The sequence below is a fragment of the Delphinapterus leucas genome, chromosome X (genome assembly GCF_059928025.1).
Source record: "Delphinapterus leucas isolate spDelLeu-1000000601 "Yukka" chromosome X, BTC_Dleu_Yukka2, whole genome shotgun sequence".
NCBI classification, from domain to species: Eukaryota; Metazoa; Chordata; class Mammalia; order Artiodactyla; family Monodontidae; genus Delphinapterus; species Delphinapterus leucas.
In genome coordinates, this window is record NC_143150.1 from 45,023,109 (window position 1) to 45,095,197 (window position 72,089).

A 72,089-nucleotide genomic window follows, 5' to 3' on the forward strand; every position below is an offset into this window, starting at 1 on the left:
GCTTCAACGTATGAATTTGGGTAGGACACAGTTCAGTCCACAACAGATGGTATGAGAAACACCATGGTCTGAGACATTCATCTCCCTTTTAGCCACCTTCCTGGAACTACTATACAACACTTCTGCCATCACCTCATTAGGTAGAAGTCGGTCATGTGACCATTCTTGGCTGCAAAGGAGGCTATAAATGTGGTCTTTTACTGGAAACATTACTGTCCCAAATAAATTTGGGATTCTTTTATTAAGAAAGAAGGAGAATAGGTATAGAACATATGCTACACTTTCATACCCAAGGCAGCTAGAAGCACCACCTCAATTATCATGTCCTTTCTACCCAGTTTTCCAACCACAGTTTTCATGGGTTCAAACAAAACTGCTGCTTCAGAGACACCTGAGCTCACTCTCCCATCCTCCCAAATCCCATGTCCCAGACTATGCCTGAGTCCTCACAACTTAGCATGCTAAATCTACGTCATTCACTCACTCATTCATTCATTCAACAAATATTTATTGGTTACCAGTGATATGTGAGGCACTGTGATAGGCACTGGAGATAAATCAGAGAACCTGACAGACAGGGTCATGGTTCTCAGGGAGCTCACATTCTACAGGGGTTGATACACTCAAGATTTAAGAGCCATTAAGAAAATAATATGGGAAAATGTGACAGAGAATGACTAGGGTGGGGAAGGCAAGGAAGGATTTTCTGAAGACGTAACTTAGATTTAATATTCAAATAACAAGAAGTACACAGTCAGCAGTGGGAAGATATAGGAGCTGAGCCCTCGAGGCAGAGGGAAGAGCAAGACGAAAGGCCCTAAGATATGGGCAAGCTTGGCAGTTTTAGAGAACAGCTTGTGTGCCAGTGTGTATTGGGAGGACAGTGTTAGAAAATGAGGTGAGAATGGTTGGAGGGGCCCAATAACAGAAGGTCCTGTGGGCCATGGTAAGGACTCTGGGTTTTGTTCTTATTATGATGGAGCCATTGGGTGCTTTCTGAAAGGAAGGGAACTTATTATTAAAATCTGCTTTATTAAAGCTCATTCTAAATGTTCCTTGGAGGACAGATGGAAATAGAGCAACTGTAAGATCAAGAGACAAGATTAGGAGGCTACTACACACATGACAGTGAGAGGTTACAGTCTCGTAGACCACAGTCGTAGCAATGGAAGGGGTGAGATGGGGTTTGAGATGAGATGTATCTTGGAAGTACTGAACTTGTTGATGAAGTCCACGTTTGTGGTAAGGATAGAGAGGAATTAAGTGTGTCTCCTGGAATGTGGATTTTTGCAGCTGGGTTAGGGCGGTTTTCTTCGATGGGGAAATGAATGGAGGACCAGCTTTGGTGCAATGCCAGAAAACTGACAGTTCTGTTTTGACCATGTCGTTTGTGGAGCCTACGAATAATCTGGGTGGGGAGCATGTGGTTGGATGTATAAGTCAGGAGATCCTGAGAACATTCTTGGCTGTGGCAAAAAAAAAAAAACAAAAACAAAAATCAAGCATGCAAGCAAACACACGAAAAACCCAACTGTACAGTTCAATCTGAAAATACAGGTTGATTCCACATATGAGCATGACACAGCTCCAGATTCTGGAAGGGATACAAAGACATATTAAAAGCCAACTTCACTGAGCTATAATTTATGTTCGACATAATGCATCCATCTTTTTTTTTTTTTTTTTTTTTTTTTGGCTGTGCTGCGTGGCTTGCCGGATCTTAGTTCCCCAAACGGGGATCAAACCTGGGCCCCTTGCAGTGAGAGCACTGAGGCTTAACCACTGGACTTAGCTATAAGGCTAAGGCTCTGGCCTGCCAGGGGCTACGAACTGTCAGAGAAGAAAGATATATGTGTGGCATATAACTATCATTCATCCACTTATTCATCCATTCATGCACCTAGTGCATGTCAAGCTTAGTGCTAAGAAGGGAAGATAGGACCATGAACAAATTCAGACAATGTCTCTGTCTTCCTGAAGATTAGGAGTCGAAATAGAGAACTGCAAGTGGCTCTGGTTGCTAAATAGTAAGGGAGGTATTTGGTGAGATAATTGGGGCCCCAAAAGGTCTAACCCCAGTGCACAGACGCAACTCTTCCCCTTCTGCATGTCTCATTGATAATGCTGTGGCATGACCTAGAACATAGAGCTGTTAGAATAGCATGAGCCTGAACATTCTGTGCATAAATGGCTGAGGAAACAGCTTTCCAAACCTTCCACCCAGCAATCAGCCCTGATTATGTGCAGAAGTAGATCTCAATTTCATTTAATTCTCACAGTTGGAGTTGTATGACTAATGATTTTGTCTCTGTATCTAATTACGAAGCTGAGGATAAGAAGGGTGAAGTATCTTGAAAGAAAATAGCAGATCTATTGATAATAGGAAAGTGTTAGATTTTATGCTGTGAGCTATTAACAAGTGTGGAATACTAGTTCCCATCCTTTAGGTCCAGGCTGAGGTAGTAGCAATGCAAATATCTCAGTCAAATGCCTGGGATTCATTGGCCATTCGAGAATTTTAGGAACTGGAGAAGCTATAGGAAAATGAAAGCCTAACATACCATCCTCCTGCCTGCTCCACATCATTGTTCCTGCCTCTGCTCTCTTGTTTTCTATGATAACGTCATCTTAACATTAGGTTTTGTTATTGACTGAACTGTGTTCTCCCAAAATTCATATCCTGAAGCCCTAACTACCAGTGCCTCAGAATGTGACTGGATTTGGAGATAGGGCCTTTAAAAGGTGATTAAGTGAATTTAAGGCTGTTAGGGGATACGTTAATCCCATCTGACTGGTGTGCTTATAAGAAGAGGAGTTTAGGACACACAGAGAGACAGCAGAGGTGTGTATACAAAGAGGCACAACCATGTGAAAAAGCAGCAATAAGATGGCCATCTTCAAGCCAAGGAGAGTGGCCTTAGAAGAAATCACCCCTGCTCACACCTTGATCTTGTACTTCCAGCCTCCAGCACTGTGAGAAACAAATTTCTGTTGTTAAGCCGCTTAGTCTGTGGTATTTTTGTTGTGGCAGTCTGAACAGTCTAATACAGGCATTATGAACGTGTTTCAGTAGTTCATGAAGCAGGTAGAGTAGACTGTCAGAAAGGATGAAAATAAAGTGATGGTAAAAAATACCAATGATCAGTAAAACTGAAAGAAACGTGGTTAATTTATATTACTCTCAGGCAAAATAGACATCAAGCGATTGCAACCAAGAAGGCTACTATCAAATCATAAAAGAAAAAGTATTAAGAAGATAACAAATTCTGAACTTACATTCACCTGATAACATATCTTCAGAAACATATATAGCAGTAAGTAACCAAGTTACAAGTAAGAGAAAGTAAAATCCATTTTGTGTATACGATAAGGAAAGATACTTGCTTATATAACTGAGAGTCCAGAGGTAGAGGAGACTTTAGGTTAGTTGATCCAGTGGCTCAAAGATATAAAGACTCAGGCCCAATCTTGAACCAATGTCTGTGGCTAGGGACATAGGATTATTGCGTGAGATCTAGAGTAACTCTGGTCTCACCCTTGGAACTAGCAGGCAAATTCCCCCCAAACATATGACTGTATGAGGGAGGAAAGGCACTAATGAAAATTTGAGACCACTTAGGAAGATGAGGAATGTATATTGCATAGGTAAACAAAAATATCACCTTCAGGCACCATTTGAAAGCACAATTATCAGTATGAGCATAATACCCACAGTTCTCAAGCTCAAATGGTTTTCAACTACTATGTCTTTCCAGGTAACAAATACTTCTATTCAGGAAATACCTACATTGAATTAGTGAATGGGGAGCTACAAAGCGCTAGAGCTCTCACCCCTGCAGTAAGTTTAGGAAGAACCACAAAGGCATCCATGGTAGCGTACTGAAATCTCTTTTTCTTTCTCAAATTTTTGGCAAAGCTTTCTCTTTACTATCGTACTTTGATATTATTGTGTCAGGATAGTTTGACTAGAAGGGAATGGATTCTTTATAGTTACAATTTTATCAAGTATTACCATTCTGTACACATACAACACAGAGTTCATAAAGATATGAAAGGTGAGAAGCAAGAAAATTGTCAACATTTGTGATCAGCAACAATTTTCTTTAAAGAGCACCATTAAATTTCAATATGGAATATCTTTAAAAGCTTCAAGCTTTTAGAAGAAATTCAGTCTCATGAAAATGTAATAAAATTAAAGAACATCTTCTGTTAATGTACACATTTGTAAATATGCAAAATGGAATATTCCTCTGGGAACACTAGCCGAAGAACCACCGCAGCCCTGCCGCCTGGCATACCAGGACCCAGCCCATAACACCAACAGGCTGGCACCAGCTCTGGGACACATTGGGCCCCTCAGCCAGCTACTCCTGGATCTGGCCCCACTCACCAGTGGGATGGCGCCAGCTTTGGGACACCCCAGACCCCATACCCAGCCATGTCAGGAACTGGCCCCACACACCAGCAAAACGACACTAGCTTCAGGACTCCAAGGCCCTGCAGCCAGAGACCCAGCAACCTGGCTCTGCCCACCAGCGAGCCAGCACTAGCTCCAGGACTCCCTGGGCCACAGCCCCACCCACCAGCAGGCCAACACCAGTTCCAAGACACCCCTCAGCCAGCTGCCCTGGGATCCAGCCCCACTCAACAGTGGGTCAACACCAGCTTTTGGACACCTACAAACCCGGCAGCCAGCCGTGTGGAACTGGCCCTACCCACCAGCAGACTGACACTAGATACAGGACCTCTAGCCCCACCACCACCCACTGCAGATCCTAGCACCACCCACCAGTGGGCCACCGCTAATCCCGGGACTTCCTGGGGCACTGCAGCCAGCAGCCTCATGACCCAGCCTCACTCGCCAGTGGCCACCAGCCTCTGCACAAGGCAGGGCCTGGCAACCCACTGGACCAGGGACCAGCCACACCTACCACACCACCCACAGTAGTGTGCCAGTCACAACAGAAGGACACATGCAGCCCTAACAGGGGGCACCCTTAGAGCGTATAGCTCTGGTGACCAGAGGGGAGAGCTCGGCTGGGACACACAGCACGTCTCCTACAAAAAGCCACTTCTCTACGGTTGGGAAATGCAGCCAACCTAACAGACACAGAGAAATAAAATAGCAAATTGGACAAAATGAGGCAACAGAGGGATCTATTCCAAACAAAGGAACACGATAAAACCCCAGAAGAAGAACAAAGTGAAGTGGAGATAGGCGATCTACCTGATAAAGAGTTCAGGGTAATGATCATAAAGATGTTCAAAGAACTCAGGAGAAGATTGGATGAAGAGGGTGAGAAGTTCTTAACAAAGATTTAGAAAATATGAAGAAGAACCACACAGAGAAGAATACAATAATGGAAATGAAAAATACACTACACGGAATCAACAGTAAATGAAATGATGCAGAGGAATGGACGAGCAAGCTGGAAGACTGAGTAGAAGAAATAACTGAAGCAGAATAGAAAAAAGAAAAAAGAGAAAAAGAAATAGAACAGTTTAAGAGACGTCTGGGACAACAGCAAGTGTACTAACATTTGCATTATAGGGGTCTGAGAAGGAGAAGAGAAAGAGAAAGAGAAAGGGGCAGAGAACATATTTGAAGACATGATAGCTGAAAACATCCCTAACCTGGGAAAGGAAAGAGATATCTAGGGTTAGTAAGCACAGAGAGTCCCAAACAGGGTCAAGCCAAAGGAGACCACACCGAGACACACTGTAGTTAAAATGGCAAAAATTAAAGATATCAGAGCAATTGGAATGAATCCAACTGGATCACGGTGTATGATCCTTTTTAATGTAGCGTTGGATTCGGTTTGCTAATATGTGGTTGAGGATTTTTGCATCTATATTCTTCACAGATATTGCCCTGTAATTATCTTTTTTGGTAGTATCTTTGTCTGCTTTTGGTATCAGGGTGATGGTGGCTTCATGGAATGAATTTGGGACTGTTCCCTCCTCTTCAATCTTTTGGAAGAGTTTGAGAAGTATAGGTATAAGTTCTATGTATGTTTGGTAGAATTTACTGGTGAAGCTGTCTGGTACTGGACTTTTGTTTGCAGTGAGGTTTTTTTGTTTTGTTTTAATAACAGATTCTATTTCACTTCTAGTGATTGGTCTGTTCAAATTATCTGTTTCTTCTTGACTCAAATTTGGCAGGCTGTATATTTCTGGACACTTGTCCACTTCCTCTTGGTTGTCTAATTTGTTGGCATGTCACTGTTCATAGTATTCTCTTATGTGTTTTGGTTTTTGTGGCTTTTTTTTTTGTTTTTTGTGGTATTGGTTGTTGCTTCTGTTTCAATTCTTAGTTTGTTTATTTGGGCCCTTTCTCTTATTTTCTTGGTCAGCCTGGCTAGAAGTTTGTCGATTTTGTTTGTCTTTTCAAAAATCTAGCCCTTGGTTTTATTGATCTTTTCTATTTTTATCTCTATTTTATATCTTTCCCTCTGATCTTTCCCAAAGAAGTGACTTTGGGATTTTTTTGGTTCTTCCTTTTGTAATTCTTTTTCTCTTTCTGTTTATTTGAGATTTTTCTTGTTCCTTGAGGAAGGCCTGAATCGCTATGTACTTCCCTATGAGAACTGCTTTTGCTGCATCACATAGATTTTGGACGGTTGTGTTTTCATTGTCATTTGTCTTGAGGTATTTCCTGATTTCTTCTTTGATTTCATCACTGACCCTCTGGTTTTTTGGTAGCATGTTGTGCAGTCTCCATGTATTCGTTGTTTTCCCATTTTTCTTTCTGTGGTTGATTTCTAGTTTCATAACACTGTGGTTATAAAAGATGCGTGAAGTCATTTGTATCCTCTTAATTGTGTTGAGGTTTGTTTTTTGACCTAGTATGTGGCCTCTCCTAGAGATCGTTCCTTGAACGCTTGAAAAGAATGTGTATTCTGTTTATGGGGGTGATGTAGTGTCCTGTAGATATAAACTAAGTCCATGTGGTCTACTGTGTCATTTAGGGCCTCTGTTGCTGTGTTGGTTTTCTGTCTGGAAGATGTGTCCATTGATGTCAGTGAGGTGTTAAAGTCTTCTAGTATCATAGTATTCCTGTTAATTTCTCCCTTTATGTTTGTAACTATTTGTTTTATATATTTAGGTGCTCCTATATTGCCTGTATATATGCCAACTAGTGTAACATCCTCTTCTTTATTGATCCCTTTATCATTATATAATGTCCTTCTTTGTCTTTATGGACTTTGTTTTAAGTCTATTTTGTCTGATATCTGTACTGCTAAGCCCGCTTTCTTGTTGTTTCCATTTGCATGAAATAGCTTTCCATCTGCTCACTGTCAATCTGTCTGTGTCTTGTGCCCTGAAGTGAGTCTCTTATAGGCAGCATATTGTACATTCTTGTTTTATTTTGTTGTTTTATCCATTCAGCCACTCTGTCTTTTGATGGGAGCATTTAGCCCACTGACATTTAAAGTAATTATTGATAAGTATGTACTTACTGCCATTTTAAACCTTGTTTCCCAGTTGACTTTGTAGTTCTCTATATCTTTCCCTTTGGCCATTTTAATTATGCTACGTCTTGGTGTCACTCTATTTGGGTTCTTCTTGTGTGGGACCCACTGTGCTTCCTGTACCTGGATATCGGTTTTCTTCTTTAGGTTTGGGAAGTTTTCAGCTATAATTTCTTCAAATACATTTTCTATCCCCTTTGCTCTCTCCTCTTCTTCTGGTACCCCTATTATGCATATGACTGCGCACATTATGCCTATGATTATGCATATTACGCATGCTTTATATTATCCTATATAAAGGATAATATAATGTTTCATATATTTCTTATATAATGTCTCATATGTTTTCTTCATTTTTAAAAATTTGTCTTCCTGTCTGCGGTTCTGATTTGGTGATTTCCATTACTCTATCTTCCAGATCACTTATTTATTCTTCTGCTTTGGTTAGTCTGCTATTTATTGCTTTTAGTTTGTTTTTTATCTCGGCAATTGAGTTGTCTAGTTTTGATTGATTTCTCTTTAGAGTTTCTAGTTCCTTGTTGCAGAGATCTGCATTTCTATCAATAATCTTTCTTAATTTCTTTAGCCTTTTTCTTACCTCCTTTCTGAATCTGGGGACTAGTAGACTGGTGAGGTCTCTTTCATTATTTGTTCCTTCAGGGGATTTCTCTTGTTCTTTTCGTTGGGAATAGTTCTTCTGTTTTTCATTCCACTTAACTTCCTTTCTCTCTGAATTTAGGAGAAGCATGAATCTACTGTGTTCTTGAAGGGGTGTTTTTAGGTTGGAGGATCCCTGTGTAGAAGGTATGAGTCCAATATTTTTCGTGCAAGGGCTGGTTTTGGTGTGGGTGCTTGCCATGTGTTTCCTTAAAGTGTGCTGGCCCTTGTTCCCTTGATAGGGGGTGTGTTTGAAGTTGTGTTGACCAGAGCCTGCACTGGTTGTTGGCTGGGGCCTCCTCTTTGCTCGATGGCTGTCACAGCCCTGTTGGGGCTGGGGTCTGCTTCCCAGCTGTTGGAGTAGAAGCCCTGAGGGTCAGGTTCAGTCAGGTTCCATTGCCCCTGAGCACATGCCCTGATGCAAAGGAGGTGACCACTGAAGCTAATGAGGTCCGTGTGGTCACCACAAACCTATGTGCCTCCCGTGCAGGCATCTATGGTCCTGCCCAGAAGCAGCCCAAGGTTGCATCCCTTTCTCTGTTGTGTTTTCATCCCAGACCTAGTGCTGGGCTGTGGTGTGGAGTAGGCTGGTGCTGGGGGCCGGGGCCCTGTGGCTACAGGAATTGAGGTGGTTGTGCCGCTGCCTGGAACCTGGGCTTCCTCTGTGGCAGACCTCTCCCAGGACCTGTCAGCTCCAGATCTGGCTCCAAGCTATGGTGTAGTGTGAGCGGAGCAAGTGTGCTCCCACCGTGAAATGAACGGCTGCATACTCCTGCCAAGAGCCCGTCCAACCGAGATGCAGTGCCCAGCTGCTGTGCCTTTCCATGGTGCCATCTGGTGCATGTGCTGGCAAAGTCCACCACGGCCAGACCTGCCCCCACTGTGTGCACACTGACAATGGGCACTGTGGCAGGACATGCCCCCACTATGTGCGGGCTCACCATGGGCTCCTTGGTTTGGCCCAGACCGTACCCCAGGCCCTCCGGGCTGTCTCGACACATCTAGATCAAGTCCTCTCCCTGGACCTGTATACCTAAGATTCAGTGCTCACCTGCTGTGTGCATCTGAGGCCCCACCACCTTGTGTGTGCTTTGGGTTGGGAAGTGCAGCAAGGCAACAGCCGCCAGTGCCAGTCTCTCTCTGCCCTGATTGTTAGCAAGCCAGCATGCATGCGCTCCTTGTGAGTAGAATGTAGGCTTTTTCAGCCCCTCCAACTATCCCAGCGGCTTTTCCAGCAGTCAAGGGGGATCCCCGGGGCAAGTGTCTGCCTATGTGTATCTTTCCTCCTTTACAGATCTCTCCCAGGGGTGCCAGGACCGTCCTCATGCCTTTAAATTTTTTTCCTGTCCTTCCTGGATACATAGGGATATTCCTTGCAGCTTCGGTTGTGTAGGAGATCTTCTGCCAGTTTCCAGTTGGCTTTCAGTGAGAATTGCCTCACATGTAGGGGTATTTTTATTGTGTTTGTGGGGAGAGGTGAGCTCCACATACTCCGACTCCACCATCTTGATACCCCTCCCTATTTGGGAGACTTTGAATTGCATCAAAGTGTCCCATATAAAAACAGATACACTAGGCTAAATTAGAATTTCAGAATCCAGTGATAGTCAACTATTGCAAGTGCCTGTCAGTTTTTAGAGAGCACAGGATATGCCATGTTTTTCCAGATTTTGTGCGAAAAAAAAGGTAGAGCATCATGTACATTTTAGATTATCATTGGACCCAAAGAGGCTACATGAAGTAGATAATTAAAAATCATCTGGTGATGTTATGGAAATGCAAAGTTCATTGATAGAACTTAGTCCTCAAAGCCTGCTCTTATTCTAAAGAAAACTGGCAAAGGTCACTCATTTACATCATATGGGAACATATCCACCAGCAGTAGATGGCAGTGTGATATCGTAACAAGAAAACAATGTGGCTGTTTATGTAAAAACCCATCTCACAGTACTTTCAAAGACTATAGTTAGAATTATTTTGGGGGGTGTGGCAAAAAAATAGTTACAATGAGTGGATAACAAGAGCCAAGCTAGGACCACTTCAATTCTCCCTGTCTAATAATTTTTAAAGCCTTGAAACACACTTATTTAATTGTTAAGTGGTTTTCACGCGGATGCAATTTTCAAACTGTACCAGAGAATCATACCATCACAAATGACATAGTTTATGAGCAAAAACCCTGTAAGGAATCCCTGCCTTCTCGCCCCTTTCCATCCTTTGGCCTCAAAAGAAGTTTTCACGGTGGATGTAATTTTCTGTTTAGAGGCTGTGGTAGTCCCCAAGAATGGGCTCATCACCTAGAGCTGTTAAAATTTACACTGTGCTGGGGGAAGGGAGCACACTGAGCACTCTGACAGGGAGCACTATCTACAATTGTTTCTCTTCTTTCCCATTGCTTGACACTGACAGTAAAGTCACTTCTAGTTAATTAACGAGCTTCTTAAAGGAACAAAGAAAAACATGTTTCGATTACCATTTCTATAAAGGCACAGCAATATCTCATAAGTTCTCTTGGATAATGTTACCAGATTAAGTCAATTTTACTTTCTGAAAGTAAATTCACATAGGATCTCTACTTGAGTTGTACATATTTGTGTTTGAACCCAAAGCATTTGAGTATTTGTGTTTAATTTAGCAGCATCACAAATGTCTGTTATTCTCCTTTCCCATTTCTCCGTGTTAAACAAAGCCACTAGCACTGACCTCCAAAACGTCCACCCCAAAACAGAAATATAAAAGAAGTAAAAGTTGTTCCCGGTAAACCTTGCCAAACAACATTCAAGAAAAATAGCTTATCAGCCTGCCTCACCTAAACAGACACAGCACCTGATACATGCAGTGCCTAAACTGCCTAGCTCATATAAGCTGTGTTCATACAGGTGTTTACCCATAGCCTTAGCGTCCCTTCCCCAATGTATGTTACAAAGAGCTGACGGGCACCCACTGGTGTAACTAAATATATTTTTAAATCCTAAAATAACTCCTGGTAATCATCGCAGGGAAAGAATAAATGATACGACCTTTAGTTCTGACAGGAGAATATCTCACCCTTCCCAAGTAAAGTTATAATTAGAACTCCAGGGTTTGCCTTTTGGTGAAAGAAGTTGACCTCAATCACCATTAGTGGATTTGTCCATTACATAAGCTACAGTTGGAACAGACACCAGGACTTGATGTCGGATTCCATCCAGTGATTGTATACAGATGCTTCCTAAATCCATCTTGAGGTTTCATAATAGGCTCTATTGTAAGCACGTGGCTCCATTTTCATACCCTGCATTTACATGTGTCCCATAAATAATTTTCCAAAATTATCCAAGTAACAGCAATGTGCCCAAACAGAGTCACTCCAAAAAATCACTACTTCCTTCAACAGGCTTAGAACTACAAACAGTCTGTTATCCTTACTAGTATATTCAAATTTAACCATGGTGCAAATTTGGTCTGTTGTATTTTCTTCAGGTTATTTATGTAGCCATGCCACGTTGCAGGGTGCCAGCAAAATAATCCCACTGCTTGTATAGCATTAAGTTTGCCTAAGCCAGCAAACAGGCAAGATCACATCAAATCTGTTTTGGATATACAGCCAGATCTTCAGTTTTCCGTACAAATCAGCAAAAGAGGTGTTTGTAAAACTGCAATAAGAAAAAAAACACCAAAACTATATTGTATATTCTCCTTTCCCTTTCTCTGTCCTTTCTAGGAAGATGCAAACAAAATATAAATGCAGTAATATAAAATTCAGATTCTGCTCACTTTTAACTTTTGGAATTCCGTAAAGAGCCATAAAGTCTGCAATATTTCTCTTTAGAATGTTTAAAAATAAAAGAAGAAAACGTTTTCAACTAACGTCTAGCATTTTATACCAACTTTTATATATAGAAATACTTCACTTATTAAGGATGTTTATATTTATACCTTAAACTGAATCCGAGGACCTTACCTGGCTTCAGCTTGGATTAGTTCTAATTACTGGTAGTACTGGAAATTATTTAAATGGCACTTTAAAGAGGTCCTCTATGATCTCAACTTTTCAGTAACTGCGGATGGCTTTCCAGTTAGTCTGAATAAGGAAGACTGAATTATTCTTAATTTTCTTTGGAGACTCTTGTGGGTGATCAAAACACAAAGTCTGGAGCCAGGGTGCCTGGGAGTAAACCCTGGTTTGGCACCTATAGGTTCGGTTACCTCTTAGGCAAGTGACTTAACACATCTGTGCTTCCACATTCTCATCTTTGAAAACTGGAATAATAATCATAGTACCTAGTTTATAGAATTGCCACTATTAAAGGAGTTGACGTTTTAAAGTGCCTGACACATAGTAATCATGATATACATTTGTTTTTCAAATGAACAGCTAAAATTCACTTATAGAGTTTGCTTTAATTTCTCTTAGACTTGCATGAAATTACGGCAACAAAGCTTACCTGTACCCACCGCTTAGGTTTTTGAAGTGGTCCCTAAAATATGGCAATGGTTATGGATTTAGGGAGGACCTAGTCCATTGCTATGTGTTAATTTATGTGTTAAATTTCACGTGTTATAAGGAAACAGAAATAGCACACGAAAGAAGCACATTAGCACATTAAAAGGGGGTTGGGGCAGGTGAAGCCAGCTTGTGTTCTGAGGAAGATCATCCGGAGGCACCACCATCAACGGGAAGCCCAGGAATGTGGGCAATCTCAGATCTCCAGGTCTCGTGAAGAGAACGGCCTCCTGAAACATGCAGCCGGGACAACCCTACTGTCACTATCCTACACTCAGGAGGCTGACCCAGCTTTTGAGCACCGTGGGCTCCTAAGGCTATGGTCACGCGGATGCGGCCATCAAGTGGCGGGCCCTGACAGTTACGTGGCAGGCCCAGACCTACTGGCCATGTCAGCACCATGGGCCCTTAAACCCTGAGCTTGTGTAGTCTCTCTGGACCTATTGCCACTATGATCATGTGGTAGATCCAGCTTTTCAAGTCGCTAGAGCATGGCAGACTCCTAAACCCTGCCCATCATGTGGATTCATCCTGTCATGTGGCCCTCACTAGCTAGCGGCATGTGGAAGCCTCAGCCCTCCAAGTCACAAAGGTGACCTGCTTCTGAGAGTCGTATGGATGCTATGGTCGGTCACATATCCCCCTTGGTCACACATCAGGCTCAGCCATCTCTATCTCGTGAAGATTGCTGGCTACCAGAATCTTCAGATCCCTGAGTCAACACGGATGTGGCCGCTACCATCACATGGCAGGCAAAGCGCCTGCCGTCATGTGAACACCGCACCTACCCTTCGGCTGTTGGTTGTGTATATTCTGCGGTCATGGGACATGCTGTGGTCTCCTGAGGCTCAGTTCTCTCGGTCACAGTTCACGATTGAGAGCTCCTGAACCCTGAGGTCACCTGCATCCTTCTACTCTGTGGCCTCTGCCAGCCAAGCCCCTGGAAGTCAGGGAGCGCCCCACAGCAGCGCGTTACGTTACGTTACGTTACGTTACGTTACGTTACGTTACGTTACGTAGGTCCCGCAGTCACGTGACGCCGTAAGGTCGCGACCGAGGGGGGCGCCCTTTCAGCGTGTGGAGAGCCTGCCGAAGCGTGGGTAGCTCGGCTTAGCCTTCTGAGGAGTCAGACCGAGAGGTGAAGAAGACGTTTAGAATTAAGGTACTTGTCCTGGCTGAGGGGGAACTTTGATGAGGCTCTGGCTCTGATGCCAACCTTTCCACCGACTTTCATATTCTGCCACGGTAGGTGGTAGACGGTAGGCTGTAGTCGGGTAGGAGGGGCGCCCGCCGGTACTAGAGGTTTACTCAGAATTGGCGGGACAGCGGGCGGCAGGCGTTCATGGGCTGCTCTCGGCAGCTAGGCTCGGGAAACTGGGTGGACCCCTCCGTTGCCCCTTCGTTCCCAACCCCCACATTAAAGCCCTACTCTTGCTTATCTCTCTTCCATATTCGTATTCACTGCCTGCCATGTGATGGCGTCCTTTGCGCTCCTCAGACCACGTTTGTTATTAGGAACACCAGAGAAATCCTAGATGCCAGTTCGTATCGATGATTTCAAATCTGATGTGAATTTCTGTCTCTTAATTTGTTCTGTAGAGAGAGGCAAGGAGAGAGACTTTGTTTAATTTGATATTTTTTCAGTAAAAGTGTGGAAGTAGCCAGCACGTTAAGGTTCAGAATTTGTTTTCTGTATTTGCTTTGCCGATCAGTAGCTTTACAAAGTGTGTGGGGGGTGGGATGCCATAATCTTTTTCTGCTTGGACTCTCTAAATGGCTTATATTAGTCCAGCCAGACACTATTGGCTTCTGATTTTCCTCCTGATTTTCTAACCATTCCTTGTTACATTCCTTGAAAGCTCTCCCCTTTCCTTCATGTGGGAAAAAACAGTGAATTTATTTAAGAAAACCATATTAAGTAAAATTATAGATGATACATTTCATAAAAATCACGTAGATGGTACTTAATGAGTAAAATGCAGCAAGTAAAAGATGGTGTTTACATTTGTGAGGGATTTAAATGTGGTTTGAGAGATGGTTAAAGGGGTGATACATATATTTTGTATTATATAATAGCCATTTATTTCCTCTCATTTCAGCACTTTCAGGTTTGCTCTACAAGACACTATGTCTGACAGACAGCAGCAACAAAAGTGTTTTTATCCATCGAAGAAATATGGGACATACAATAATGAAGGTACAAAGGATTTCTATATTGTCATATTTTTAAGATAATATGCCACTTGAATCTCAAAGATTAGGATAGTGTCTTAGCTTGTCCAGGCTGCTGTAGTAGAACACCGTGGACCGGGTGGCTTACAAATTACAAAAATTTATTTTTCACGGTTCTGGAGTCTGTGAAGTCCAAAATCAAGACACCAGTAGGTTCAGTGTCTGGTGAGAGCCTGCTTCCTGGTTCATAAAGGGCTGTCTTCACGCTGTATCCTCACATGGCAGAAAGGGCAAGGGAGCTCTCTGGGTCCTCTTTTATAGAGGCACTAATCCCATTCATGACGGCACCTCCCTCGTGACCTAATCACCTACCAAAGACTCTACCTGCAAATACTGTCACCTTGGAGACTAGGTTGGTACATAAACATTCAGTCTGTAGCAGGTAGTTTCCTCAAACTATATGGGAATGGAACATTTTTCCACAGACCACTGTGGAAAGTACTAGTGTTCCTCAGGAAACCTTTTGGGAAAGCCTGTTCAAAGTAAATCTCTTCTGCCGCATTAATACCTTGTACCTTTGTTTACTAAGAAGAATGTATGCTTACTAATAATTATAATCTGTTCTTCTCATTAAGAAACCACTTATTGCTAACTCATGTTATCTTATGTCATTAGTCATTCTCTCTTTTGCTTAATCTTTCCAGTTTTTCATTCTTTACATATAACCTCAATTTATGTTTCTGATATCATGACGGCAAGCAATAAGTGCATATGTGCTAGTCATTAGGAAGTCTTAAAATTAAAATAAAATGCCCCACCCTTGAAGAGATGATACAAATTACCCGTAAGGATGAGTGGATGAAATAGCTCTCATTTTATACCAATTTTCCACACTTTTTCAAAACTAGTTTGTTATTATTATTTAATCATTATAGCTGCCATTTTTTGAGTTCCTGTTTTATGTCAAGCACTGTGGCAACCTTGTCATACCAGTTTTCTCATTTAATCCTCAGAAAAATCCTGAGAGGATGTTAGTTTAATTTACAGATAAGATACAAGAATCAAGATAGGCTAGATTATGCTGTGGTAATAGACAGTCCCCGTATCTCAGGGGCTTATTCCTCACTTCGACTACATGTCCATGGCAGGTGCATGCCCATCACAGGATGGTGGACTTTGGGGGTCTGAGCCATTCTTACTGGAATGACTTGGAGACCCAAACTGACAGAGCAGCCATCATCTAGAAAGTTGTCAGTCTCTGTGCCTGAGGGGAAGAGGACCCTGCAAGGTCTCAATCCAACAAGCGTATGTTCTGGCCCAGAAATAGCACATGTAACTCACAGCCCATTAGCCAGAACCAGTCACATACACAGCCCTGTCCAAACAAAGGAGGTCAAGAAGTACAGCTCTTCCAGGTCGCCGGAACAGGGACAAATGGAAACACATGGCAAACAGCACTACCGCACGATGGAATTGAGGCTCAGAGAGGTAAACTACTCGCCTAAAATCACATACGCAGTAAGTGACAGAGCTTCACTGGATTATTCTATCAAATACTTGACAAGTCGATGTCTGAGATTGCTTGTGTCTGAATCACCTTGATGAGGGAAGTCTCTAGCCCTGTTCAGGCACCCGACGTAGTTGGTCAGCTGGGGGACTGCGGTAGCTGTTATATAGCTCCCTTTTACGCTTTCCCCTCGGCAACGTTATTTCGAAAGGAAAGTGGGTGCTTGCAAATGACTCTGACTCTTCCTATACACTGTACGTAGACCACATGCCCTTACTGCTCCCTTTAAAATGTGAATTTTTCCCTTTCATTGCTGGATTTTCCTGAAAACGAGTTGGTTGCCCGGCATTCTCCAAAGGTCACCAATAAGGTTCCTCTTTGTTGTTGTTATTGTTGATGAGTGTCATTATGAACTCCTGGCTTTTGAACATGTTGGTGGGCTTCAAACCACTGTTATGTGGTGTTGAGAAGAGGAGTGAAATGATTTGACTTGCGCTCTGCTGCTGGGTTGAAAAGAGACAGGTAAGGGAGCCAGGATGAAAGCAGAGGGGCCAGCTGGACAGCAGTACAGTCCAGGAGGTAGCTCTTGGTATCTTGGCCAGGGTGGTGGTAATGAAGGTGGTGAGAAGTGGCTGGCTTCTGGACATACTTTGAGAGAGGGGCCGAGAGAATCTCCTGACCAGTTGGATGTGGAGTGTGGGAGAAAGAGAGCACGCCAGGCCCCCTCCGAGGTTTGGGGACTGAGCAAGTGGCATTTGTGGGTCAAATGCCCTATCTGTGTTTCCTTTCACTTCCAGTGCCACACAGGGAAAGTCCCAAGGTTGTGAGTAGCAGGATTGCCCTGACAGCGGGCCACACAGGGAAAGCAAGGGCTCCCCAGAGGAGTTCATCTGAGGCCTGGTCGTAATCACTCCATCGTGGAGTGATCAGCAGTGGGCGGATCTTTACTCATAAGCGTGCCCTGAGACAACATGGAATAGTTAATGTACAAAAGGCACAGCACACAAACCTAGAGGACTTTAAGTATTACAACCCAAAGGAAGCTGGTTTGTAACAGTGTAATTACCATAATCCTCCCTCCCCACAAGCCACTAGTATGATTATCTGCTGGTTCACTGTTTCAGTGGAATGCGTTAAAAATAAAATATCCTTAGTGAATTCACCCATGGGAGAGAGAATTGACACGATCTTATTTCTGCAGGTGCCGAAAAACTTCCAAATCTTTTCCCATGGTGAATTAGATATGTTGGAGGGGAGAACTTGTGGGTGGAGGGGTGAACAGCAACACAACTCCTAGGAGTGAAGACAAGGTGAGATATAACCAGGACACTTTCTAAGCGTGGCTGTAGCTTCAGTATCCAGTGCAGTAGATATCAGAGTAAAGAAAATGAGCAAGAGCCAAAGAGAGGCCTTACAGAATGATGAAAGGATCAGGACACCAGGGAGACATAAAGTTCCTAAATGTGTACGCACCAAACAACAGAGCCTCAAAGTACACGAAGGAGAAACTGGTGGAGCTGAAAGGAGAAAGAGCCAGATCTATGTTTATAGTGGGGGCCTTCCACACCCACCTCCCTCTTAGCAAGTGACAGAATTACTAGAGAGAAAATCAGCAAGGATATAGGAGACTTGAATAACACAGTAAACTAATGAGATCTGCATGACATAAAGAGAACAGTCCGCCCACCAACAGCAGAGTACAGGTTTTTCCCCGAGGGTCTCTGTAACATTCACCAAGTTAGACCATCTCCTCGACCATCAGACAAGCATCAGTAAATTCAGAAAGAATTGAGGGACTTCTCTGGTGGTGTGCTGGTTAAGAATCCGCCTGCCAGTGCAGGGGACAGAGGTTCGAGTCCCGGTCAGGAAGATCCCACATGCCGCGGAGCAGCTAAGCCCGTGCGCTTCAACTACTGAACCTGCGCTCTAGAGCCCTCGAGCCACAACTACTGAGCCCGCGTGCCGCAACTACTGAAGCCCGCGTGCCTAGAGCCCAAGCTCCGCAACAAGAGAAGCCGCCGCAACGGGAAGCCCGTGCGCCACAACGAAGAGTAGCCCCCGCTCGCCGCAAGTAGAGAAAGCCCGTGTGCAGCAACGAAGACCCAACGCAGCCATAAATAAAGAAATAAAATTATTTAAAAAAAAAAAAAACACTTGAAATCTCCCAGAGTGTGCTCCCTGGCCATGATGGAATCAAATTAGCCACCAGTAATAGAAAGCAAAAAGAAGAATCCCTAAACACTGGGAAATGGTGGTTGACACATCATTCCAGGTTATCATTCACACCCTTGTTATAAAAGGGCTGAAGTTAGGAAGAGTTGCCTGCTGAGCTGAAAGGCATTTCAGGCTGGCCCGAAAGAGAGCTCACTCTGGCTCTTTCCAACAGAGTATTGTTCAGGGCAAGGCTGGAGGGAGGGAGACAGTTCAGGAGGCCGTTACACCAGTGCCACCTGACATTAAAGCTGCAAGTGCACTGGCAAAGGAAGTCCAGCTAGCTTGCTGGTTGTTAGTGGAATCGGTTTGGCGGCTCCTTGGATTTGGGAAGCATGAGAGAGGTATTGGTGTGGTTGCTGGAAAGTCCTGAGAGAAGGCAAGATTCGGGTGCCTTCCTGGTATATATATGACTGGTGTCCAGTCTAACCCATGGACGCATACACCTCGGTTCTTTATCAGTCCTGCTCCACTGTTTTAAAAGTTTCAGTGCAGTTGTCCTCTCCTCCCTCCTCCTTCTCCTCCCTCTTTGTCCTCCTTGTCGTCCTCTTCCTCATCCTGCTCCTCCTCGATTCTTCCCCTGATAGTGCCATCTGTCGGATAAGGCTGTCCTCTCTGGACAGGCAGAAGAGTGTCCTTTCTGAGGCTTGTGGGACTGGTCCCTTAGGCCAGGTTGGCACTTTGCCTGCCCTACCATGCTGTTAGCCTAAGACATGGTACGTGGTAAGTGGACCACAGATGTGTCTGCAAACTTGTATTTTTGTTCCTCTTTTCAGAATACGGTGATGGTGGTAGACCACCTCAAGGAAGAAAGAAAGGTTGGAGTTATTTCCAAGGTAATTCTGGCGAGAGGTGCCCTCATTATGAACACGATGGGTGTGAGCCTCAGCCCTCACACCTCCAGGAGGATGATGGAAACGTGGTGAAGAGGGATGTGCAGGAGGACCCCAAAGTAAGACAGTAAGTGGCCAGGCAGCAGGGTTTGTGCACAGCAGCCCCTGGGACTATGCACCTCTCTCACGCTCCGTGGACTTGTTTTTCTTCTCTCACTGCAAAACTGAAGCATGCTAGAAGTGAAATAATGGTTGAGCAATCCTAATTGTAGTGCTGGTGTCAAAGAGATGAGAGTGTACAGAAGACTTTCTTAGCACTTATGGCCACTCACCGTCCTTCTCTCCACATGCCCCCTGCAGCTCTCCCTGTACCATCCGAGGCAACAAGAGAGGAGTGAGATGGCACAGTGAAGGCCACATGCATACTACTGTGTGGAGAAACAGAAAACCTCTGGAGAGAGAAATGGGGGAGAACACACAAGATGGAACCCCAGGGAGCTGGTTCAGGGTCACAGTGAGTATCCTGAAAAATGTATGGAATGTGCAGGAGAGAAAAGGCAGGGGGAGTTGTGTTGGTCTCATGTAGAGATGCTGGTTTCTTTCACTGGGGACAGTTTGTAATCTGTCCTTTTTATTACCAGGAGTTAACAGTCTTGTTCATCTAAGGGCAGGTTCAGAGAAGCAATGTAAAGGGAACAGGCTGACCGTGAGGAGAACGGAGGAGCCTGTCTCAAAGCAAAGGTGGAAACTACTGCCGAGGATATGGAGCAACTCCACATTGGAGGTCTCAGTTTGGCAAGCTGAGTGTGGGAGACAGAGGGTCGATCCTCTGGAGACCTTGTCTGAGGGGCAAGCAGTGTGTGCGCTGGGTAGGATCTCCTGGAAATTTATAAAAGGAAGATCATCTCTGACACCTTGATTATGTGGAAGAGAGTTTGACTGGAGAGAAAGAGTATTTAGAAAATCCATATTACGCACACCCATAAGAAATCATGCCAGTGGTCCCTTCTTTACAAGCCCTTTCAAGCTCAGCAGAAGGCCGGAAAAGAACAGGAAAAGTTTCGTCCTCCAGCCTAAATTCCCTGTTGTCTGTCCTCTCTCCCATGCCTTCTTTTCATCCTTAGATTCCTTGTGGGATAAAGTATGACAAGACATGGCTAATGAAGTCAATCCAGAGCCATTGCAGTGTCCCCTTCACTCCAGTGGACGTAAGAGAGGATGCCGAAGCCAGACGCGTGGGCACAGGGAAGGGGGAGAGAGAGAGACCTGGTTCAGCAGAGTCTGTTGGCTTCTGATACTATTGCTGTTGCATTCAATCCCTGTAGTTCCACTTTATGCAAAATGGGGCTCAGTTCTTTGTCCAGGAAGCTAGCACTGCCTCTGCATTGATGGATGTCAGCTACAAGATTCGTGACGAGGAGAGCCGAAAGGTGTGTGTTGAGGGCGTTACGTATACCTCATCCTGAGGAAGGAGTACAGGCCAGGGGCTGGTTGTCTTCTTTGGAACTAGAGTTCCTGGTGCTTACCCCACCTCTTCTTCCTGCAGATACCTGTCTTTGTCAGCCCCTCCGCTGTTCCCTACTCTGTGCGGGATAAGTTGAAGCCAGAAGAAATGGAGCAGCTAAAGGTAATGCAGACTCAAGGCGTGTTGTGTGCCAGCGCTCAGACCCACCTCTCCTCCTTCCAGTCCCCCGTCCCCCTCGCCCCCGATTTCCCTGCCACCGCCACAGCCTCAGAGCGGCTCTCTCCATCTCTCTCTCCGCAGCTGACCTTGAGCAAACGATTTGATGTCTCCCAGCAAGCTCTTGACCTCCGGAGGCTCCGCCTTGACCCAGGTACGGCTGACAGCAGTAATTCTAGGGCCGGCGAGGGCAGAGGGGTCTTCCTGGAGGGAGACTTAGGGATGGTAACGTGGGGAGGGGCTGGTGCTGGCCCCACACCCCACTCAGCCATCCTATTCCCTCCCCTCTCCTTCCTGAAGACTTGGTGGGCTATGATATTGATATATTTCTGAATCGAAGAAGCTGCATGGCTGCCACCCTGCAGGTCATCGAAAAGTATTTCCCTGAGGTGAGGCTGTAGGCCCAGTGCTGGTATTAGGGTAGGGGGTGGAAGAGATGGGGTGGACGGCAGATTTGTCTCCAAGGTCCTAGATAGTAACCTTCACTCTACCTCTTCTTGCCCCAAAGCTGTTGTCCTTGAACTTGAGCAGCAACAAACTGTACCAGCTGGATGGCCTGTCTGACATTATACAGATGGCCCCCACGGTCAAGATCCTGAACCTCTCCAAAAATGAGGTGAGAAGAGGGAGCCAGGTCAAAGTTGGGTTGAGAGTGGGGAGGGGGGCATGTTAGTGGCCATCAGAGTGATGACAGGAGGCAGGTGAAGGTACCTGTGTGGGAGGGAGGGGTCTGGGGGTGCAGGGATCCGGATGTCCCTCTTTCCCTGGGATTCCTTTTCCCACTTCTGCCCCATATTTCTCAGCTGACGTCTGTGTGGGAGTTGAGCAAGATGCAAGGGCTGAAGCTTGAAGAGCTGTGGCTGCAAGGGAACCCATTGTGTGACACCTTCCCAGACCAGTCCACCTATGTAAGGTCAGTGTGAACATCCTGTCACCCTTCTTGGTGACCTTCACCCATGGGAGCCTAGACTATCTGTGACAGTGCCCCTTTGCCAAAGGTGGCAGCCCTGGTCTTCTGGGAGGATCACAGGCCCCACCTTCTGCTCTCTCTGTGCCTCTCACCGGTGAGGAGTTTCCTTCCCCTGACCTGCTCACCTCTGCAGGCGCTCTGGGGTCTGTTTCCAGCTCTCTGCGCCCAGCTATATTCCAGCAAGGCCTCCCAAGAGTGTGCCCCAGGAAGCAGGGCTTCTCCTCCTCACCAGGACCGGGAGCGACCAGCCTTGATCCAGATGCTGGCGCCCTGGACTGAGAAGGGTCCTCCTGTCCAGGGCTTCTTGCTGAGAGAAGCCTTCCTTCTTCGTGCTGAGATGGGGTTTGCCTCCCCCGTTCTGAGAGGGGCCCTCTTCCCCTTCCTCCAAATGGATCCCCCCTCCTCTCCCAGGTTGACATGGGGGCTTTCCTGCGCCATGCTGAGGGCTGAGGCCATGGGTGGCTGCTGTCATGACATCCATTCTGCTGGCCCAGTGCCAGGAGCTGGACCCTCCTTGGGAAAAAGCAGGGATCCCTGAGTCAAGGGGCCAGACGTGATCACGCCAGTGATCAGAGGGCTTCCTGAGGCAGGGGTGGAAGGCAGAGGGCAGAGGTGGTAGAGGAGACAGAAGGACAGGCCTCTCAGGGGCACTTGCCATCCCTCCCTGCACACGTCACATCATCCCGACTGGTCCTTCACAGGAGCCCTGGGCAGCCTGAGACAGGTATGATTCCTCAGATAAAGAACCAACTCAGAGAGGTGCAGGGGTCATCGGGAGAGAAGACGGTGATCTTCAGAGGGGGCCACGGATCCTCAGCCCCATACTGAGCTGGGACCTGACCCTTTCCTCCTTCTGGGGAAGATGTGACCCCATGGCTGCTCGGTTTCCCATGCCCAAGTCTGGCTGAGCTCACACAGGTGACAAAGTTTCAGCCAGCATCCAGTGGGCCCCCAGCCCAACATGTGCATATTTTCCATTCCTACCTGGTGTGTCTGGGCGATTCTGGGGCAGGTGAAGAGCCGCAACAAGTGTGCCGTTTCCCCTTTCTTCTCTCTTCTTCCCTGACCCCGACCACGGGAGAGCTTCTTTCCCTTCCCTTTGTTGTCTCTCTCTCCCCTGTCTCTGTGCCCCTATGTCTCTCTCATCTCTCCCTTCCTACCTTCACTCCCTTTCTGTCTTCATCCCCTCCATCTCCCTCCTTGAGCCCCACCTCACTCACCTCGCTGGCCCAGCATCCTGGGCCATCCCTGGGGGGTGTCGGGGTCTGGCCAGAGTGCTGGACCCCCAGTGAGGTAACAGAGCCCCGGGCTCCCACTCCATCCCCTCTTCTCCCCACAGCCTTCAGTGGGGCCCTGGAGGAAGGAAGAGAGGAGAAGGAAGCCCTGCAGCATGGGTTTGAAATGCTGGTCCCTGTGGCACTGGAGAAGGGAGTCCGAGTAGTCTGGGTGGGAACTACCTAGGCGAAGGAGAGGAAGGGAGGGAGGGAAGGAATATTAAAGTGAAGGTACTGAGAGAGATGAGGAGACAGTGCCTTTCAGACAGTAAGATGACAGATGCTCAGTGCTCAACAGGCAAGTGGACTGAAAACCCCTAAAATCAGGAGCAGAGGTGGGCAAAGGGTGCTGCTGGATTGGCCAGAACACACTGATCTCTGTTTATGGTATTACTGTTTTAACTCAAAGGAAGCATTGCAACCTTGAACTATCAACCACCTGTTCTCTATTTTTGGTTTTGGACAGGGCCATCAGAGAATGTTTCCCGAAGTTGTTACGCCTGGTAAGTGCCTACGAAAATCATTGTCTCTTTCGAATGTCGGTGGCCTCTGCACCTGCCCTCAAGCCCTTTGGGTCTTGCCTAGATCACATATTAGCATCAGAACCTTAACCATTTTGGGGGACATGGACTCCTGAAAATGACATGGATATACTTGCTGGAAAAATACCCATAAATACACACACGCACACACACAAGTTGAATATAACACTAGAGACTTCCAGGACCTCATGATGAAGACATCCACTGTAAGCTTTCCCATGGAATTTCCAGGGCCCTTTCACACCTGACCTCTGACCCTCACCCTCCTGGGCCCATCCTTTTCCCGGATCATCCAGCGCCACTCCCCTGGTCTCCACTCCTGACTTTCTCTTCCCTTCTCCAGGATGGCCAGCAGTTACCGTCACCAGTGACCGTTGACGTTGACACTCCCTACATAGTAAAGCTCTGCAAGGTGAGGAAAAGGATCAAACAACATTTGGGGTGTTGCAGGGAGGCTTTATCTACTGCATAGTCTCAAGTGCCGTTTGATTCCAGGGAAGCTACTTTGTATCTGATGAGCTGAAGAGTCTAGTCCTGCAATTCCTGCAGCAGTAAGTATCTCTGTGAAGCTTAGCAAGGGGGGGGAGGGCTAGGACAGGTGAGGCCACCTAAGCACAGGTCTGCTCAGGGGAGTTTTCAAGTCCATTTGAGGTCCAGAACACAGAGATAGACTGTCTTCATTGCTCCTCCTTAGGTACTACTTGATCCATGACTATGGAGACAGACAGGTTCTCGCGGGTGCTTATCACGAGGAGGCCTGCTTCTCCCTGAGGATTCTCTTCCACCACAAGGACCCAGCCCCGTGAGTATCACAGCACAGGCTGTGCTCCTGGGCCGTGTGGCTCCCCAGCAGACACAGGCCAGCTCCTGCAAACACCCACCACCCACTGTTGCTCTTTGTCTCCTAGAAGCAGCTTGTGCGAGTATTTCAAGGACAGCAGGAATATGAAGAAGCTCAAGGACCCCTGTGAGTGTGTGATGGGAAGACTGGGTGGGAAAGGGCGGTGAAGGGGTCAATCATAGGGCCCAGGGCGTGGCAGTCCCTGACCTTCGCTCGCTTCCCCTCCCCTCACAGACCTGCGGGTCCAGCTGCTGAAGCACACAAAACGTGTCATTGTGCACACCCTCTGTGTGTTGCCCAAGACTCAGCATGCCTTCAGCTCCTTTGTGGTGGACACGTGGTTCCAGACGGTGAGCGCCTGCTTCCTCCCTCGGGTGGGCCCAGGAGGCCGCAGGTGGGTGGGAGGTGGAGGTGGTGACTGGGCGCCTGGGCTCTTCCCTTTCAGCAAACGATGCTCTGCTTCTCCGTCTGCGGAGTGTTCAAGGCAGGTGAGTGTGTGTAGGCCCCCAGCGCAGATGCCCCACTGCTGCCTCCCCCTGGCCAGGCTCACACCCAGAACCACCCAGCATCCCTGACCCCTTCCCTTCCCTTCGCTTTCTTTCCCCTTCCCTTCCCTTCCCTCCCCTTGTATTCCCTTCTGTTCCCTCCCCTCCCCTCCCCTCCGCCCGCCTCCACTTCCCCACTGTGTTCTCCTGCCCTCAGGCTTCCCACAGACAACCCAGGTCTGAGCTGTGTCCATGCCTGTCTGCCCTGCACACCCTGGGCGTTGGTGACACAGGCTGTGGATTTTGGTGGCTCTCATCCCAGATCCTTACTCTGAGAACTTGGGCCGTTACTGAACCTCTCAGTTTCCTCATTTGCAAAATGGGGTAGTAGTATCCACCTCTTGGGCGGCTGTGAAAAATGCATCCCGTGAACTTGTGTAGTGGTCGTCAGGGGCCCTGTCACTGGGTGCAGACTGCTCCTATAGTTGCCCTCCCCATTCCCGACACCCTGGGCCCCGTGAACAACTGCCCTCTCAACACGAGTGTCCAGTCACACCCTGACTGGGGACCGCTGTGTGAGCGTGTACAGCACATGCAGCTGTAAGGGGTACTGTTGTTTGTTTGCTGTTGAAGTGGAAGGAAGTTCTCAGGGCTGTGTGCGTTCCTTCACCCGGACCTTCATCGCTACCCCTGCCCGCAACTGCAGGTGAGAGCCCTGTTGTGGGCGGGAATGCCCATCCCTGCCTGGGCTCAGGGGCGTGGGAATGTGGTGGCAAAGACCTTAGGTTTACTCAGTATTGTGGAAAGCCAGCAGGGGGATCCCAGGAGCAGTCTGGCCTAGTAGTTAAGAAGAGTATGGGCCTGGAATCGGCCTATGCGTTCACTCCTTGACCCAACACTCACTCGCTGTGTGACCTTGGTCAATTCACATGACCTCTGTGTGACTCCGTGTCTTCTTCTGAGAATGGGGATCAGACTGTCCACCCCTTGCACTGTGGTAAAGGGTAAATGCGAAATTGCCCCTGGTTTGGGGATGAACCTATAAATCAAGTGAAGGTGGTAGACAGTCTCTCCAAAGGTGGGCTCTGTGGGGAGGGGCAGAGGTACCAGTCAAGGAACCTGGGAGACAGACACAGGAGGGACGAGGAAGGAATCTGGTTGCTGAGTGCCAGTGGGAGCAGAGTCAGCACTGGGGGTGTGGGTGTCCATCCACCAGTTGTCTGAGGGCCCATTTTTCCTTCAGTCTGTGCATCGTGAATGACGAGCTGTTTGTGAGGGATGCCGACCCCAGTGAGACCCAGAGTGTGTTCTCCATCCCACTGCCTACACCCACCTCCAGCTCCATGCACCCCCTCTCCCAGCAGCAGCAGGACATCATGCAGGTATCTTCCACCCCATCTGAGGTGAACCGCTAGTGGTCTCAGAAGTGAGTGCTGGGGTTGCATGGGGATAGGAGGGAGCTGGGAGGAGTAGAGGAGTGATTAATGGGAATTTTCAGGTAACTATTTTAAATCTATTTTTCCTTACAAACGTTTACTTGTGAGAAATACCCTAATTTCATACTAATACATTTCCATGTATTGTAAAATACAGGTATCCTATCTTATATACTGTTTTGAAACTTCTTTTATTATTAGTGCCAGCATCGTTTCTTCTCAGTATATGTGAAGCTACATTATTCTTTCTAAGATCAATATATTAAACAATTGAATTCCAGGAAGCCATAAGCTATTATTGATAGGCATTTAGCTTTTCGCCTCTTTTTCAGCATTACATGCAGTGGCATCTGCTCATTCTGGTACATACATGTTGGTAAACTTGAAGGCTTGCTCTTGTAGCATAGATGTAGCAGTGAAGTTGTGTGGTCAAGTGTCTCCAGTTTGGTCCTAAGGGAGGTCATCTATCCTCCCCCACTAGAGGCACTTTCAGTACAATGACTAGACTATACCAGAGCTAAAAATTGCTTTACTCATCAAAAAGTGAATTCTGAGAATTCAGAGATAAGAAGAAATAGACCTCTAGGGTTTCAGGAAGGTGAAGGTGGACAGAAGTCAGGTGCCCTGGGGTTGACACTCACGGCTGCTGGCTCTGCTGACATGCCAATTCTTTCTCTTTACTTTCTTCAGTCCAAGGGCAAAATTCCAGATGTGACCCTCATCCACTGACCTGGGATCTTGAGAAGAAAACTCTGAAAATGAGCCTTTAGATGTCAGTTTCATCCTCATCATATTTGTCACCTCTCTTCTCTTAACTGAAGCCATATCCATGACTAAGCTTGCAGTCCGGCTAATCAGGAAGCCAAAGTTTACCGTGTAGGCCTGCCCGTTGTTTTATATTTTTCCCACACATGATCCTTGTGTATCTTTATATTAAAGAGTAACATTGCACATTGTATGTTGTGTGTCTTGGATTGCTCTTCCCCTGACCCAACCATGAGTTAGTGGGGCCAGGACCAAAAAGTCCCATCTCCCACATCATCCCTGGCAGTCTCTAGCATTTATATCCGACCTACACAGTGCTTGAAAATTATAGAGTAAGGACTCCATCCCTGGACAACCCTAAAATCCAAGCTTTGCCTCCTGATAACCTTCTCTCCACCACTTCAGTACTCACAAGTTGTGACCGTTCTGATGTTCACTTCTATAAACAAATATAAGGTATTTAGCAAGTAAAGTACCATATTTACTCCAATAATTATGGATTTCTTACTCATTTAACAGGTCTAAAACTGTGTTAACATTTTTATTAGGTTCTTAGGTTCTGTACCGAAGACTATTTTCCCCACAACTCCTGTGTTGTTTTTTTAACTTTTTTATTTTGAAATAATTATTGATTTACCAAAAGTTGCAAAAAAATGTGTAGAGAGGTCATGTATACCCATCACTCACCTTCTCCTAATGATAACACCTTGTATTACTTTAGTACAGTATCGAAACTAAGAAATGGACATTGGTACAATCCACTGAGCTTACCACAGTTTCGCCATTTTACATGCACTCATTTGTGTGTTAGAACACTTGGGCATAATACTTATATATTTAATAATTCCATGCACTTTTACCAGCAGTGTAGGTGTTCTATCACCACAAACAAGATCAAAAACTGTTTCATCACCACACGTTTCCCTCATGTTAGCCTTTATAGCCACACCCACCTTCTTCCTGATCCCACATCCCTAAACTCTGTCAAACACTATTATAATTTCCTAAATGTCATAGAAATGGAATCATATAGTACACTACCTTTAGGAATGGATTTCTTTCACTCAGCCTAATTCTCCTGAGATCCATCCAAGTTGTAAAGTGTGTCTATCGTCTGTTCCTTTTTATTGCTGAATAGGATTCCACGGTGTGAATGTACCACAGTTTGCTTACCCATTCCCCCGTTGAAAGACATCTGGGCTATTTCCACTTTTTAACTATTGTGAGTAAAACTGTGATGAACTTCATGTAAAGGTTTTTGTGTAAACATAAATTTTCATTTCTCTGGGTAAATTGCCCAGAGTGCAACTGCTGTACCATTTGGTAATCGCATGTTTCGTTTTGAAAAACCTGCCAAATTGTTTTCCAGACGGCCTGTACCATTTTACATTCCCTTTGGCAATGTGTGAGTGACTCAGTTTATCCAGTGTTGCCTGCATTTGGTTTTGTCCATTTTTTTCAGCCATTCTGATAGGTGGGTTTAACATTTCATTGCGCCTTTAATTTGCATTTGCATGATGGCTAAAGATGTTGAATAGCTTTTCCTAAGCCTATTTGCCCTCTGTTCATGTCTTTCATCCATTTTATAATTGGATTAAGAGGCAAGAAGTTACCTCTAGAGAGCTGCCCTGGCTCTGGCTAACAGGCAGAGTAAGAGAATGTGAGGCCCCTCGAGACTCACTTTTCTTGACAGGGAGGGCAGAAGTGGGGCTGAAGCTATTAAACGTTCCTCAAATTAGGACTGAACTTGGATATGCAACAGGATTAAGAGGTGTGGGCATCTCTGGGTCCATCTGTGGAGATCTGGATAGGGCAGAAAAAGACGGGGCATATGGGGTAGAGGAAAAACAGTGGAAGGAGGGAGATACGGGGGGATGCCTCCCAAACGATGCTAGATTCACCAGTCTCAGCCTGCTCAATGGAGTGCAAGAAACTATTCTAGACGTGTGGTTTTCAACTCTGGATATCCATTAGGATCCCCTCGAATGCTCAGATTCAACCAACTGAATCAGAGCCTCTAGGGATAAGCCCAGTCATCAGTGTCTTGAAGGTTCACCCCAGTTGATTCTAATGAGCTGTCAAACTTGAAAACCTTATCTGATGGTGTATTAGTTTGCTATGGCTGCCATAACAAGACACCACAGGCTGAGTAGCTTAAACAACAGAAATTTATTTCTCACAGTTTTAAAGGTTGGAAGTCCAAGATCCAGGTGTCCACAGGTTTGGTTTCTTCTGAGGCCTCTCGCCTTGCTTGCAAATGGCCTCCTTCTTACTCCTTCTTCACATGGTTGTCCCTCTGTGCATACACACCCTGGTATCTCTTTACGTGTCCTGAACTCCTCTTATAAGGAAACCAATCATATTGGATTAGTGTCTACCCTAACGGCCTCATTTTAATTTAATCACCTCTTTAAAGGCCCTATCTTCAAACACAGTCACATTCTGAGGTACTGGGTGTTAAAGCTTCAACGTATGAATTTGGGTAGGACACAGTTCAGTCCACAACAGATGGTATGAGAAACACCATGGTCTGAGACATTCATCTCCCTTTTAGCCACCTTCCTGGAACTACTATACAACACTTCTGCCATCACCTCATTAGGTAGAAGTCGGTCATGTGACCATTCTTGGCTGCAAAGGAGGCTATAAATGTGGTCTTTTACTGGAAACATTACTGTCCCAAATAAATTTGGGATTCTTTTATTAAGAAAGAAGGAGAATAGGTATAGAACATATGCTACACTTTCATACCCAAGGCAGCTAGAAGCACCACCTCAATTATCATGTCCTTTCTACCCAGTTTTCCAACCACAGTTTTCATGGGTTCAAACAAAACTGCTGCTTCAGAGACACCTGAGCTCACTCTCCCATCCTCCCAAATCCCATGTCCCAGACTATGCCTGAGTCCTCACAACTTAGCATGCTAAATCTACGTCATTCACTCACTCATTCATTCATTCAACAAATATTTATTGGTTACCAGTGATATGTGAGGCACTGTGATAGGCACTGGAGATAAATCAGAGAACCTGACAGACAGGGTCATGGTTCTCAGGGAGCTCACATTCTACAGGGGTTGATACACTCAAGATTTAAGAGCCATTAAGAAAATAATATGGGAAAATGTGACAGAGAATGACTAGGGTGGGGAAGGCAAGGAAGGATTTTCTGAAGACGTAACTTAGATTTAATATTCAAATAACAAGAAGTACACAGTCAGCAGTGGGAAGATATAGGAGCTGAGCCCTCGAGGCAGAGGGAAGAGCAAGACGAAAGGCCCTAAGATATGGGCAAGCTTGGCAGTTTTAGAGAACAGCTTGTGTGCCAGTGTGTATTGGGAGGACAGTGTTAGAAAATGAGGTGAGAATGGTTGGAGGGGCCCAATAACAGAAGGTCCTGTGGGCCATGGTAAGGACTCTGGGTTTTGTTCTTATTATGATGGAGCCATTGGGTGCTTTCTGAAAGGAAGGGAACTTATTATTAAAATCTGCTTTATTAAAGCTCATTCTAAATGTTCCTTGGAGGACAGATGGAAATAGAGCAACTGTAAGATCAAGAGACAAGATTAGGAGGCTACTACACACATGACAGTGAGAGGTTACAGTCTCGTAGACCACAGTCGTAGCAATGGAAGGGGTGAGATGGGGTTTGAGATGAGATGTATCTTGGAAGTACTGAACTTGTTGATGAAGTCCACGTTTGTGGTAAGGATAGAGAGGAATTAAGTGTGTCTCCTGGAATGTGGATTTTTGCAGCTGGGTTAGGGCGGTTTTCTTCGATGGGGAAATGAATGGAGGACCAGCTTTGGTGCAATGCCAGAAAACTGACAGTTCTGTTTTGACCATGTCGTTTGTGGAGCCTACGAATAATCTGGGTGGGGAGCATGTGGTTGGATGTATAAGTCAGGAGATCCTGAGAACATTCTTGGCTGTGGCAAAAAAAAAAAACAAAAACAAAAATCAAGCATGCAAGCAAACACACGAAAAACCCAACTGTACAGTTCAATCTGAAAATACAGGTTGATTCCACATATGAGCATGACACAGCTCCAGATTCTGGAAGGGATACAAAGACATATTAAAAGCCAACTTCACTGAGCTATAATTTATGTTCCACATAATGCATCCATCTTTTTTTTTTTTTTTTTTTTTTGGCTGTGCTGCGTGGCTTGCCGGATCTTAGTTCCCCAACCGGGGATCGAACCTGGGCCCCTTGCAGTGAGAGCACTGAGGCTTAACCACTGGACTTAGCTATAAGGCTAAGGCTCTGGCCTGCCAGGGGCTACGAACTGTCAGAGAAGAAAGATATATGTGTGGCATATAACTATCATTCATCCACTTATTCATCCATTCATGCACCTAGTGCATGTCAAGCTTAGTGCTAAGAAGGGAAGATAGGACCATGAACAAATTCAGACAATGTCTCTGTCTTCCTGAAGATTAGGAGTCGAAATAGAGAACTGCAAGTGGCTCTGGTTGCTAAATAGTAAGGGAGGTATTTGGTGAGATAATTGGGGCCCCAAAAGGTCTAACCCCAGTGCACAGACGCAACTCTTCCCCTTCTGCATGTCTCATTGATAATGCTGTGGCATGACCTAGAACATAGAGCTGTTAGAATAGCATGAGCCTGAACATTCTGTACATAAATGGCTGAGGAAACAGCTTTCCAAACCTTCCACCCAGCAATCAGCCCTGATTATGTGCAGAAGTAGATCTCAATTTCATTTAATTCTCACAGTTGGAGTTGTATGACTAATGATTTTGTCTCTGTATCTAATTACGAAGCTGAGGATAAGAAGGGTGAAGTATCTTGAAAGAAAATAGCAGATCTATTGATAATAGGAAAGTGTTAGATTTTATGCTGTGAGCTATTAACAAGTGTGGAATACTAGTTCCCATCCTTTAGGTCCAGGCTGAGGTAGTAGCAATGCAAATATCTCAGTCAAATGCCTGGGATTCATTGGCCATTCGAGAATTTTAGGAACTGGAGAAGCTATAGGAAAATGAAAGCCTAACATACCATCCTCCTGCCTGCTCCACATCATTGTTCCTGCCTCTGCTCTCTTGTTTTCTATGATAACGTCATCTTAACATTAGGTTTTGTTATTGACTGAACTGTGTTCTCCCAAAATTCATATCCTGAAGCCCTAACTACCAGTGCCTCAGAATGTGACTGGATTTGGAGATAGGGCCTTTAAAAGGTGATTAAGTGAATTTAAGGCTGTTAGGGGATACGTTAATCCCATCTGACTGGTGTGCTTATAAGAAGAGGAGTTTAGGACACACAGAGAGACAGCAGAGGTGTGTATACAAAGAGGCACAACCATGTGAAAAAGCAGCAATAAGATGGCCATCTTCAAGCCAAGGAGAGTGGCCTTAGAAGAAATCACCCCTGCTCACACCTTGATCTTGTACTTCCAGCCTCCAGCACTGTGAGAAACAAATTTCTGTTGTTAAGCCGCTTAGTCTGTGGTATTTTTGTTGTGGCAGTCTGAACAGTCTAATACAGGCATTATGAACGTGTTTCAGTAGTTCATGAAGCAGGTAGAGTAGACTGTCAGAAAGGATGAAAATAAAGTGATGGTAAAAAATACCAATGATCAGTAAAACTGAAAGAAACGTGGTTAATTTGTATTACTATCTAGCAAAATAGACATCAAGCAATTGCAACCAAGAAGGCTACTATCAAACCATAAAAGAAATTGTATTGAGAAGATTACAAATTCTGAACTTACATTCACCCGATAACATATCTTCAAAAACATATATAGCAGTAAATAACAGAAAGTAAAATTCACTTTTGTGTATACGACAAGGAAGGATACTTGCTTATATAACTGAGAGCCCAGAGGTAGAGGAGACTTTAGGTTTGTTGATCCAGTGACTCAAAGATATAAAGACTCAGGCCCAATCTTGAACCAATGACTGTGGCTAGGGACATAGGATTATTGCGTGAGATCTAGAGTAACTCTGGTCTCACCCTTGGAACTAGCAGGCAAATTCCCCCCCAGCATGTGACTATATGAGGGAGGAAATGCACTAATGAAAATTTGAGACCACTTAGGAAGTTGAGGAATGTATATTGCGTAGGTAAACAAAAATATCACCTTCAGGCACCATTTGAAAGCACAATTATCAATATGAGCATAATACCCACAGTACTCAAGCTCAAATGGTTTTCAACTACTATGCCTTTCCAGGTAACAAATACTTCTATTCAGGAAATACCTACATTGAATTAGTGGATGGGTAGTTACAAAGCACTGGAGCTCTCACCCCTGCAGTAAGTTTAGGAAGAACCACAAAGGCATCCATGGTAACATTCCTAAATCTCTTTTTCTTTCTCAAATTTTTGGCAAAGCTTTCCCTTTACTATCGTACTTTGATATTATTGTGTCAGGATAGTTTGACTAGAAGGGAATGAATTCTTTATAGTTACAATTTCATCAAGTATTACCATTCTGTACACATACAACACAGAGTTCATAAGGCGTGAAAGATGAGAAACAAGAAAATTGTCAGCATTTATGATCAGCAACAATTTTCTTTAAAGAGCACCATTAAAATTCAATATGGAATATCTTTAAAAGCTTCAAGCTTTTAGAAGAAATTCAGTCTCATGAAAATGTAGTAAAATTAAAGAACATCTTCTGTTAATGTACATATTTGTAAATATGCAAAAAGGAATATTCCTCTGGGAACACTAGCCCAAGAACCACCGCAGCCCTGCCGCCTGGCACACCAGGACCCAGCCCATACACCAACAGGCGGGCACGAGCTCTGGGACACATTGGGCCCCTCAACCAGCTGCTCCTGGATCTGGCTCCACTCACCAGTGGGATGACGCCAGCTTTGGGACACCCCAGGCCCCATACCCATCCATGTCAGGAACTGGCCCCACACACCAGCAAAACGACACTAGCTTCAGGACTCCAAGGCCCTGCAGCCAGAGACCCAGGAACCTGGCTCTGCCCACCAGCGAGCCAGCACTAGCTCCAGGACTCCCTGGGCCACAGCCCCACCCACCAGCAGGCCAACACCAGTTCCAAGACACCCCTCAGCCAGCTGCCCTGCGATCCAGCCCCACTCAACAGTGGGCCAACACCAGCTTTTGGACACCCCCAAACCCGACAGCCAGTCATGTGGAACTGGCCCTGCCCACCAGCAGGCTGACACTAGATACAGGACCTCTAGCCCCACCACCACCCACTGCAGAGCCTAGCACCACCCACCAGTGGGCCAGCACTAATCCCGAGACTTCCTGGTGCACTGCAGCCAGCAGCCTCATGACCCAGCCTCACTCGCCAGTGGCCCCCAGCCTCTGCACAAGGCAGGGCCTGGCAACCCACTGGACCAGGGGCCAGCCACACCTACCACACCACCCACAGTAGTGTGCTGGTCACAGCAGAAGGACACATGCAGCCCTAACAGGGGGCACCCTTAGAGCATATAGCTCTGGTGACCAGAGGGGAGAGCTCGGCTGGGTCACACAGCACGTCTCCTACAAAAAGCCACTTCTCTACGGTTGGGAAATGCAGCCAACCTACCAGATACAGAGAAATAAAACAGCAAATTGGACAGAATGAGGCAACAGAGGGATCTATTCCAAACAAAGGAACACGATAAAACCCCAGAAGAAGAACAAAGTGAAGTGGAGATAGGCGATCTACCTGATAAAGAGTTCAGGGTAATGATCATAAAGATGTTCAAAGAACTCAGGAGAAGATTGGATGAACAGAGTGAGAAGTTCTTAACAAAGATTTAGAAAATATGAAGAAGAACCACACAGAGAATACAATAATGGAAATGAAAAATACACTACACGGAATCAACAGTAAATGAAATGATGCAGAGGAATGGACGAGCAAGCTGGAAGACTGAGTAGTAGAAATAACTGAAGCAGAATAGAAAAAAGAAAAAAAGAGAAAAAGAAATAGGACAGTTTAAGAGACGTCTGGGACAACAGCAAGTGTACTAACATTTGCATTATAGGGGTCTGAGAAGGAGAAGAGAAAGAGAAAGAGAAAGGAGCAGAGAACATATTTGAAGACATGATAGCTGAAAACATCCCTAACCTGGGAAAGGAAAGAGATATCCAGGTTTAGTAAGCACAGAGAGTCCCAAACAGGGTCAAGCCAAAGGAGACCACACCAAGACACACTGTAGTTAAAATGGCAAAAATTAAAGATAAAGAGAGAATATTAAAAGCAGCAAGGGAAAAGCAACAAATAACATACAAGGGAACTTCCATAAGGCTATCACAGCAACTGGAATGAATCCAACTGGATCATGGTGTATGATCTCTTTTTTTTATTGGTGAGCCTGGCTAGAAGTTTGTCGATTTTGTTTGTCTTTTCAAAAATCTAGCCCTTGGTTTTATTGATCTTTTCCATTTTTATCTCTATTTTATTTCTTTCCCTCTGCTCTCTCCCAAAGAACTGACTTTGGGATTTTTTTGGTTCTTCCTTTTGTAATTCTTTTTCTCTTTCTGTTTATTTGAGATTTTTCTTGTTCCTTGAGGAAGGCCTGAATCGCTATGTACTTCCCTATGAGAACTGCTTTTGCTGCATCACATAGATTTTGGAAGGTTGTGTTTTCATTGTCATCTGTCTTGAGGTATTTCCTGATTTCTTCTTTGATTTCATCACTGACCCACTGGTTTTTTGGTAGCATGTTGTGCAGTCTCCATGTATTCGTTGTTTTCCCATTTTTCTTTCTGTGGTTGATTTCTAGTTTCATAATACTGTGGTTATAAAAGATGCGTGAAGTCATTTGTATCCTCTTAATTGTGTTGAGGTTTGTTTTTTGACCTAGTATGTGGCCTCTCCTAGAGATCGTTCCTTGAACGCTTGAAAAGAATGTGTATTCTGTTTATGGGGGTGATGTAGTGTCCTGTAGATATAAATTAAGTCCACGTGGTCTACTGTGTCATTTAGGGCCTCTGTTGCTGTGTTGGTTTTCTGTCTGGAAGATGTGTCCATTGATGTCAGTGAGGTGTTAAAGTCTCCTAGTATCATAGTATTCCTGTTAATTTCTCCCTTTATGTTTGTAACTATTTGTTTTACGTATTTAGGTGCTCCTATATTGCCTGTATATATGCCAACTAGTGTAACATCCTCTTCTTTATTGATCCCTTTATCATTATATAATGTCCTTCTTTGTCTTTATGGACTTTGTTTTAAGTCTATTTTGTCAGATATGTGTATTGCTAACCCCGCTTTCCTGTTGTTTCCAGTTGCATGAAATAGCCTTCCATCTGCTCACTTTCAATCTGTCTGTGTCTTGTGCCCTGAAGTGAGTCTCTTATAGGCAGCATATTGTAGGTTCTTGGTTTTTTTTCTTTTTTTATCCATTCAGCCACTCTGTCTTTTGATGGGAGTATTTAGTCCACTGACATTTAAAGTAATTATTGATAAGTATGTACTTACTGCCATTTTAAACCTTGTTTCCCAGTTGACTTTGTAGTTCTCTATATCTTTCCCTTTGGCCATTTTAATTATGCTACGTCTTGGTGTCACTCTATTTGGTTTCTTCTTGTGTGGGACCCACTGTGCTTCCTGTACCTGGATATCGGTTTTCTTCTTTAGGTTTGGGAAGTTTTCAGCCATAATTTCTTCAAATACATTTTCTATCCCCTTTGCTCTCTCCTCTTCTTCTGGTACCCCTATTATGCATATGACTGCGCACATTATGCCTATGATTATGCATATTACGCATGCTTTATATTATTCTATATAAAGGATAATATAATGTTTCATATATTTCTTATATAATGTCTCATATGTTTTCTTCATTTTTAAAAATTTGTCTTTCTGTCTGCGGTTCTGATTTGGTGATTTCCATTACTCTATCTTCCAGATCACTTATTTATTCTTCTGCTATGGTTAGTCTGCTATTTATTGCTTTTAGTTTGTTTTTTATCTCGGCAATTGAGTTGTCTAGTTTTGATTGATTTCTCTTTAGAGTCTCTAGTTCCTTGTTGCAGAGATCTGCATTTCTATCAATAATCTTTCTTAATTTCTTTAGCCTTTTTCTTACCTCCTTTCTGAATCTGGGGACTAGTAGACTGGTGAGGTCTCTTTCATTATTTGTTCCTTCAGGGAATTTCTCTTGTTCTTTTCATTGGGAATAGTTCTTCTGTTTTTCATTCTACTTAACTTTCTTTCTCTCTGAATTTAGGAGAAGCATGAATCTACTGTGTTCTTGAAGGGGTGTTTTTAGGTTGGAGGATTCCTGTGGAGACAGTATGAGTCCAATATTTTTCGTGCAAGGGCTGGTTTTGGTGTGGGTGCTTGCCACGTATTTCCTTAAATTGTGCTGGCCCTTGTTCCCTTGGTAGGGGGTGTGTTTGAAGTTGTGTTGACCAGAGCCTGCACTGGTTGTTTGCTGGGTCCTCCTCTTTGCTCGATGGCTGTCACAGCCCTGTTGGGGCTGGGGTCTGCTTCCCAGCTGTTGGAGTAGAAGCCCTGAGGGTCAGGTTCAGTCAGGTTCCATTGCCCCTGAGCACACGCCCTGATGCAAAGGAGGTGACCACTGAAGCTAATGAGGTCCGTGTGGTCACCACAAACCTATGTGCCTCCCGTGCAGGCATCCATGGTACTGCCCAGAAGCAGCCCAAGGTTGCATCCCTTTCTCTGTTGTGTTCATCCCAGACCTAGTGCTGGGCTGTGGTGTGGAGTAGGCTGGTGCTGGGGGCCAGGGCCCTGTGGCTACAGGAATTGAGGTGGTTGTGCTGCTGCCTGGAACCTGGGCTGCCTCTGTGAAAGACCTCTCCCAGGACGTGTCAGCTCCAGATCTCGCTCCAAGCTATGGTGTAGAGTGAGCGGGGCCAGTGTGCTCCCACCGTGAAATGAACGGCTGCATACTCCTGCCAAGAGCCCGTCCAACCGAGATGCAGTGCCCAGCTGCTGTGCCCTTCCATGGCGCTATCTGGTGCACGTGCTGGCAAAGTCCACCATGGGCAGACCTGCCCCCACTGTGTGCACACTGACAATGGGCACTGTGGCAGGACCTGCCCCCACTATGTGTGGGCTGACAATGGGCTCCTTGGTTTGGCCCAGACCATACCCCAGGCCCTCCGGGCTGTCTCCACACATCTACATCAAGTCCTCTCCCTGTACCTGTCTACCTAAGATTCCATACTCAGCTGCTGTGTGCATCTGAGGCCCCACCACCACTTTGTTTGTGCTTTGGATTGGGAAGTGCAGCAAGGCAGCAGCCGCCAGTGCCAGTCTCTCTTTGCCCTGATTGTTAGCAAGCCAGCATCCATGCATTCCTTGTGAGTAGAATTTAGGCTTTTCCATCCCCTCCATCTCTCCCAGTGGATTTTCCGCCAGGCAAGGGGGCTCCCCGAGGCAAGGGTCTGCCTATGTGTACCTTTCCTCCTCTCTCCCAGGGGTGCCAGGACCATCCTCATGCCTTTAAAATTTTTTCTGTCCTTCCTGGATACGTAGAGATATTCCTTGCAGCTTTGGTTGTGTAGGAGATCTTCTGCCAGTTTCCAGTTGGTTTTCTGTGAGAATTGCCTCACATGTAGGGGTATTTTTGATGTGTTTGTGGGGAGAAGTGAGCTCCACATACTCCTACTCCACCATCTTGATCCCCCTCCCCATTTGGGAGACTTTGAATTGCGTCAAAGTGTCCCATATAAAAACAGATACACTAGACTGAATTAGAATTTCAGAATCCAGTGATAGTCAACTATTGCAAGTGCCTGTCAGTTTTTAGAGAGCACAGGATATGCCATGTTTTTCCAGATTTTGAGGGAAAAAAAATGTAGAGCATCATGTACATTTTAGATTATCGCTGGCCCCAAACAGGCTACATGAAGTAGATAATTACAGAATCATCTGGTGATGTTACGGAAATGCAAAGTCCATTGACATAATTTAGTCCTCAAAGCCTGCTTTTATTCTAAAGAAAACTGGCAAGGGTCACTCATTTACATCATATGGGAACATATCCACCAGCAGTAGATGCCAGTGTGATATCGTAACAAGGAAACAATGTGGCTGTTTACGTAAAAACCCATCTCACAATACTTTCAAAGTCTATAGTTAGAATTATTTGGGGGGGTGTGGCAAAAAAGTAGTTACAATGAGTGGATAACAAGAGCCAACCTAGGACCACTTCAATTCTCCCTGTCTGATAATTTTTAAAGCCTTGAAACACACTTATTTAATTTTTAAATAGTCTTCACGTGGATGCAATTTTCAAACTGTACCAGAGAATCATACCATCACAAATGACATAGTTTATGAGCAAAAACCCTGTAAGGAATCCCTGCCTTCTCGCCCCTTTCCATCCTTTGGCCTCAAAAGAAGTTTTCACGGTGGATGTAATTTTCTGTTTAGAGGCTGTGGTAGTCCCCAAGAATGCGCTCATCACCTAGAGCTGTTAAAATTTACACTGTGCTGGGGGAAGGGAGCACACTGAGTACTCTGACAGGGAGCACTATCTACAATTGTTTCTCTTCTTTCCCATTGCTTGACACTGACAGTAAAGTCACTTCTAGTTAATTAACGAGCTTCTTAAAGGAACAAAGAAAAACATGTTTCGATTACCATTTCTATAAAGGCACAGCAATATCTCATAAGTTCTCTTGGATAATGTTACCAGATTAAGTCAATTTTACTTTCTGAAAGTAAATTCACATAGGATCTCTACTTGAGTTGTACATATTTGTGTTTGAACCCAAAGCATTTGAGTATTTGTGTTTAATTTAGCAGCATCACAAATGTCTGTTATTCTCCTTTCCCATTTCTCCGTGTTAAACAAAGCCACTAGCACTGACCTCCAAAACATCCACCCCAAAACAGAAATATAAAAGAAGTAAAAGTTGTTCCCGGTAAACCTTGCCAAACAACATTCAAGAAAAATAGCTTATCAGCCTGCCTCACCTAAACAGACACAGCACCTGATACATGCAGTGCCTAAACTGCCTAGCTCATATAAGCTGTGTTCATACAGGTGTTTACCCATAGCCTTAGCGTCCCTTCCCCAATGTATGTTACAAAGAGCTGACGGGCACCCACTGGTGTAACTAAATATATTTTTAAATCCTAAAATAACTCCTGGTAATCATCGCAGAGAAAGAATAAATGATACGACCTTTAGTTCTGACAGGAGAATATCTGACCCTTCCCAAGTAAAGTTATAATTAGAACTCCAGGGTTTGCCTTTTGGTGAAAGAAGTTGACCTCAATCACCATTAGTGGATTTGTCCATTACATAAGCTACAGTTGGAACAGACATCAGGACTTGATGTCGGATTCCATCCAGTGATTGTATACAGATGCTTCCTAAATCCATCTTGAGGTTTCATAATAGGCTCTATTGTAAACACGTGACTCCATTTTCATACCCTGCATTTACATGTGTCCCATAAATAATTTTCCAAAATTATCCAAGTAACAGCAATGTGCCCAAACAGAGTCACTCCAAAAAATCACTACTTCCTTCAACAGGCTTAGAACTACAAACAGTCTGTTATCCTTACTAGTATATTCAAATTTAACCATGGTGCAAATTTGGTCTGTTGTATTTTCTTCAGGTTATTTATGTAGCCATGCCACATTGCAGGGTGCCGGGAAAATAATCCCACTGCTTGTATAGCATTAACTTTGCCTAAGCCAACAAACGCGCAATATCACATCAAATCTGTTTTGGATATACAGACAGATCTTCAGTTTTCCACACCAATCAGCAAAAAAGGTGTTTGTAAAACTGCAATAAAAAAAACACTAAAGTATATTGTATATTCTCCTTTCCCTTTCTCTGTCCTTTCTAGGAAGATGCAAACAAAATATAAATGCAGTAATATCTAATTCAGATTCTGCTCACTTTTAACTTTTGGAATTCCGTAAAGAGCCATAAAGTCTGCAATATTTCTCTTTAGAGAAAAAGAGCCATAAAGTCTGCAATATTTCTCTTCAGAGTGTTTAAAAATAAAAGAAGGAAACCTTTTCAACTAATGTCTAGCATTTTATACCACCTTTTATATACACAAATACTTCACTTATTAAGGATAAGTTTATATTTATACCTTAAAATGAATCCGAGGGCCTTACCTGGCTTCAGCTTGGATTAGTTCTAATTACTGGTAGTACTGGAAATTATTTAAATGGCACTTTAAAGAGGTCCTCTATGATCTCAACTTTTCAGTAACTGCGGATGGCTTTCCAGTTAGTCTGTATAAGGAAGACTGAATTATTCTTAAATTTCTTTGGAGACTCTTGTGGGTGATCAAAACACAAAGTCTGGAGCCAGGGTGCCTGGGAGTAAACCCTGGTTTGGCACCTATAGGTTCAGTTACCACTTAGGCACGTGACTTAACACATCTGTGCTTCCACTTTCTCATCTATGAAAACTGGAATAATAATCATAGTACCTAGTTTATAGAATTGCCACTATTAAAGCAGTTGACGTTTTAAAGTGCCTGACACATAGTAATCACTATATACATTTGTTTTCAAATAAACAGCTAAAATTCACTTATAGAGTTTGCTTTAATTTCTCTTAGACTTGCATGAAATTACAGCAACAAAGCTTACCTGTACCCACCGCTTAGGTTTTTGAAGTGGTCCCTAAAATATGGCAATGGTTATGGATTTAGGTAGGAACTAGTCCATTGCTCTGTGTTAATTTATGTGTTAAATTTCACGTGTTATTAGGAAAAAGTATTAGCTCACGAAAGAAGCACATTAGCACATTAAAAAGGGGTTGGGGCAGGTGAAGCCAGCTTGTGTTCTGAGGAAGATCATCCGGAGGCACCACCATCAACGGGAAGCCCAGGAATGTGGGCAATCTCAGGTCTCCAGGTCTCGTGAAGAGAACGGCCTCCTGAAACATGCAGCCGGGACAACCCTACTGTCACTATCTTACACTCAGGAGGCTGACCCAGCTTTTGAGCACCGTGGGCTCCTAAGGCTATGGTCACGCGGATGCGGCCATCAAGTGGCAGGCCCTGACAGTTACGTGGCAGGCCCAGACCTACTGGCCATGTCAGCACCATGAGCCCTTAAACCCTGAGCTCATGTAGTCTCTCTGGACCTATTGCCACTATGATCATGTGGTAGATCCAGCTTTTCAAGTCGCTAGAGCATGGCAGACTCCTAAACCCTGCCCATCATGTGGATTCATCCTGTCATGTGGCCCTCACTAGCTAGTGGCATGTGGAAGCCTCAGCCCTCCACGTCACAAAGGTGACCCGCTTCTGAGAGTCATATGGATGCTATGGTCGGTCACATATCCCCCTTGGTCACACATCAGGCTCAGCAATCTCTATTTCGTGAAGATTGCTGGCTACCAGAATCTTCAGATCCCTGAGTCAACACGGATGTGGCCGCTACCATCACATGGCAGGCAAAGCGCCTGCCGTCATGTGAACACCACACCTACCCTTCGGCTGTTGGTTGTGTATATTCTGCGGTCATGGGACATGCTGTGGTCTCCTGAGGCTCAGTTCTCTCGGTCACAGTTCACGATAGAGGGCTCCTGAACCCTGAGGTCACCTGCATCCTTCTACTCTGTGGCCTCCGCCAGCCAAGCCCCTGGAAGTCAGGTAGGGCCCCACAGTGGCGCGTTGCGTTACGTTACGTTACGTAGGTGGCGCAGTCACGTGACGCCATAAGGTCGCGACCGAGGGGGGCGCCCTTTCAGCGTGTGGAGAGCCTGCCGAATGATCGGTAGCTCAGCTTAGCCTTCTGAGGAGTCAGACCGAGAGGTGAAGAAGACGTTTAGAATTAAGGTACTTGTCCTGGCTGAGGGGGAACTTTGATGAGGCTCTGGCTCTGATGCCAACCTTTCCACCGACTTTCATATTCTGCCACAGTAGGCGGTAGATGGTAGGCGGTAGTCGGGTAGGAGGGGCGCCCGCCAGTACTAGAGGTTTACTCAGAATTGGCGGCACAGCGGGCGGCAGTCGTTTATGGGCTCCTCTCGGCAGCTAGGCTCGGGAAACTGGGTGGACCCCTCCCTTCCCCCTTCCTTCCCAACCCCCACATTAAAGCCCTACTCTTGCTTATCTCTCTTCCGTATTCGTATTCACTGCCTGCCATGTGATGGCGTCCTCTGTGCTCCTCCAACCACGTTTGTTATTAGGGACACCAGAGAACTCCTAGATGCCAGTTCGTATTGATGATTTCAAATCTGATCTGAATTTCTGTCTCTTAATTTGTTCTGTAGAGAGAGGCAAGGAGAGAGACTTTTTTTAATTTGGCATTTTTTCAGTAAAAGTGTGGAAGTAGCCAGCACCTTAAGGTTCAGAATTTGTTTTCTGTATTTGCTTTGCCGATCAGTAGCTTTTCGAAGTGTGTGTGGGGTGGGATGCCATAATCTTTTTCTGCTTGAACTCTCTAAATGGCTTATATTAGTCCAGCCAGACACTATTGGCTTCTGATTTTCCTCCTGATTTTCTAACCATTCCTTGTTACATTCCTTGAAAGCTTTCCCCTTTCCTTTGTGTGGGGAAAAAACAATGAATTTATTTAAGAAAACCATATTAAGTAAAATTATAGATGATACATTTCATAAAAATCATGTAGATGGTACTTAATGAGTAAAATGCAGCAAGTAAAAGATGGTGTTTACATTTGTGAGGGATTTAAATGTGGTTTGAGAGATGGTTAAAGGGGTGATATATATATTTTTTCTTATATAATAGCCATTTCTTTCCTCTCATTTCAGCACTTTCAGGTTTGCTCTACAAGACACTATGTCTGAGAGACAGCAACAACAAAAATGTTTTTATCCATCGAAGAAATATGGGACATACAAAAATGAAGGTAAAAAGGATTTCTATATTGTCATATTTTTAAGATAATATGCCACTTGAATCTCAAAGAATAGGGTAGTGTCTTAGCTTGTTCAGGCTGCTGTAGTAGAACACCATGGACCGGGTGGCTTACAAATTACAAAAATTTATTCTTCACGGTTCTGGAGTCTGTGAAATCCACAATCAAGGCACCAGTAGGTTCAGTGTCTGGTGAGAGCCTGCTTCCTGGTTCATAAAGGGCTGTCTTCACGCTGTATCCTCACATGGCAGAAAGGGCAAGGGAGCTCTCTGGGTCCTCTTTTATAAAGGCACTAATCCCATTCATGACGGCATCTCCCTCGTGACCTAATCACCTACCAAAGACTCTACCTGCAAATACTGTCACCTTGGAGACTAGGTTGGTACATAAACATTCAGTCTGTAGCAGGTAGTTTCCTCAAGCTATATGGGAAAGGAACATTTTTCCACAGACCACTGGAAGTACTAGTGTTCCTCAGAAAACCTTTTGGGAAAGCCTGTTCAAAGTAAATCTCTTCTGCTGCATTAATACCTTGTACCTTTGTTTACTAAGAAGAATGTATGCTTACTAATTATAATCTGTTCTTCTCATTAAGAAACCACTTATTGCTAACTCATTTTATCTTATGTCATTAGTCATTCTCTCTTTTGCTTAATCTTTCCAGTTTTTCATTCTTTACATATAACATCAATTTATGTTTCTGATATCATGACGGCAAGCAATAAGTGCATATGTGCTAGTCATTAGAAGACTTAAAAATAAAATAAAATGCCCCACTCTTGAAGAAATGATACAACTTACCCGTAAGGATGAGTGGATGAAATAGCTCTCATTTTATACCAATTTTGCGCACTTTTTCAAAACTAGTTTGTTATTATTTAATCGTTATAGCTGCCATTTTTTGAGTTCCTGTTTTATGTCAAGCACTGTGGCAACCTTGTCATACCAGTTTTCTCATTTAATCCTCAGAAAAATCCTGAGAGGATGTTAGTTTAATTTACAGATAAGATACAAGAATCAAGATAGGCTAGATTATGCTGTGGTAATAGACAGTCCCCGTATCTCAGGGGCTTATTCCTCACTTCGACTACATGTCCATGGCAGGTGCGTGCCCCTCACAGGATGGTGGACTTTGGGGGTCTGAGCCATTCTTACTGGAATGACTTGGAGACCCAAACTGACAGAGCAGCCGTCATCTAGAAAGTTGTCAGTCTCTGTGCCTGAGGGGAAGAGGACCCTGCAAGGTCTCAATCTAACAAGCATATGTTCTGGCCCAGAAATAGCACATGTCACTCACAGCCCATTAGCCAGACCAGTCACATACACAGCCCTGCCCAAACAAAGGAGGTCAAGAAGTACAGCTCTTCCAGGTCGCCGGAACAGGGACAAATGGAAACACATGGCAAACAGCACTACCGCACGATGGAATTGAGGCTCAGAGAGGTAAACTACTCGCCTAAAATCACATACGCAGTAAGTGACAGAGCTTCACTGGATTATTCTATCAAATACTTGACAAGTCGATGTCTGAGATTGCTTGTGTCTGAATCACCTTGATGAGGGAGGTCTCTAGCCCTGTTCAGACACCCGACGTAGTTGGTCAGCCGGGGGACTGCGGTAGCTGTTATATAGCTCCCTTTTACGCTTTCCCCTCGGCAACGTTATTTCGGAAGGAAAGTGGGTGCTTACAAATGACTCTGACTCTTCCTATACACTGTACGTAGACCACATGCCCTTACTGCTCCCTTTAAAATGTGAATTTTTCCCTTTCATTGCTGGATTTTCCTGAAAACGAGTTGGTTGCCCGGCATTCTCCAAAGGTCACCAATAAGGTTCCTCTTTGTTTTTGTTATTGTTGATGAGTATCATTATGAACTCCTGGCTTTTGAACATGTTGGTGGGCTTCAAACCACTGTTATGTGGTGTTGAGAAGAGGAGTGAAATGATTTGACTTGCGCTCTGCTGCTGGGTTGAAAAGAGACAGGTAAGGGAGCCAGGATGAAAGCAGAGGGGCCAGCTGGACAGCAGTACAGTCCAGGAGGTAGCTCTTGGTATCTTGGCCAGGGTGGTGGTAATGAAGGTGGTGAGAAGTGGCTGGCTTCTGGACATACTTTGAGAGAGGGGCCGAGAGAATCTCCTGACCAGTTGGATGTGGAGTGTGGGAGAAAGAGAGCACGCCAGGCCCCCTCCGAGGTTTGGGGACTGAGCAAGTGGCATTTGTGGGTCAAATGCCCTATCTGTGTTTCCTTTCACTTCCAGTGCCACACAGGGAAAGTCCCTAGGTTGTGAGCAGCAGGATTGCCCTGACAGCGGGCCACACAGGGAAAGCAAGGGCTCCCCAGAGGAGTTCATCTGAGGCCTGGTCGTAATCACTCCATCGTGGAGTGATCAGCAGTGGGCGGATCTTTGCTCATAAGCGTGCCCTGAGACAACATGGAATAGTTAATGTACAAAAGGCACAGCACACAAACCTAGAGAACCTTAAGTATTACAACCCAAAGGAAGCTGGTTTGTAACAGTGTAATTACCATAATCCTCCCTCCCCACAAGCCACTAGTATGATTATCTGCTGGTTCACTGTTTCAGTGGAATGCGTTAAAAATAAAATACCCTTAGTGAATCCACCCATGGGAGAGAGAATTGACACAATCTTATTTCTGCAGGTGTGGAAAAACTTCCAAATCTTTTGACATGGTGAATTAGATATGCTGGAGGGGAGAATTTGTGGGTGGAGGGGTGAACAGCAACACAACTGCTAGGAGTGAATACAAGGTGAGGTATACCCAGGACACTTTCTAAGCGTGCCTGTAGTTTCAGTATCCAGTACAGTAGATGTCAGAGTAAAGAAAATGAACAAGAGCCAAAGAGAGGCCTTACAGAATGGTGAAAGGGTCAGTACACCAGGGAGACATAAAGATCCTAAATGTGTACACACCAAACAATGGAGCCTCAAAGTACATGAAGCAAAAACTGATGGAGATGAAAGGAGAAAGTGCCAGATCTATAATTATAGTGGGGGCTTTCCACACCCACCTCCCCCTTAGCAAGTGACAGAATTACTAGAGAGAAAATCAGCAAGGATATAGGAGACCTGAATAACACAGTAAACTAATGAGATCTGCATGACATAAATAGAACAGTCTGCCCAAAAACAACAGAGTACAGTTTTTTTCCCCGAGGGTCTCTGTAACACTCACCAAGTTAGACCATCTCCTCGACATTCAGACAAACCTCAATAAATTCAAAAAGAATTGAGGGACTTCCCTGGTGGCGCAGTGGTTAAGAATCCGCCTGCCAGTGCAGGGAACACAGGTTCGAGCCCTGGTCAGGAAGATCCCACATGCCGCGGAGCAGCTAAGCCCGTGCGCCTCAACTATTGATCCTGCGCTCTAGAGCCCGCATGCCACAACTACTGAAGCCCGCATGCCTAGAGCCCGTGCTCCGCAATAAGATAAGCCGCCACAACAAGAAGCCCGTGCACCACAACAAAGAGTAGCCCCCGCTAGCCGCAAGTAGAGAAAGCCCGTGTGCAGCAACAAAGACCCAATGCAGCCATAAATAAAGAAATAAATTTATTTTAAAAAAATAAAAATAAAAAAAATGATTTCAAATCTCCCAGAGTGTGTTCCCTGGCCATGATGGAATCAAATTAGAAACCAGTAATGGAAAGCAAAAAGAAGAATCCCTAAACACTGGGAAATGGTGGTTGACACATCATTCCAGGTTATCATTCACACCCTTGTTATAAAAGGGCTGAAGTTAGGAAGAGTTGCCTGCTGAGCTGAAAGGCATTTCAGGCTGGCCCGAAAGAGAGCTCACTCTGGCTCTTTCCAACAGAGTATTGTTCAGGGCAAGGCTGGAGGGAGGGAGACAGTTCAGGAGGCCGTTACACCAGTGCCACCTGACATTAAAGCTGCAAGTGCACTGGCAAAGGAAGTCCAGCTAGCTTGCTGGTTGTTAGTGGAATCGGTTTGGCGGCTCCTTGGATTTGGGAAGCATGAGAGAGGTATTGGTGTGGTTGCTGGAAAGTCCTGAGAGAAGGCAAGATTCGGGTGCCTCCCTGGTATATATATGACTGGTGTCCAGTCTAACCCATGGACGCATACACCTCGGTTCTTTATCAGTCCTGCTCCACTGTTTTAAAAGTTTCAGTGCAGTTGTCCTCTCCTCCCTCCTCCTTCTCCTCCCTCTTTGTCCTCCTTGTCGTCCTCTTCCTCATCCTGCTCCTCCTCGATTCTTCCCCTGATAGTGCCATCTGTCGGATAAGGCTGTCCTCTCTGGACAGGCAGAAGAGTGTCCTTTCTGAGGCTTGTGGGACTGGTCCCTTAGGCCAGGTTGGCACTTTGCCCGCCCTACCATGCTGTTAGCCTAAGACATGGTACGTGGTAAGTGGACCACAGATGTGTCTGCAAACTTGTATTTTTGTTCCTCTTTTCAGAATACAGTGATGGCGGTAGACCAGCTCAAGGAAGAAAGAAAGGTTGGAGTTATTTCCCAGGTAATTCTGGCGAGAGGAGCCCTCATTATGAACAAGATAGATGTGAGCCTCAGCCCTCACAGCTCAAGGAGGGTGATGGAAACGTCGTGAAGAAGGATGTCCAGGAGGACCCCGAAGTAAGACAGTAAGTGACCAGGCAGCAGGGTGTGTGCACAGCAGCCCCTGGGACTATGCACCTCTCTCACGCTCCGTGGACTTGTTTTTCTTCTCTCACTGCAAAACTGAAGCATGCTAGAAGTGAAATAATGGTTGAGCAATCCTAATTGTAGTGCTTGTGTCAAAGACACGAGGGTGTACAGAAGACTTTCTTAGCACTTATGGCCACTCACCCGCCTTCTCTCCACATCCCCCCTGCAGCTCTCCCTGTACCATCCCAGGCAACAAGAGAGGAGTGAGATGGCACAGTGATAGCCACATGCATACTACTGTGTGGAGAAACAGAAAACCTCTGGAGAGAGAAATGGGGGAGAACACACAAGATGGAACCCCAGGGAGCTGGTTCAGGGTCACAGTGAGTATCCTGAAAAATGTATGGAATGTGCAGGAGGGAAAAGCCCCGGGGGAGTTGTGTTGATCTCATGTAGAGATGCTGGCTTCTTTCACTGGGGACAGTTTGTAATCTGTCCCTTTTACTAGCAGGAGTTAACAGTCTTGTTCATCTAAGGGCAGATTCAGAGAAGCAATGTAAAGGGAACAGGCTGACCGTGAGGAGAACGGAGGTGCCTGTCTCAAAGCAAAAGTGGAAACTACTGCCAAGGATATGGAGCAACTCCACATTGGAGGTCTCAGCTTGGCAAGCTGAGTGTGGGAGATGGAGGGCCGAGCCTCTGGAGACCTTGTCTGAGGGGCAAGCAGTGTCTGCACCGGGTAGGATCTCCTGGAAATTTATAAAAGGAAGATCATCACTGACACCTTGATTATGTGGAAGAGAGTTTGACTGGAGAGAAAGAGTATTTAGGAAATCCATATTACGCACACCCATAAGAAATCATGCCAGTGGTCCCTTCTTTACAAGCCCTTTCAAGCTCAGAAGGCCAGAAAAGAACAGGAAAAGGTTCGTCCTCCCGCCTAAATTCCCTGTTGTCTGTCCTCTCTCCCATCGCTTCTTTTCATCCTTAGATTCCTCATGGGATAAACTATGACAGGACATGGCTAATGAGCTCAATCCAGAGACATTGCAGTGTCCCCTTCACTCCAGTGGGCGTAAGAGAGGATGCCGAAGCCAGACGCGTGGGCACAGGGAAGGGGGAGAGAGAGACCTGGTTCAGCAGGGTCTGCTGGCTTCTGAAACTATTGCTGTTGCATTCAATCCCTGTAGTTCCACTTTGTGAAAAATGGGGCTCGATTCTTTGTCCAGGAAGCTAGCACTGCCTCTGCATTGATGGATGTCAGCTACAAGATTCGTGACGAGGAGAGCCAAGAGGTGTGTGTCGAGGGCATTACATGTACCTCGTCCTGAGGAAGGAGTACAGGCCAGGGGCTGGTTTTCTTCTTTGGAACTAGAGTTCCTGGTGCTTACCCCACCTCTTCTTGCTGTAGATACCTGTCTTTGTCAGCCCCTCCGCTGTTCCCTACTCTGTGCGGGATAAGTTGAAGCCAGAAGAAATGGAGCAGCTTAAGGTAATGCAGATTCAAGGCATGTTGTGTGCCAATGCTCAGACCCACCTCTCCTTCCTCCAGACCCCCGTCCCCCTCGCCCCCGATTTCCCTGCCACCACCACAGCCTCAGAGCGGCTCTCTCCATCTCTCTCTCCGCAGCAGACCTTGAGCAAACGATTTGATGTCTCCCAGCAAGCTCTTGACCTCCGGAGGCTCCGCCTTGACCCAGGTACGGCTGACAGCAGTAATTGTAGGGCCGGCGAGGGCAGAGGGGTCTTCCTGGAGGGAGACTTAGGGATGGTAACGTGGGGAGGGGCTGGTGCTGGCCCCACACCCCACTCAGCCATCCTATTCCCTCCCCTCTCCTTCCTGAAGACTTGGTGGGCTATGATATTGATATATTTCTGAATCGAAGAAGCTGCATGGCTGCCACCCTGCAGGTCATCGAAAAGTATTTCCCTGAGGTGAGGCTGTAGGCCCAGTGCTGGTATTAGGGTAGGGGGTGGAAGAGATGGGGTGGACGGCAGATTTGTCTCCAAGGTCCTAGATAGTAACCTTCACTCTACCTCTTCTTGCCCCAAAACTGTTGTCCTTGAACTTGAGCAGCAACAAACTGTACCAGCTGGATGGCCTGTCTGACATTATACAGATGGCCCCCACGGTCAAGATCCTGAACCTCTCCAAAAATGAGGTGAGAAGAGGGAGCCAGGTCAAAGTTGGGTTGAGAGTGGGGAGGGGGGCATGTTAGTGGCCATCAGAGTGATGACAGGAGGCAGGTGAAGGTACCTGTGTGGGAGGGAGGGGTCTGGGGGTGCAGGGATCCAGATGTCCCTCTTTCCCTGGGATTCCTTTTCCCACTTCCGCCCCATATTTCTCAGCTGACGTCTGTGTGGGAGTTGAGCAAGATGCAAGGGCTGAAGCTTGAAGAGCTGTGGCTGCAAGGGAACCCATTGTGTGACACCTTCCCAGACCAGTCCACCTATGTAAGGTCAGTGTGAACATCCTGTCACCCTTCTTGGTGACCTTCACCCATGGGAGCCTAGACTATCTGTGACAGTGCCCCTTTGCCAAAGGTGGCAGCCCTGGTCTTCTGGGAGGATCACAGGCCCCATCTTCTGCTCTCTCTGTGCCTCTCACCGGTGAGGAGTTTCCTTCCCCTGACCTGCTCACCTCTGCAGGCGCTCTGGGGTCTGTTTCCAGCTCTCTGCGCCCAGCTATATTCCAGCAAGGCCTCCCAAGAGTGTGCCCCAGGAAGCAGGGCTTCTCCTCCTCACCAGGACCGGGAGCGACCAGCCTTGATCCAGATACTGGTGCCCTGGTCTGAGAAGGGTCCTCCTGTCCAGGGCTTCTTGCTGAGAGAAGCCTTCCTTCTTCGTGCTGAGATGGGGTTTGCCTCCCCCGTTCTGAGAGGGGCCCTCTTCCCCTTCCTCCAAATGGATCCCCCCTCCTCTCCCAGGTTGACATGGGGGCTTTCCTGCACCATGCTGAGGGCTGAGGCCATGGGTGGCTGCTGTCATGACATCCATTCTGCTGGCCCAGTGCCAGGAGCTGGACCCTCCTTGGGAAAAAGCAGGGATCCCTGAGTCAAGGGGCCAGACGTGATCACGCCAGTGATCAGAGGGCTTCCTGAGGCAGGGGTGGAAGGCAGAGGGCAGAGGTGGTAGAGGAGACAGAAGGACAGGCCTCTCAGGGGCACTTGCCATCCCTCCCTGCACACGTCACATCATCCCGACTGGTCCTTCACAGGAGCCCTGGGCAGCCTGAGACAGGTATGATTCCTCAGATAAAGAACCAACTCAGAGAGGTGCAGGGGTCATCGGGAGAGAAGACGGTGATCTTCAGAGGGAGCCACGGATCCTCAGCCCCATACTGAGCTGGGACCTGACCCTTTCCTCCTTCTGGGGAAGATGTGACCCCATGGCTGCTCGGTTTCCCATGCCCAAGTCGGGCTGAGCTCACACAGGTGACAAAGTTTCAGCCAGCATCCAGTGGGCCCCCAGCCCAACATGTGCATATTTTCCATTCCTACCTGGTGTGTCTGGGCGATTCTGGGGCAGGTGAAGAGCCGCAACAAGTGTGCCGTTTCCCCTTTCTTCTCTCTTCTTCCCTGACCCCGACCACGGGAGAGCTTCTTTCCCTTCCCTTTGTTGTCTCTCTCTCCCCTGTCTCTGTGCCCCTATGTCTCTCTCATCTCTCCCTTCCTACCTTCACTCCCTTTCTGTCTTCATCCCCTCCATCTCCCTCCTTGAGCCCCACCTCACTCACCTCGCTGGCCCAGCATCCTGGGCCATCCCTGGGGGGTGTCGGGGTCTGGCCAGAGTGCTGGACCCCCAGTGAGGTAACAGAGCCCCGGGCTCCCACTCCATCCCCTCTTCTCCCCACAGCCTTCAGTGGGGCCCTGGAGGAAGGAAGGGAGGAGAAGGAAGCCCTGCAGCATGGGTTTGAAATGCTGGTCCCTGTGGCACTGGAGAAGGGAGTCCGAGTAGTCTGGGTGGGAGCTACCTAGGCGAAGGAGAGGAAGGGAGGGAGGGAAGGAATATTAAAGTGAAGGTACTGAGAGAGATGAGGAGACAGTGCCTTTCAGACAGTAAGATGACAGATGCTCAGTGCTCAACAGGCAAGTGGACTGAAAACCCCTAAAATCAGGAGCAGAGGTGGGCAAAGGGTGCTGCTGGATTGGCCAGAACACACTGATCTCTGTTTATGGTATTACTGTTTTAACTCAAAGGAAGCATTGCAACCTTGAACTATCAACCACCTGTTCTCTATTTTTGGTTTTGGACAGGGCCATCAGAGAATGTTTCCCGAAGTAGTTACGCCTGGTAAGCGCCTACGAAAATCATTGTCTCTTTCGAATGTCGGTGGCCTCTGCACCTGCCCTCAAGCCCTTTGGGTCTTGCCTAGATCACATATTAGCATCAGAACCTTAACCATTTTGGGGGACATGGACTCCTGAAAATGACATGGATATACTTGCTGGAAAAATACCCATAAATACACACACGCACACACACAAGTTGAATATAACACTAGAGACTTCCAGGACCTCATGATGAAGACATCCACTGTAAGCTTTCCCATGGAATTTCCAGGGCCCTTTCACACCTGACCTCTGACCCTCACCCTCCTGGGCCCATCCTTTTCCCGGATCATCCAGCGCCACTCCCCTGGTCTCCACTCCTGACTTCCTCTTCCCTTCTCCAAGATGGCCAGGAGTTACCGGCACCAGTGACCGTTGACGTTGACACTCCCTACATAGTAAAGCTCTGCAAGGTGAGGAAAAGGATGAAACAACATTTGGGGTGTTGCAGGGAGGCTTTATCTACTGCATAGTCTCAAGTGCCATTTGATTCCAGGGAAGCTACTTTGTATCTGATGAGCTGAAGAGTCTAGTCCTGCAATTCCTGAAGCAGTAAGTATCTCTGGGAAGCTGAGCAAGGGGGGGCAGGTCTAGGACAGGTGAGGCCACCTAAGCACAGGTCTGCTCAGGGGAGTTTTCAAGTCCATTTGAGATCCAGACCACAGAGATAGACTGTCTTCATTGCTCCTCCTTAGGTACTACTTGATCCATGACTATGGAGACAGACAGGTTCTCGCGGGTGCTTATCACGAGGAGGCCTGCTTCTCCCTGACGATTCCCTTCCACCACAAGGACCCAGCCCCGTGAGTATCACAGCACAGGCTGTGCTCCTGGGCCGTGTGGCTCCCCAGCAGACACAGGCCAGCTCCTGCAAACACCCACCACCCACTGTTGCTCTTTGTCTCCTAGAAGCAGCTTGTGCGAGTATTTCAAGGACAGCAGGAATATGAAGAAGCTCAAGGACCCCTGTGAGTGTGTGATGGGAAGACTGGGTGGGAAAGGGTGGTGAAGGGGTCAATCATAGGGCCCAGGGCGTGGCAGTCCCTGACCTTCGCTCGCTTCCCCTCCCCTCACAGACCTGCGGGTCCAGCTGCTGAAGCACACAAAACGTGTCATTGTGCACACCCTCTGTGTGTTGCCCAAGACTCAGCATGCCTTCAGCTCCTTCGTGGTGGACATGTGGTTCCAGATGGTGAGCGCCTGCTTCCTCCCTCGGGTGGGCCCAGGAAGCCGCAGGTGGGTGGGAGGTGGAGGTGGTGACTCGGTGCCTGAGCTCTTCCCTTTCAAGAAACGATGCTCTGCTTCTCCGTCTGCGGAGTGTTCAAGGCAGGTGAGTGTGTATAGGCCCCCAGCGCAGATGCCCCACTGCTGCCTCCCCCTGGCCAGGCTCACACCCAGAACCACCCAGCATCCCTGACCCCTTCCCTTCCCTTCGCTTTCTTTCCCCTTCCCTTCCCTTCCCTCCCCTTGTATTCCCTTCTGTTCTCTCCCCTCCCCTCCCCTCCGCCCGCCTCCACTTCCCCACTGTGTTCTCCTGCCCTCAGGCTTCCCACAGACAACCCAGGTCTGAGCTGTGTCCATGCCTGTCAGCCCTGCACACCCTGGGCGTTGGTGACACAGGCTGTGGATTTTGGTGGCTCTCATCCCAGATCCTTACTCTGAGAACTTGGGCCGTTACTGAACCTCTCAGTTTCCTCATTTGCAAAATGGGGTAGTAATATCCACCTCTTGGGCGGCTGTGAAAAATGCATCCCGTGAACTTGTGTAGTGGTCGTCAGGGGCCCTGTCACTGGGTGCAGACTGCTCCTATAGTTGCCCTCCCCATTCCCAACACCCTGGCCCCCGTGAACAACTGCCCTCTCAGCATGAGTGTCCAGTCACACCCTGACTGGGGACCGCTCTGTGAGCGTGTACAGCACGGGCAGCTGTAAGGGGTACTGTAATTTGTTTGCTGTTGAAGTGGAGGAAGCTCTCAGAGCTGTGTGCGTGCCTTCACCCGGACCTTCACCACTACCCCTGCCAGCTATTCCAGTTGAGAGCCCTATTGTGGGCGGGAATGTCCATCCCAGCCTGGGCTCAGGGGCGTGGGAATGTGGTGGTGCAGATCTTAGGTTTACTCAGTATTGTGGAAAGCCAGCAGGGAGATCCCAAGAGCAGTCTAGCCTAGTGGTTAAGAAGAGCATGGGCTCTGGAATCGGCCTATGCATTATCTCCTTGACCTAACACTCACTCGCTCTGTGACCTTGGTCAAGTCGCATGACCTCTCTGTGACTCAGTGTCTCCTTCCAAGAATGGGGATCAGACTGTTCACCCCTTGGGGTGTGGTAAAGTGTAAATGCAAAATTGCCCGTGGTTTGGGGATAAACCTATAAATCGAGTGAAGGTGAAAGACAGTCTCTCCAAAGGTGGGCTCTGTGGGGAGGGGCAGAGGTACCAGTCAAGGAACCTGGGAGACAGACACAGGAGGGACGTGGAAGGAATCTGTTTGCTGAGTGCCAGTGGGAGCAAGATTGTTGTTAGGGGTGTGGTGGTGTTCACCTGTCCAGTGATCTGAGTGACCATTTTTCCTCCAGTCTTTTCATCATGAATGACGAGCTGTTTGTATGGATGTCAGCCCTAAAAAGACCAAGAGCACATTCTCCATCCCAGTACCCACACCCTCCACCAGCTCCATGCCCAGTTTCTACTGGGAGCAGCAGCAAATGGTACAAGCTTTCTCCACTCAGTCTGGGATGAACCTCCAGTGGTCTCAGAAGTGAGTATTTTGTGTGCATGAGGATAAGAGAGAGCTGGGAGAATGAGGGAATTAAAAAGGGAACACACAGACAATTTGGAAAAATAAGTATTTGGGTATTTTGCTTCCAGAAAAAAAGGAAGCTCATGAAAAACGTATCCTAATTTTATGATGATATATGTGAAGCATTTTAAAAATAATATTATGCTCAGATGACATGATCTTTTATATGGAAAATCCTAAGAAATTTGCTAAGGTACTGTAAGAATACATAAACAAGTTCAGCAGAATCTCAGGGTATAAGATCAATACACAAAAATCATTTGTATTTCTATGCACTTACAATGAAAAATCCTAAATTGAAATTAAGAAAACTATTTGGTTTATCGTAGAACCAAAAAGAATAAATACTTAGAAAGAAATGTAACTAAAGAAGTGAGAAACTTATACTTTAAAATCTTCAAAACATTGTTGGAATAACTTAAACAAAACCTCAAAAAACTGGAAGGACATTCTGTGTTTGTAGACTGGAAGACTTAATATTGTTAAGATGGTAATACTATTCAAAGTGTTCTACAGAGTCTACACCATATCTATCAAAGTCACTGTTGGCTCCTTTCCAGAAATTGATAAGGTGATTCTACAGTTCACATGGAAATGCAATAGACTCAGAATAGTCAAAGCAATATTGAAAGGGAATAAAGTTGAGGACTCACAAGTCCTGGTCTTCACAATTTCAAAACTTACTACAAAGGTACTATAATCAAGACTGCATGACACTGACATTTGATAGGTGAATGCAATAGAACTGAGAGTCGAGAATGAAACCCTGACACTTGTAGCCAATTAATTTTCAATAGGTGCCAAAATAATTAATGGAGAAAAAAATAGTCTTTTAAACAGGTGGTTCTGGGACACATGGGTATTAACATGCAAAAAAAAAGAATTTTGACCCCTATCACACACCGTATACAAATATTGACTCAAAATGGATCAAAGGCCTAATGTAGAGTCTACAACTGTAAAAACTCTTACTGACTTTTTTCACTTAGTATGATAACCTCTAGGTCCATCCATGTTGCTGCAGCTGGCATTATTTCATTCTTTTCAATGGCTGAGTAATATTCCATTGTGTATATGTACCACACCTTCTTTATCCATTCCTCTGTTGATGGACATTTAGGCTGCTTCCATGTCTTGGCTATTGTGAATAGTGCTAAAATGAACATTGGGCTGCATATATATTTTCGAATTATGGTTTTCTCTGGATATATGCTCAGGAGTGGGATTGCTGGATCATACAGTAGCTCCAGTTTTAGTTTTTTTAAGGAACCTCCATACTGTTCTCCATAGTGGTTGTATCAATTTACATTCCCACCAACAGTGTAGGAGGGTTCCCTTTTCTCCACATCCTCTCCAGCATTTATTGTTTGTAGATTTTTTGATGATGGCCATTCTGACCCGTGTGTGGTGACACCTCATTGTAGTTTTGATTTGCATTTCTCTAATAATTAGTTATGTTGAGCATCTTTTCATGTGCTTTATGGCCATCTGTATGTCTTCTTTGGAGAAATGTCTATTTAGATCTTCTGCCCATTTTTGATTGGGTAAGTGAAGTAAGACAGAGAAAGACAAATACCATATATCACTTATATGTGGAATATAATAAAAAACAATACCAATGAACTTATTTACAAATCAGAAACAGACTCACAGTTCTCGAAATGAAACCTTATGGTTACCAAAGGGGAAATGTGGGGGGGGAAGTGATAAATTAGGAGATTGGGATTAACATATACACACTACTGTATATAAAATAAATAACTAATAAGGACCTACTGTATAGCACAAGGAACTTTACTCAATATTCTGTGATAACCTATATGGGAAAAGAATCTGAAAAAGAATGGAGTTATATATAACTGATTCACTTTGTTGTATACCTGAAACTAACACAACATTGTAAGTAAATTAACTCCAATAAAATATAAAAAAACACTTAGATGAAAACAGAGGTGTATATCTTCATGACCTTGAATTAGGCAACGGTTTCTTGTATATGACACCAAAAGCACAAGCAACCAAAAAACAAGTAAATTGCTCTTCATCAAAAGTAAAAACTTCTGGGCTTCCCTGGTGGCGCAGCGGTTAAGAGTCCGCCTGCCGATGCAGGGGACACAGGTTCGTGCCCCGGTCCGGGAAGATCCCACATGCCGCAGAGCGGCTGGGCCCATGAGCCATGGCTGCTGGGCCTGTGCGTCCGGAGCCTGTGCTCCACAACGGGAGAGGCCACAACAGTGAGAGGCCTGCGTACAGCAAAAAAAAAAAGTAAAAACTTCTGTACATCAAAGGACACTATCAAGAAAGTGAAAATACAACCCACAAAATGGGAGAAAATATTTGCAAATCTCGTATCTGATAAGATCTACTATCTAGAATATTGAAGGATTTCACAACTCAACAATCAAAAGATAAATATCCCATTTAAAAATGGGGAAAGGATTTGAATAGATATTTCTCTAAAGATTGTATACAAGTGACCAACAAGCACATGAAAACGTGCTCAACATCATTAATCATTAGGAAAATACAAATCAAAACAACCACTTCACATACGCTAAGATGGCTTTAATCAATGAAACAAAAGATAAGCATAGGTGAGGATGTGGAGAAATTAGAACTCTCATATATTACAGGTATCAAGGTTCAGTGGAGCACTCACTTTGGGAAAAAATTTTGGCAGTTCCTCAAAATGTTAAACACAGATTTACCAAATGACCCAGTAATCCTACTCCCAAGTATCTACCAGGAGAAATGAGAACATACGTTCACTCTAAAACTTGTTCAGGAACGTTCATAGCAGCATTATTGATAATAGCCGAAAAGTGGAAACAACCCAAATGTCCTTTAGCTGATGCATGGATGAATAAATCTGGTACATCCATATAGTAGAATATTATTCACTCATAAAAATGTACAGTTCTGATATATGTCATAACATGATCAACCTTGAAAACATAATGCTAAATGAAAAGCCAGTCACAAAAGTTGAATATAGTGTGAAATGTTCAGAATCGGCAAATCCACAGGGACCAAAAGCAGATTAGTGGTTGCCAGGTTCTGGGGGAAGGGGAGGAATAGGGAGTGATCACTAATGGTTAAGGAGTTTCTTTTCAAGGTGATAAAACTGTTTTGGAATTAGATAGTTGTACAATCTTGTGGATATCCTAAAAAGCACTGACTTGTATTCTTTAAAATAGTGTGTACATTATATCTCAAAAAACGATGGCTGGAAATTTGTACTTAAAAATGTTTCACTTAATGGCTATCATCAAAAAATCTACAGACAATAAATGCTGGAGAGGGTGTGGAGAAAAGGGAACCCTCTTGCATTCTTGGTGGGAATGTAAGTTGATACAGTCACTATGGAGAACAGTATGGAGGTTCCTTAAAAAACTACAAATAGAACTACCATATGACCCAGCAATCCCAGTACTGGGCATATACCCTGAGAAAACCATAATTCAAAAAGAGTCATGTACCACAATGTTCATTGCAGCTCTATTTACAATAGCCCGGAGATGGAAACAACCTAAGTGCCCATCATCGGATGAATGGATAAAGAAGATGTGGCACTTATATACAATGGAATATTACTCAGCCATAAAAAGAAACAAAATTGAGTTATTCGTAGTGAGGTGGATGGACCTAGAGTCTGCCATACAGAGTGAAGTAAGTCAGAAAGAGAAAAATAAATACCGTATGCTAACACATATATATGGAATCTAAAAAAAAAATAGGTCATGAAGAACCTAGGGGCAAGACGGAAATAAAGATGAAGACCTACTAGAGAATGGACTTGAGGACACGGGGAGGGGGAAGGGTAAGCTGGGACAAAGTGAGAGAGTGGCATGGACATATATACACTACCAAATGTAAAATCGATAGCTAGTGGGAAGCAGCCGCATAGCACAGGGAGATCAGCTCGGTGCTTTGTGACCACCCAGAGGGGTGGGATAGAGAGGGTGGGAGGGAGGGAGACGCAAGAGGGAAGAGATATGGGGATATATGTATAGGTATAACTGATTCACTTTGGTAGAAAGCAGAAACTAACACACCATTGTAAACAATTATATTCCAATAAAGATGTTAAAAAAAAAGACTAGTATGGAATCTAAAAGAAAAAAAAAGATTCTGACGAACCTAAGGGTAGGACAGGAATAAAGATGCAGACATAGAATGGACTTGAGGACACGGGGAGGGGGAAGGGAAAACAAAACAAAAACAAAAGCAAAAAAATTTTTCACTTGTTATTTTCTTGAACATCTTCCTTGATCAGTGTATATTAAGTTCCCTTGTTCTTTTGCACAGCTCTACTTTTGTGTTTTGAATTCTAGTGGGCATGAATGCTAGTGATAGATGGTTTGCTTTTCACTGGGTCTTTCTTCGTCATTACACATAGTGTTCATACTGGTACATGTGTCTCAGCAAGAAAGTGGCATAGATTTAGCGGTGTCGTTGCATGGTCAGCGTGACTCTACTGTGGTACTACTGGAGATCACCTGTTTTTCTCCCACTGCAGGCACCTTCAGGACAACGAATGGAACTACACCAGAGCTGGTCAGGTCTTCAGTATGCTCAAGGTGAGGTCTGGGAATCAAGTGGGTTAAAGATGAATGTTTCTGGGCCTTCAGGGAGGCCAAGAAGGTGGAGGCCGGTGGCCTAAGAATGGAACCTGGGGAGCTGACTCTTCTGACATCGCGACTCCTTCTCTCCAGACCAAGTGCAAGATCCCAGAAGAGGCCTTCAAAGAAATCCCCTAAAAGGAGTGCTTGGATGCCGTCTTTGTCTTCATCCATATCATCATTGTTTCTCTTTTCTCCAGCCTCAGGCCATGCCCATGAACAGGGTTGGAGGCCTGGCCGACAAAGAAGCCAGTTACCTTGTAGGCCAGGTAACATAGCCAACTGAAGGGTCAGTTGTTTCTGTATTTTCCACACTCACAATTGCTGTTTGTTTTCATAATAAAGAGTGATGTTGCATGTTGTATGTTGTGTGTTCTGCATTGCTGTTCCCTGCCCCAATCATGAGCCAGTGAGTCCAGGCCTGAAAGGCCTTGGTTGCCTTCCTGCCCGACCCCCATTGACCCTGGCAATCCCTAGCAGATATATCAGGCTTGACTCCATAGGTAGTTTGTCAATAAATTCTGATGAGAGGGGACGTGATATGCTTCCAGGGATTGGTTTTTGGAGGCAGTGTGACTCAGTCAAACGCTCTACCTAGACACTCTCAGAAACAGGCATATGACCCGGAACAACAGAGGCTTTGCAAGGGATGCCGACTGGCTAGTGGAGGGCTTTGTAAGGAAGGAGGAAGATGAGGATGAACATGTTTTACTTCTTGTCCATAATCATTTCCAAAGACCATACCGTGAACAATTTCAAGATTTGCATACAGGTGAATGAGAAACAGGCCTTTTCACACCTCTCACCATGCTTCCATAAGGATTCTCATCCATCCACTGTACTGCCCCCTCTCCCTTTCTGAAGGTGCACTGTGGGAGGGATCTCACTTCAGTACCTTAGAGTAGGGGAGAGTCAGCCTGTCTGCCCATGCATTTCTCATGTGCTTGAGGGGGTTGAGCCATTTAATTTCACTTCCAAACAAACAACAATAACATGGAATCTCACATTATGGTCAGGTCTGTGTGACCTTTCTCATCAATGCAATTAGCAGTAGAGAATTGCAGGCAAGAGTTGAAAGGGACACTTGCGCAACTTATTTTCTGTACTTCTGTAATTTTTGCACTTTAGACAACAAGCAGGCATAATTTTTGAAATTAAAATAATAGTACCAAATTTCAAGTTACAATCGTATAATTGAAGACACAGGTGAGGTACCACCAGTTTACAAATTATGCCTCCATTTTTGGGTCTTGCATAAGTTATTTCCTACCACTTGCCACTTTTCAGTTCTTTATGTCATTTACATAAAGGATCCATATATTGGCTTGTGAATGTCTTTAAAAATATGAACTAAGGAGATGATTGCCATTACATAAGGAATAATTCCATGTTATTCCATGTAGTGCCTCAATGATCAGAGACAATCTTGGCATTCTCACCTAAAGAACTGAACAGAGATCACAGTGTATACTTCTCAGCTGCACTGTGAAGAACAGGTAGACTCAGATGTAAACCAACAATTGCATTGTCTGGCTCAATTCAGGCTCTCCAAGCTGTTTGAGTTCCCTCGTGGGCAGGGAAAATGGAACTCATCACATGGCCCCTCTACTTCCTCTCTCTACATCATCAGGCTTCCACATCCTTCACCTCCTTCCCTAGCCAGCTCAGATGCTGCCTTTGTCTTCCATTCACTTGTTCTCCTGCCAATTCCTTGCTTTCAATTCCCTTGCTCTCATGATCTAGGCAAATGGTAACCCTGCAGCCTGACTCTCTCTCTGTCTCTGTCTCTCTTTTTAATCTCCAACTAACTTGTTTGCCTTCCCTCAGAATTGCTCTGGCTCCTGTGTGGTACTTTCCACTCCCAACACTTTGTCCCAGAACTTTTGTCTGAACTGATGCCCTTACCCCTGGGATCCCTGCTTGTACCCCCCACCCCCAGCCATACTACTGCTTATATTCCAAAATATGTATTCCATTTATCCTATTTACCTGATCATAAAGTTTCAATGGTATCATTCCCTGAATGATCACAGGATTTCCCTCCAGGCACTACTCCTTATGATCCTACCACCCTGTAACCCCTGTGCTGGAGAAAGCCAGTGTTTGGATGTGAACACTTCATTCCCTCAGTGGCCATATCGAAGGGAAGAAACCTCAGACCCATATCATGCAAGATTAGACATTGTACCTCACCCACACCAAAATAATATAAAGAAGGAAGAATTGGTGTTCAGCTGTTCTTAGCACCCTAACATGCATCAAAGAAAGGTGGTGAAGTACTGGTAGGAAGGCGCACTTTCTAGGGGTTGAGGATGGTGAGTGTCTGGCAGGGCCTGAAATTCTGCAGCTGTAACAGGATCCCAGGTGTGATGGTTAATTTTATGTGTCAAATTGTCTAGACTGTGGTACCCAGATATTTGGTCAAACACTATTATGGATATTTCTGTGAAGGCATTTTGGGGATGGGATTAATATTTAAATCAGTAGACTCTGAGTAAAGTAAATGACTCTCTATAATATAGGTGGGTCTCATCCAATTGGTTGAAGGCTTGAATAGAAAAATGACTGACCTCCCCAGAGAGAGAGGGAATTTTGCCAGCAGACTGCCTTTAGACTCTTAACTGCAGCTCTTCCCTAGGTCTCCAGCCTGCCAGCCTACCCTGCAGATTTTGGACTGGCCAGGTTCCACAGTTGCATGAGCCAATTCCTTTTTAAAAAATGAACAACTAGATGCCAACAAATTGAACAACCTACAAGAAATGGGAAAATTCTTAGAAACAACCTACCAAGATTGAATCAAGAAGAAATAGAAAATCTGAACAGACTAATTACTAGTAAGGAGATTGAATTAGTAATAAAAAAATCTCCCAGGGCTTCCCTGGTGGCACAGTGGTTGAGAGTCCACCTGCCGATGCAGGGGACGCAGGTTCGTGCCCCGGTCCGAGAGGATCCCACGTACCGTGGAGCGGCTGGGCCCGTGAGCCATGGCCGCTGAGCCTGCGAGTCCGGAGCCTGTGCTCTGCAACGGGAGAGGCCACAACAGTGAGGCCCGCATACGGCAAAAAAAAAAAAAAAAAAAATCTCCCAATGAAGAAAAGCCCAGGACTAGATGGCTTCACTGGTACATTTCACCAAACATTTAAAGAATTAATGCCAATCCTTCTCAAACTCTTCCAAACAACTGAAGAGGAGGGAACATTCCAAAACCATTTTATGAAGCCAGCATTATTACCCAATACCCAAACCAGAAAAGGACACTACAAGAAAAGAAAACTACAGGCCAATATCTCTGATGAATATAGATGCAAAAACTCTCAACAAAACACTAACAAACTGAATTCAGCAACATATTTAAAGGATCATTCTTGTCTTTTGGACAATAGTCATTCTGACTATTCTGTGACATATCTCATTGTGGTTTGGATTTGCATTTCCCTGATGCCTAGTGATGTTGAGCATCTTTTCACATGCCTGTTGGTGAAGATGTGGAGAAAAGAGAGCCCTCATTCACTGTTAGTGGGGATGCAAATTAGTGCAGCCACTGTGGGAAAAAGTATGGAGGTACCTAAAAATATTAAAAATAGAACTTCCACATGATCCAGCAATTCCACTACTGGGCATTTATCCAAAGAAAATGAAAACACACTAATTCAAAAAGATATATGCACCTCAATGTTCATAGCAGCATTATTTTACAATAGCCAAGATATGGGAGCAACCTAAGTGCCCATTGACAGACAAATGGATAAAAACAATGTGGCGTGTGTGTGTGTGTGTGTGTGTGTGTGTGTGTGTGTGTGTGTATACACTATAGAATATTACTCAGCAATAAAAAAGAATGAAATATTGCCATCTGTGACAACATGGATGAATGTAGAGGGTATTATGCGTAGTGAAATAAGTCAGAAGGAGAAAGACAAATACTGTATGTTTTCACTTATATGTGGAATCTAAAAAATAGAACAAATGAATAAATATAAAACAGAAGCAGACTCACAGGTATGAAGAACAAACAGGTGGTTGCCAGAGGGGAGAGGGGTGGGGGAGGGGCAAAGTGGGTGAAGGGGTTTAAAAGGTAGAAGCTACCAATTATAAAATAAATAAGTTACAGGGATGTAATGTACAGCACAGAGAATATAGTCAATATTTTATAATAATTTTGTATGGTGTGTAATCTATAAAAATATTGAATATGTTTTACACCTGAAAGTAATATAATATTGTAAGTCAACTATACGTCAATAAAACATTCAAATAAAAATAAAGGATCAGGGGCTTCCCTGGTGGCACAGTGGTTAAGAATCTGCCTGCCAATGCAGGGGACATGTTTGAGTCCTGGTCCGGGAAGATCCCACATGCTGCAGAGCAACTAAGCCCATGAGCCACAACTACTGAAGCCCACGTGCCTAGAGCCCGTGCTCCACAACAAGAGAAGCCACAACAATGAGAAGCCCGCACACCACAATGAAGACACAACGCAGCCCAAAATAAATAAATTTATTTAAAATATAAATAAAATTAAAAAATAAAGGATCAGTCACCATGATCAAGTGTGATTTATCCCTGAGATACAAGCATGATTCAATATATACAAATCAATAAATGCGATTCATCACATTAATAGAATGAAAGAAAAAAATCATACGATAATCTCAATGGACACAGAAAAATCATTTGACAAAATTCAACATCCATTCATTATTAAAAATTCTTAACAAATTAGGTATAGAAGGAATTACCTCAACATAATAAAGGCCATATATGACAAGACCACAGGTAACATCATACTCAATGATGAAAGGCTGAGAGCTTTTTCTCAAAAGTCAGGAATAATACAAGGGTGCCCACTCTCACCACTCCTATTCAACATAGTACTGGAAGTCCTAGCCAGATAAATTAGGTGTTAAAAAGAAATAAAATGCATCAGAATTAGAACGGAAAAAGTAAAATTGTCTCTATTTGCAGATGACAGGATTTTATACAGAGAAAATCCTAAAGACTGCCAAAAAAACTGTTAGATCTAATCAATGAATTTAGTAAAGTAGCAGGGTACAAAATTAACATACAAAAATCATTAGCATTTCTAATGCAAATCAAACCAACAATGAGATCACCTCACACCGGTCAGAATGGCCATCATCAAAAAATCCAGAAACAATAAATGCTGGAGAAGTTGTGGATAAAAGGGAACCCTCCTGCACTGTAGGTGGGAAGGTAAAATGATACAGCCACTATGGAGAACAGTATGGAGGTTCCTTAAAAAACGAAATATAGAACCACAATATGACCCAGGAATCCCACTACTGGTCATATACCCTGAGAAAACCATAATGCAAAAAGGGTCATGTACCACAGTGTTCACTGCAGCAGTAATTACAATAGCCAGGGCATGCAAGCCACCTAAATGTCCATCAACAAATGAATGGATAAAGAAGATGTGGCACATATGTACAATGGAATATTACTCAGCCATATAAAGGAGCGAAACTGAGTTATTTGTAGTGAGGTGGATGGACCTAGAGTCTGTCATACAGAGTGAAGTAAGTCAGAAAGAGAAAAACGAATACCGTATGCTAATGCATATATATGGAATCTAAAATAATGGTACTGATGAACTTAGTGGCAGGGCAGGAATAAAGACACAGACATAGAGAACGGACTTGAGGACACAGGGAGGGAAGGGGAAGGTGGGACAAAGTGAGAGAGTAGCATTGACATATATACACTACTAAATATGAAATGGATGGCTAGTGGGAAGCTGCTGCATAGCACAGGGAGATCAACTTGGTGCTTTGTGACTACCTAGAGGGGTGGAATAGGGAGGGTGAGAGGGAGGCTCAAGAGGGAGGGGATATGGGGATATATGTATACATATAGCTGATTCACTTTGTTTTACAGCAGGAACTAACACAACATTGTAAAGCAATTATACTCCAATAAAGATGTGAAAAAAATCTTTAGCATTTCTATACACAACAACAAATTATCTGAAAAAAAAAATAATCCATTTACATTCGCACCAAAAACAATAAAGTGCTTAGGAATAAATTTAATCAAGGAGGTGAAATATATCCCTACACTGAAAACTACAAAACATTGATGAAAGAAATCGAAGAAGACACAAATAATTGGAAAAGTCTCTCATGTTCATGGATTGGAAGAATTAATATTGTTAAAATGTCCACACTACATGAAACTTTCTATAGATTCAATGCACCTATCAAACTTCTAATGGCATTTTTTACAGAAGTACAAAAAATAATCCTAAAACTTATATGGAAACACAAAAGAACCAGAATAACCAAAACAATCCTGAGAAAGAAGAATAAAGCAGGGGTATCACACGTCCTGATTTTAAGCTATATTATAAAGCTATAATAATCAAAACTGTATGGTACTGGCATAAAAACAAACACAAGACTAATGGAACAAAATGGAGAGGCCAGAAATAAAACCAAGCATATATGGTTAACTAATATTTGACAGGGGAACCAGGAATACTCAATGAAAAATAGTCTCTTCAATAAATGGTGCTGGATTGGATATATACATGTAAAAGAATAAAACTAGATCCTTATCTTACGCCACTAACAAAAATTAGCTTGAAATGCATTAAAGGCTTAAATGTAAGACCTAAACTACAAAATTCCTAGAAGAAAACTTAGGAAAAAATCTTCTTGACATGAGTCTTGGGAATGATATTTTGGATATGACAACTAAAGAACAAGCAACAATATAAAAAATAAACAAGTCAGACTACACCAAACTAAAAAGCTTCTTCACAGCAAAAGAAATTATCAACAAAATGAAAAGGCAACCTATGGAATGGGAGGAATTTTTGCAAATCATATATGTAATAAGGGGTTAATATCCAAAATATATAAAGAACTCATACAACTCAACAACAGAAACAATCCAATTAAAAAATGGGCAAAGGACCTGATTAGACATTTTTCCAAAGAGGTCATACAGATGGCCAAGAGGTACGTGAAAATGTATTCAACATCACTAATCGTTGGGGAAATGCAAATCAAAACCTCAATGAGATAGCACCTCATGCCTGTTAGAATGGCTACCATCAGAAAGACGAGATAATAAATGCTGGTGAGGATGTGGAAAAAAGGGAACCCTTGTGCACTGTTAGTGGGGTGTAAATTGACACGGCTACTGTGGAAAATAGTATGGAGGTTCCTCAAGAAATTAAAAATAAAACTACCATGTGACCTAGTAATTCCAATTCTGGGAATATATCCATAGGAACAAAAATCACTATGTCAAAGAGATATCTGCATCTCCATATTCATTGCAGCATTATTTACAATAGCAAGTAGTAGAAACAACTTAAGTGTCCATCAACAGATGAATGAGAAAAGAAAATGTGTATATATTCATATACAGTCGAATACTATTCAGCCTTAAAAAAAAGAAGGAAACTCTGCCATTTGCTATAACATGGATAGACATTGAGGGCATTATACTAAGTGAAATAAGTCAGACAGAGAAAGAAAAATAAGTATGATCTCATTTACATGTGTAATCTAAGAAAACTCATAGAAAAAGAGACCAGATTTGTGGTTACCAGGCATGAGGTTTGAGGGTGGGGAGATTGGATGAAGGTGGTCAAAAGGTACAAACTTCCAGTTATAAGATTAATAAATACTGGGGATATCACGTAAAACATGATGACTATATTTAAAACTGCTGTATAGTATATTGGGAAGTTGCGAAGGGAGTAGATTCTAAAAGTTCTCATCACAAGGAAAACAACCCTTTTTTCTGTTTTTAATATCTGTAGGAGAGGATGGATTCTAAAGAAACTTACTGTGGTGATCATTTCACAATATATGTAAGTGGAATCATTATGCTGTACACCTTAAATTTATACAGTGCTGTATGTCACATGTCTCAATAAAACTGAAAGATAAGGAAATACACACACAGACACACACACACATGCTATTGGCTCTGTTTCTCTGGAGAACCCTGACTAATACAACACACAGTGCTGAAGCTGCTATTCCATGGGTCATACTTTGAGTAGCAAGGAACTAGAGAATATCTGGCATGTGGGCAGACAGCCTCATCTATAATAATGCTAATTTCAGCACTGATTGTGAGAGCAAAACTGTAGGGAAGAACAAAATGTCCATCAACAGTGGTCCAAAAAAATACATTGTGATTCATTCTTACAGTGAAATATTATATAATAGTAAAAATGAATGCCCTGGACATATAGGATTTAGGCCATATATACATCTGAAACCTGTATGTTAAAATCAAGTTATCAAATGGAAGATAAGGACACTTACAGTATGAAATACATATATATATATGTACATACATATATATATGTACATCTGAGGGGGAAGGAAGGATGGTGCAATAAGGAGATGGACTCAAAGCATTTGTCAGGTTTATTGCTTATAACCTGCATAGTACGTTACACGTGTCCTTTTTATAGCTCTTTATACAGTTTTGTAATTTGATATATTTGATAAGTAACAAATCTTTAGGGGCTGAAAGTTTTTTTCATCGTAAATGTAATGGACATTCATTTTACCAAATGATTGAAATACAGTTCACTACAGAGATGAAAACATCAATAATCAGCAAACCCACCATCACTGGAAAAAAGAAACATTTTACTGAGTTCTGTTCCCTTATTTTTAATTTGCTTGCATATATGCAAATATATTGTATATACATTACATTGACATTTCATAGAACTGTGATGCTATATATACAGTTTTTATGTTATTACTGTCTTGTTGATTTTGTAATTACTATTAAATCACTTGGTATGGGGAAACAATTTAACTTTGATTTTTTAAAAAAGACTTTATTATTTTAGAGCAGTTTCAGGTTCATGGCAAAATTGAGGGGAAGGTGCAGAGATTTCCCTGCTCCCACACATGCATAGCCTCCCCTATTATCAACATCCCGCACCAGAGTTGTACATTTGTTACCGTTAATGAAACTACACTGACACATCATAATCACCCAAAGTCCATAGTTTACTTTAGGGTTCACTCTTGGTGTTGTACATTCTATGAGTTTGGAAAAATGTATAATGGCATGCATCCATCATTTTAACTTTGATTTTTATTGAACATTTATAGTTGTACATATCCAATTTCTTGAGCCACGCATCTTAATCCACACCCTTGGAAATGACACACCCATTTCATATTAAATAACGTATATATCTGGTCCTGCTCATGAGCCATGAGCTTTCGAGCCATAAGCTTTCTACAGTTTTTTTATTAAGATTTTATTTATTATTTATTTATTTTATTTTTTATTTTTGGCTGCGTTGGGTTTTAGATGCGGCACGCGGGATCTTCGTTGAGGCATGTGGGATCTTTTCCTTGCGACGCGCGGGCTTCTCTCTGGTTGTGCTGTGCGGGTTTTCTCTTCTCTAGTACGTGGGTTTCACGGGGCATGAGCTCTGTAATTTGCAACACACAGGCGCTCTCATTGAGGTGCATAAGCTCAGTAGTTGTGGCGCGCAGGCTTAGTTGCCCCGGGGAATATGGGATCTTAGTTCCCTGACAAAGGATTGAACCCATGTCCCCTGCATTTTAAGGCAGATTCTTTACCACTGGACCACCAGGGAAGTCCCTTTACAGTTTTTCTCCCAACAGTGATGAAATTAACAGCACCACAGAACAATTACTTTTCCTGGCCATGCAAATCTCCCCCTGCAGGACTCTCCTTTTCGATGGCTGTAGGAGTAATGGTAATTACAATGAATACTGCAAACATGTATTCAGCACTGCAGGTGCTGCTCATTGCTCTGAGTGCTTTCAATGTAGTGCTTCATTTAATCTTCACCATAACCTTAAGGAGCAAATACCACCTCAATTCCCACCTAAGAGAAAAAGTGAGACTCAGAGAAAGGAAACTAACTGCTTACAAAAGATCATGCATTCTGCAACTAAAGGCACCTAGGGTCAAACCCACTCCTTGAACCACAGTTTCTGTATTGATCATTCTTCTGTGTTAAAGCTGAGGTCAACACAAGGTAAGGGACTCACCCAAGGTCCTGTGTTTTGGCATAGGCACAGGCCTGCTGAACCCAGTCTTCTGTCCAGCAGACCTTTTATTGATTTGTGCCCATATACGCTCTCTTCATCTGAGGCTCAGTTGGAAACTGCTGCTCCAATACCAAACCAGAAGGTAAAAGAAGAGGACAGAAAATCACCTGGAGTAAAAGCAAATTATTTTCTTTTCTTTCTCAAACTTCTCACGTAATTCATCCCACAACACAGAAATGACACCAAAAGCTCATGCATCAGGTAAATATCTGTAGTTTCTCTTCCTTGGCTACATTTCCAGGTGCTCTCTATGACAGATATGCTCTTTGGTTTATTTAAAAGTAGCCTCTTTCATGGGAGGGAGGAGCAGGTTGGGCAGTACTGTTTGTCCTAGTCGTACAATGTGCCAAACATTTCTGTAGGTTTTCTCCTTTCGTCACACCAGGGCTCTGTGAGGAAGGATTCATTATTCCCATTTTATGAATGTTCAAGGATAGGTCCACAGAGAATGGTACTCTTCCAGGGTCACGCATCGAGTCAGGAGTAGAAATGGGGTACTCTCTCTTCCCCCCAATATATCCATTAGCTTCCCTTTTCAAGGATGGGCTTCCAAAGCTTAAGGACTGACTGTTTCAAACTCTCCTGGAATTGTGTCCATGGATACTTACTCAACCTGATACTGATTATGGGATGAAACCTTTTACCAGGATGGTTGAGCTGGTCCCTGAAGAGTTAAGCAAGGCTGACTTGAAAGCAGAGCCATTGCTCTCTCTGGACGGTGACCTGAGAAAGGGTTACTGACATTTACACAAGGACTTTAATCAATAGGTACTTTATACTTTATCTAATTTAATCCTTACAGCTATTCAAGTTGCTGTTCATTGTTGACATAATTCAGATCAGGGTACAGGACTTATGAGAAGTTAGGCAACTTTCCCCAGGGGAAAGAACTTTGTAAATTAATGCTCAGAAATTTAAAATCTGGAATTACACAAAGTGCCAATGTTTTACTGTTCTGTTATGTGGGCAGGCAGTCCAGAGGAAGCCTAAGTGTATAGTTAAGGGTTTCTCTTTAACATGAGCTTTACTGCTTTTATGTCTGAAGATATATATTTTATATATATATATATGTGTGTGTGTGTGTGTGGTGTTGTGTGGTATATATCTGTATATATGCTATATATACACACTGTATATACATAAAAACACATAAAAGTACAATGTATATAAAAGGGTGGAAGAAAATATTTGCAACCTGTATTGCAGATATGGAGTTAATATCTTTGATCTCTTAACCAACAGAGAAATGAGCCAAAGATTACAACAGAGAATGTGCATTAAAAGCAATATAAATACCCAGTGAAACACTTGAAAACATGCCCGAACCTATACTGATGAAATGCCAAAAGAGCTCTCATTCTAAGTAAAACAGGTAAATATCAACATAATATGCAGAGAGTGATCACAAGTTTGTAAAAGAATATGCTTTTATACTTGGATAAATATCTATACATTTTATTAAGATATATACTGGAAAAATCAACAGAATATG

At 44.4% G+C, this 72,089-nt stretch overlaps 1 protein-coding gene and 2 long non-coding RNA genes across 3 annotated transcripts; all 3 read left to right on the forward strand.

Annotated features, from left to right (window-relative positions):
* Positions 1 to 18,463: 18,463 nt before the first annotated feature.
* Positions 18,464 to 21,035, forward strand: LOC149744241 (uncharacterized). Its single transcript, XR_016391317.1, has 3 exons — positions 18,464 to 20,546; positions 20,664 to 20,768; positions 20,885 to 21,035. It is a non-coding gene; the product is annotated as an uncharacterized LOC149744241 (long non-coding RNA).
* Positions 21,036 to 21,299: 264 nt separating this feature from the next.
* Positions 21,300 to 34,722, forward strand: LOC149744242 (nuclear RNA export factor 2-like). Its single transcript, XM_089904910.1, has 13 exons — positions 21,300 to 21,408; positions 21,528 to 21,635; positions 21,823 to 21,932; positions 23,730 to 23,766; positions 24,149 to 24,259; positions 24,301 to 24,356; positions 24,500 to 24,607; positions 24,714 to 24,772; positions 24,881 to 24,975; positions 25,092 to 25,134; positions 25,765 to 25,837; positions 26,375 to 26,513; positions 34,168 to 34,722. The coding sequence occupies exons 1-13, from the start codon at positions 21,367 to 21,369 to the stop codon at positions 34,720 to 34,722; spliced, it is 1,536 nt and encodes a 511-aa protein (XP_089761036.1). The 5' UTR covers positions 21,300 to 21,366.
* A 17,651-nt stretch (positions 34,723 to 52,373) lies between these two features.
* LOC149744243 (uncharacterized) lies at positions 52,374 to 53,979 on the forward strand. The gene is made up of 3 exons (XR_016391314.1): positions 52,374 to 53,494; positions 53,578 to 53,633; positions 53,777 to 53,979. It is a non-coding gene; the product is annotated as an uncharacterized LOC149744243 (long non-coding RNA).
* The last annotated feature ends 18,110 nt before the right edge of the window (positions 53,980 to 72,089 follow it).

What these genes read in the sequence shown, in the direction of transcription:
- LOC149744242 (XM_089904910.1), top strand. Translation starts at nt 21,367, where the DNA reads ATGGCTGCCACCCTGCAGGTCATCGAAAAGTATTTCCCTGAG. An exon ending in TCCCGAAGTTGTTACGCCTG is followed by an intron (nt 23,767 to 24,148) that starts GTAAGTGCCTAC and finishes TCCCTTCTCCAG; the next exon opens with GATGGCCAGCAGTTACCGTC. An exon ending in CTGCGGAGTGTTCAAGGCAG is followed by an intron (nt 25,135 to 25,764) that starts GTGAGTGTGTGT and finishes TTGCTGTTGAAG; the next exon opens with TGGAAGGAAGTTCTCAGGGC.